General features: G+C 47.5%; 2 protein-coding genes across 5 annotated transcripts; one reads left to right on the forward strand and one right to left on the reverse strand.

Annotated features, from left to right (window-relative positions):
* Window positions 1-36174: 36174 nt before the first annotated feature.
* Window positions 36175-44600, reverse strand: LOC142907443 (nuclear RNA export factor 1-like). The gene is made up of 10 exons (XM_076056940.1): window positions 44358-44600; window positions 42951-43068; window positions 41532-41601; window positions 41148-41236; window positions 39736-39843; window positions 38408-38517; window positions 38070-38106; window positions 37157-37234; window positions 36560-36610; window positions 36175-36316 (listed from the first exon to the last, which is right to left on the reverse strand). Exons 2-10 carry the CDS (start codon window positions 43053-43055, stop codon window positions 36314-36316), a joined length of 651 nt encoding a protein of 216 aa, XP_075913055.1. The 5' UTR covers window positions 43056-43068; window positions 44358-44600; the 3' UTR covers window positions 36175-36313.
* A 54-nt stretch (window positions 44601-44654) lies between these two features.
* Window positions 44655-54906, forward strand: LOC142907442 (uncharacterized). 4 transcript variants are annotated; one of them, XM_076056938.1, is made up of 6 exons: window positions 44655-44744; window positions 46258-46431; window positions 49419-49549; window positions 50352-52333; window positions 52652-52779; window positions 53033-53812. In XM_076056938.1, the coding sequence occupies exons 4-6, from the start codon at window positions 52159-52161 to the stop codon at window positions 53390-53392; spliced, it is 663 nt and encodes a 220-aa protein (XP_075913053.1). In that variant the 5' UTR covers window positions 44655-44744; window positions 46258-46431; window positions 49419-49549; window positions 50352-52158; the 3' UTR covers window positions 53393-53812. The 4 variants fall into 4 exon arrangements, with proteins under 4 accessions (XP_075913053.1, XP_075913054.1, XP_075913052.1 ...); XM_076056939.1 differs by adding an exon at window positions 54705-54906 and having other exon boundaries at window positions 44688-46431; window positions 53033-53191; XM_076056937.1 differs by having other exon boundaries at window positions 44688-46431; window positions 50352-51323; window positions 52125-52333.
* Window positions 54907-72089: the final 17183 nt, after the last annotated feature.

Here is a 72089-nt window from a genome sequence, read left to right on the forward strand (position 1 = left end):
GGGTCTGCGACGTTTCCTTCCAGAGTTATTACAAAAAAAACACAAAACATCCCAGAATCCTCTCGGTTTGGGGTCAAAATGTTGTCGCTTATTAAATTCCATAAGAAACGTCGCATCGATTAAATGTGATTGAATTCTCCCCGTCTGGACGAGCGGGATTGAATGGTGCAACTGATTTTGCTGTGCTGTGTTAAATAAGATATTTGCATGACTACAATTGTTTTATTTTGTGAATAGCAAAAAGCATTCAACCCCATAAAACATGTTGTTTTATTGGTCGCTCGTCCATTTCATATCCCATAGCTTAACCACTCATATCTTTGGATTCCACTCGATGAGGCGAGCAGTACGAGTACCACCTTGATGGGTCTGCGACGTTTCCTTCCAGAGTTATTACCAAAAAACCACAAACTTCCAGAATCCTCTCGGTTTGGGGTCAAAATGTTGTCGCTCATTAAATCCCATAAGAAACATCGCATCTAATAAATGTGAGTGAATTCTCCCCGTCTGGACGAGCAGGATTGAATGGTGCAACTGATTTTGCCGTGCTGTGTTAAATAAGATATTTGCATGACTGCTTTTGTTTTATTTTGTGAATAGCAAAAAGCATTCAACCCCATAATACATGTTATTTTATTGGTCGCTCGTCCATTTCATATCCCATAGCTTAACCACTCATATCTTTGGATTCCTCTCGATGAGGCGAGCAGTACGAGTACCACCCTGATGGGTCTGCGACGTTTCCTTCCAGAGTTATTACAAAAAAACCACAAAACATCCCAGAATCCTCTCGGTTTGGGGTCAAAATGTTGTCGCTTATTAAATTCCATAAGAAACGTCGCATCGATTAAATGTGATTGAAATCTCCCCGTCTGGACGAGCGGAATTGAATGGTGCAACTGATTTTGCTGTGCTGTGTTAAATAAGATATTTGCATGACTGCTTTTGTTTTATTTTGTGAATAGCAAAAAGCATTCAACCCCATAAAACATGTTGTTTTATTGGTCGATCGTCCATTTTATATCCCATAGTTTAAATTCTCATATCTTTGGATTCCTCTCGACGAGGCGAGCAGTACGAGTACCACCTTGATGGGTCTGCGACGTTTCCTTCCAGAGTTATTACAAAAAAAACACAAAACATCCCAGAATCCTCTCGGTTTGGGGTCAAAATGTTGTCGCTTATTAAATTCCATAAGAAACGTCGCATCGATTAAATGTGATTGAATTCTCCCCGTCTGGACGAGCGGGATTGAATGGTGTAACTGATTTTGCTGTGCTGTGTTAAATAAGATATTTGCATGACTACAATTGTTTTATTTTGTGAATAGCAAAAAGCATTCAACCCCATAAAACATGTTGTTTTATTGGTCGCTCGTCCATTTCATATCCCATAGCTTAACCACTCATATCTTTGGATTCCACTCGATGAGGCGAGCAGTACGAGTACCACCTTGATGGGTCTGCGACGTTTCCTTCCAGAGTTATTACCAAAAAACCACAAACTTCCAGAATCCTCTCGGTTTGGGGTCAAAATGTTGTCGCTCATTAAATCCCATAAGAAACATCGCATCTAATAAATGTGAGTGAATTCTCCCCGTCTGGACGAGCGGAATTGAATGGTGTAACTGATTTTGCTGTGCTGTGTTAAATCAGATATTTGCATTACTGCTTTTGTTTTATTTTGTGAATAGCAAAAAGCATTCAACCCCATAATACATGTTGTTTTATTGGTCGATCGTCCATTTTATAACCCATAGCTTAAACACTCATATCTTTGGATTCCGCTCGATGAGGCGAGCAGGACGAGTACCACCTTGATGGGTCTGCGACGTTTCGTTCCAGAGTTATTACCAAAAAACCACAAACTTCCAGAATCCTCTCGGTTTGGGGTCAAAATCTTGTCGCTCATTAAATCCCATAAGAAACATCGCATCGAATAAATGTGAGTGAATTCTCCCCGTCTGGATGAGCGGGATTGAATGGTGCAACTGATTTTGCTGTGCTGTGTTAAATAAGATATTTGCATGACTGCTTTTGTTTTATTTTGTGAATAGCAAAAAGCATTCAACCCCATAATACATGTTGTTTTATTGGTCGCTCGTCCATTTCATATCCCATAGCTTAACCACTCATATCTTTGGATTCCTCTCGATGAGGCGAGCAGTACGAGTACCACCTTGATGGGTCTGCGACGTTTCCTTCCAGAGTTATTACAAAAAACCACAAACATCCCAGAATCCTCTCGGTTAGGGGTCAAAATGTTGTCGCTCATTAAATCCCATAAGAAACGTCGCATCGAATAAATGTGATTGAATTCTCCCCGTCTGGACGAGTGGAATTGAATGGTGTAACTGATTTTGCTGTGCTGTGTTAAATAAGATATTTGCATGACTACAATTGTTTTATTTTGTGAATAGCAAAAAGCATTCAACCCCATAATACATGTTGTTTTATTGGTCGCTCGTCCATTTCATATCCCATAGCTTAACCACTCATACCTTTGGATTCCACTCGATGAGGCGAGCAGTACGAGTACCACCTTGATGGGTCTGCGACGTTTCCTTCCAGAGTTATTACAAAAAAAACACAAACATCCCAGAATCCTCTCGGTTTGGGGTCAAAATGTTGTCGCTCATTAAATCCCATAAGAAACGTCGCATCGAATAAATGTGATTGAAATCTCCCCGTCTGGACGAGCGGAATTGAATGGTGCAACTGATTTTGCTGTGCTGTGTTAAATAAGATATTTGCATGACTGCTTTTGTTTTATTTTGTGAATAGCAAAAAGCATTCAACCCCATAAAACATGTTTTTATTGGTCGCTCGTCCATTTCATATCCCATAGCTTAACCACTCATATCTTTGGATTCCACTCGATGAGGCGAGCAGTACGAGTACCACCTTGATGGGTCTGCGACGTTTCCTTCCAGAGTTATTACCAAAAAACCACAAACTTCCAGAATCCTCTCGGTTTGGGGTCAAAATGTTGTCGCTCATTAAATCCCATAAGAAACATCGCATCTAATAAATGTGAGTGAATTCTCCCCGTCTGGACGAGCAGGATTGAATGGTGCAACTGATTTTGCTGTGCTGTGTTAAATAAGATATTTGCATGACTGCTTTTGTTTTATTTTGTGAATAGCAAAAAGCATTCAACCCCATAATACATGTTGTTTTATTGGTCGCTCGTCCATTTCATATCCCATAGCTTAACCACTCATATCTTTGGATTCCACTCGATGAGGCGAGCAGCACAAGTACCACTTTGATGGGTCTGCGACGTTTCCTTCCAGAGTTATTACAAAAAAACCACAAACATCCCAGAATCCTCTCGGTTTGGGGTCAAAATGTTGTCGCTCATTAAATCCCATAAGAAACGTCGCATCGAATAAATGTGATTGAATTCTCCCCGTCTGGACGAGTGGAATTGAATGGTGTAACTGATTTTGCTGTGCTGTGTTAAATAAGATATTTGCATGACTACAATTGTTTTATTTTGTGAATAGCAAAAAGCATTCAACCCCATAATACATGTTGTTTTATTGGTCGCTCGTCCATTTCATATCCTATCGCTTAACCACTCATACCTTTGAATTCCCCTCGATGAGGCGAGCAGTACGAGTACCACCTTGATGGGTCTGCGACGTTTCCTTCCAGAGTTATTACAAAAAAACCACAAACATCCCAGAATCCTCTCGGTTTGGGGTCAAAATGTTGTCGCTCATTAAATCCCATAAAAAACGTCGCATCGAATAAATGTGATTGAATTCTCCCCGTCTGGACGAGTGGAATTGAATGGTGTAACTGATTTTGCTGTGCTGTGTTAAATAAGATATTTGCATGACTACAATTGCTTTATTTTGTGAATAGCAAAAAGCATTCAACCCCGTAATACATGTTGTTTTATTGGTCGCTCGTCCATTTCATATCCCATAGCTTAACCACTCATATCTTTGGATTCCACTCGATGAGGCGAGCAGCACAAGTACCACCTTGATGGGTCTGCGACGTTTCCTTCCAGAGTTATTGCCAAAAAAACACAAACTTCCAGAATCCTCTCGGTTTGGGGTCAAAATGTTGTCGCTCATTAAATCCCATAAGAAACATCGCATCTATTAAATGTGAGTGAATTCTCCCCGTCTGGACAAGCAGGATTGAATGGTGCAACTGATTTTGCTTTGCTGTGTTAAATAAGATATTTGCATGACTGCTTTTGTTTTATTTTGTGAATAGCAAAAAGCATTCAACCCCATAATACATGTTGTTTTATTGCTCGCTCGTCCATTTCATATGCCATAGCTTAACCACTCATATCTTTGGATTCCTCTCGATGAGGCGAGCAGTATGAGTACCACCTTGATGGGTCTGCGACGTTTCCTTCCAGAGTTATTACAAAAAAACCACAAACATCCCAGAATCCTCTCGGTTTGGGGTCAAAATGTTGTCGCTCATTAAATCCCATAAGAAACGTCGCATCGAATAAATGTGATTGAATTCTCCCCGTCTGGACGAGCGGAATTGAATGGTGTAACTGATTTTGCTGTGCTGTGTTAAATAAGATATTTGCATGACTACAATTGTTTTATTTTGTGAATAGCAAAAAGCATTCAACCCCATAAAACATGTTGTTTTATTGGTCGCTCGTCCATTTCATATCCCATAGCTTAACCACTCATATCTTTGGATTCCACTCGATGAGGCGAGCAGGACGAGTGCCACCTTGATGGGTCTGCGACGTTTCCTTCCAGACCTATTACCAAAAAACCACAAACATCCAGAATCGTCTCGGTTTTTTGGTCAAAATCTTGTCGCTCATTAAATCCCATAAGAAACGTCGCATCGAATGAATGTGATTGAATTCTCCCCGTCTGGACGAGCGGAATTGAATGGTTTAACTGATTTTGCTGTGCTGTGTTAAATCAGATATTTGCATGACTACAATTGTTTTATTTTGTGAATAGCAAAAAGCATTCAACCCCATAATACATGTTGTTTTATTGGTCGATCGTCCATTTTATAACCCATAGCTTAAACACTCATATCTTTGGATTCCGCTCGATGAGGCGAGCAGGACGAGTACCACCTTGATGGGTCTGCGACGTTTCGTTCCAGAGTTATTACCAAAAAACCACAAACTTCCAGAATCCTCTCGGTTTGGGGTCAAAATCTTGTCGCTCATTAAATCCCATAAGAAACATCGCATCGAATAAATGTGAGTGAATTCTCCCCGTCTGGATGAGCGGGATTGAATGGTGCAACTGATTTTGCTGTGCTGTGTTAAATAAGATATTTGCATGACTGCTTTTGTTTTATTTTGTGAATAGCAAAAAGCATTCAACCCCATAATACATGTTGTTTTATTGGTCGCTCGTCCATTTCATATCCCATAGCTTAACCACTCATATCTTTGGATTCCTCTCGATGAGGCGAGCAGTACGAGTACCACCTTGATGGGTCTGCGACGTTTTCTTCCAGAGTTATTACAAAAAACCACAAACATCCCAGAATCCTCTCGGTTAGGGGTCAAAATGTTGTCGCTCATTAAATCCCATAAGAAACGTCGCATCGAATAAATGTGATTGAATTCTCCCCGTCTGGACGAGTGGAATTGAATGGTGTAACTGATTTTGCTGTGCTGTGTTAAATAAGATATTTGCATGACTACAATTGTTTTATTTTGTGAATAGCAAAAAGCATTCAACCCATAATACATGTTGTTTTATTGGTCGCTCGTCCATTTCATATCCCATAGCTTAACCACTCATACCTTTGAATTCCTCTCGATGAGGCGAGCAGTACGAGTACCACCTTGATGGGTCTGCGACGTTTCCTTCCAGAGTTATTACCAAAAAAACACAAACTTCCAGAATCCTCTCGGTTTGGGGTCAAAATGTTGTCGCTCATTAAATCCCATAAGAAACATCGCATCTAATAAATGTGAGTGAATTCTCCCCGTCTGGACGAGCAGGATTGAATGGTGCAACTGATTTTGCTGTGCTGTGTTAAATAAGATATTTGCATGACTGCTTTTGTTTTATTTTGTGAATAGCAAAAAGCATTCAACCCCATAATACATGTTGTTTTATTGGTCGCTCGTCCATTTCATATCCCATAGCTTAACCACTCATATCTTTGGATTCCTCTCGATGAGGCGAGCAGTACGAGTACCACCTTGATGGGTCTGCGACGTTTCTTTCCAGAGTTATTACAAAAAAACCACAAACATCCCAGAATCCTCTCGGTTTGGGGTCAAAATGTTGTCGCTCATTAAATCCCATAAGAAACGTCGCATCGAATAAATGTGATTGAATTCTCCCCGTCTGGACGAGTGGAATTGAATGGTGTAACTGATTTTGCTGTGCTGTGTTAAATAAGATATTTGCATGACTACAATTGTTTTATTTTGTGAATAGCAAAAAGCATTCAACCCCGTAATACATGTTGTTTTATTGGTCGCTCGTCCATTTCATATCCCATAGCTGAACCACTCATACCTTTGAATTCCTCTCGATGAGGCGAGCAGTACGAGTACCACCTTGATGGGTCTGCGACGTTTCCTTCCAGAGTTATTAAAAAAAAAACACAAACATCCCAGAATCCTCTCGGTTTGGGGTCAAAATGTTGTCGCTCATTAAATCCCATAAGAAACGTCGCATCGAATAAATGTGATTGAAATCTCCCCGTCTGGACGAGCGGAATTGAATGGTGCAACTGATTTTGCTGTGCTGTGTTAAATAAGATATTTGCATGACTGCTTTTGTTTTATTTTGTGAATAGCAAAAAGCATTCAACCCCATAAAACATGTTTTTATTGGTCGCTCGTCCATTTCATATCCCATAGCTTAACCACTCATATCTTTGGATTCCACTCGATGAGGCGAGCAGTACGAGTACCACCTTGATGGGTCTGCGACGTTTCCTTCCAGAGTTATTACCAAAAAACCACAAACTTCCAGAATCCTCTCGGTTTGGGGTCAAAATGTTGTCGCTCATTAAATCCCATAAGAAACATCGCATCTAATAAATGTGAGTGAATTCTCCCCGTCTGGACGAGCAGGATTGAATGGTGCAACTGATTTTGCTGTGCTGTGTTAAATAAGATATTTGCATGACTGCTTTTGTTTTATTTTGTGAATAGCAAAAAGCATTCAACCCCATAATACATGTTGTTTTATTGGTCGCTCGTCCATTTCATATCCCATAGCTTAACCACTCATATCTTTGGATTCCACTCGATGAGGCGAGCAGCAGAAGTACCACCTTGATGGGTCTGCGACGTTTCCTTCCAGAGTTATTACAAAAAAACCACAAACATCCCAGAATCCTCTCGGTTTGGGGTCAAAATGTTGTCGCTCATTAAATCCCATAAGAAACGTCGCATCGAATAAATGTGATTGAATTCTCCCCGTCTGGACGAGTGGAATTGAATGGTGTAACTGATTTTGCTGTGCTGTGTTAAATAAGATATTTGCATGACTACAATTGTTTTATTTTGTGAATAGCAAAAAGCATTCAACCCCATAATACATGTTGTTTTATTGGTCGCTCGTCCATTTCATATCCTATCGCTTAACCACTCATACCTTTGAATTCCCCTCGATGAGGCGAGCAGTACGAGTACCACCTTGATGGGTCTGCGACGTTTCCTTCCAGAGTTATTACAAAAAAACCACAAACATCCCAGAATCCTCTCGGTTTGGGGTCAAAATGTTGTCGCTCATTAAATCCCATAAAAAACGTCGCATCGAATAAATGTGATTGAATTCTCCCCGTCTGGACGAGTGGAATTGAATGGTGTAACTGATTTTGCTGTGCTGTGTTAAATAAGATATTTGCATGACTACAATTGTTTTATTTTGTGAATAGCAAAAAGCATTCAACCCCGTAATACATGTTGTTTTATTGGTCGCTCGTCCATTTCATATCCCATAGCTTAACCACTCATATCTTTGGATTCCACTCGATGAGGCGAGCAGCACAAGTACCACCTTGATGGGTCTGCGACGTTTCCTTCCAGAGTTATTGCCAAAAAAACACAAACTTCCAGAATCCTCTCGGTTTGGGGTCAAAATGTTGTCGCTCATTAAATCCCATAAGAAACATCGCATCTAATAAATGTGAGTGAATTCTCCCCGTCTGGACGAGCAGGATTGAATGGTGCAACTGATTTTGCTTTGCTGTGTTAAATAAGATATTTGCATGACTGCTTTTGTTTTATTTTGTGAATAGCAAAAAGCATTCAACCCCATAATACATGTTGTTTTATTGCTCGCTCGTCCATTTCATATGCCATAGCTTAACCACTCATATCTTTGGATTCCTCTCGATGAGGCGAGCAGTATGAGTACCACCTTGATGGGTCTGCGACGTTTCCTTCCAGAGTTATTACAAAAAAACCACAAACATCCCAGAATCCTCTCGGTTTGGGGTCAAAATGTTGTCGCTCATTAAATCCCATAAGAAACGTCGCATCGAATAAATGTGATTGAATTCTCCCCGTCTGGACGAGCGGAATTGAATGGTGTAACTGATTTTGCTGTGCTGTGTTAAATAAGATATTTGCATGACTACAATTGTTTTATTTTGTGAATAGCAAAAAGCATTCAACCCCATAAAACATGTTGTTTTATTGGTCGCTCGTCCATTTCATATCCCATAGCTTAACCACTCATATCTTTGGATTCCACTCGATGAGGCGAGCAGGACGAGTGCCACCTTGATGGGTCTGCGACGTTTCCTTCCAGACCTATTACCAAAAAACCACAAACATCCAGAATCGTCTCGGTTTTTTGGTCAAAATCTTGTCGCTCATTAAATCCCATAAGAAACGTCGCATCGAATGAATGTGATTGAATTCTCCCCGTCTGGACGAGCGGAATTGAATGGTTTAACTGATTTTGCTGTGCTGTGTTAAATCAGATATTTGCATTACTGCTTTTGTTTTATTTTGTGAATAGCAAAAAGCATTCAACCCCATAATACATGTTGTTTTATTGGTCGATCGTCCATTTTATAACCCATAGCTTAAACACTCATATCTTTGGATTCCGCTCGATGAGGCGAGCAGGACGAGTACCACCTTGATGGGTCTGCGACGTTTCGTTCCAGAGTTATTACCAAAAAACCACAAACTTCCAGAATCCTCTCGGTTTGGGGTCAAAATCTTGTCGCTCATTAAATCCCATAAGAAACATCGCATCGAATAAATGTGAGTGAATTCTCCCCGTCTGGATGAGCGGGATTGAATGGTGCAACTGATTTTGCTGTGCTGTGTTAAATAAGATATTTGCATGACTGCTTTTGTTTTATTTTGTGAATAGCAAAAAGCATTCAACCCCATAATACATGTTGTTTTATTGGTCGCTCGTCCATTTCATATCCCATAGCTTAACCACTCATATCTTTGGATTCCTCTCGATGAGGCGAGCAGTACGAGTACCACCTTGATGGGTCTGCGACGTTTCCTTCCAGAGTTATTACAAAAAACCACAAACATCCCAGAATCCTCTCGGTTAGGGGTCAAAATGTTGTCGCTCATTAAATCCCATAAGAAACGTCGCATCGAATAAATGTGATTGAATTCTCCCCGTCTAGACGAGTGGAATTGAATGGTGTAACTGATTTTGCTGTGCTGTGTTAAATAAGATATTTGCATGACTACAATTGTTTTATTTTGTGAATAGCAAAAAGCATTCAACCCGTAATACATGTTGTTTTATTGGTCGCTCGTCCATTTCATATCCCATAGCTTAACCACTCATACCTTTGAATTCCTCTCGATGAGGCGAGCAGTACGAGTACCACCTTGATGGGTCTGCGACGTTTCCTTCCAGAGTTATTACCAAAAAAACACAAACTTCCAGAATCCTCTCGGTTTGGGGTCAAAATGTTGTCGCTCATTAAATCCCATAAGAAACATCGCATCTAATAAATGTGAGTGAATTCTCCCCGTCTGGACGAGCAGGATTGAATGGTGCAACTGATTTTGCTGTGCTGTGTTAAATAAGATATTTGCATGACTGCTTTTGTTTTATTTTGTGAATAGCAAAAAGCATTCAACCCCATAATACATGTTGTTTTATTGGTCGCTCGTCCATTTCATATCCCATAGCTTAACCACTCATATCTTTGGATTCCTCTCGATGAGGCGAGCAGTTCGAGTACCACCTTGTTGGGTCTGCGACGTTTCTTTCCAGAGTTATTACAAAAAAACCACAAACATCCCAGAATCCTCTCGGTTTGGGGTCAAAATGTTGTCGCTCATTAAATCCCATAAGAAACGTCGCATCGAATAAATGTGATTGAATTCTCCCCGTCTGGACGAGTGGAATTGAATGGTGTAACTGATTTTGCTGTGCTGTGTTAAATAAGATATTTGCATGACTACAATTGTTTTATTTTGTGAATAGCAAAAAGCATTCAACCCCGTAATACATGTTGTTTTATTGGTCGCTCGTCCATTTCATATCCCATAGCTGAACCACTCATACCTTTGAATTCCTCTCGATGAGGCGAGCAGTACGAGTACCACCTTGATGGGTCTGCGACGTTTCCTTCCAGAGTTATTAAAAAAAAAACACAAACATCCCAGAATCCTCTCGGTTTGGGGTCAAAATGTTGTCGCTCATTAAATCCCATAAGAAACGTCGCATCGAATAAATGTGATTGAAATCTCCCCGTCTGGACGAGCGGAATTGAATGGTGCAACTGATTTTGCTGTGCTGTGTTAAATAAGATATTTGCATGACTGCTTTTGTTTTATTTTGTGAATAGCAAAAAGCATTCAACCCCATAAAACATGTTTTTATTGGTCGCTCGTCCATTTCATATCCCATAGCTTAACCACTCATATCTTTGGATTCCACTCGATGAGGCGAGCAGTACGAGTACCACCTTGATGGGTCTGCGACGTTTCCTTCCAGAGTTATTACCAAAAAACCACAAACTTCCAGAATCCTCTCGGTTTGGGGTCAAAATGTTGTCGCTCATTAAATCCCATAAGAAACATCGCATCTAATAAATGTGAGTGAATTCTCCCCGTCTGGACGAGCAGGATTGAATGGTGCAACTGATTTTGCTGTGCTGTGTTAAATAAGATATTTGCATGACTGCTTTTGTTTTATTTTGTGAATAGCAAAAAGCATTCAACCCCATAATACATGTTGTTTTATTGGTCGCTCGTCCATTTCATATCCCATAGCTTAACCACTCATATCTTTGGATTCCACTCGATGAGGCGAGCAGCACAAGTACCACCTTGATGGGTCTGCGACGTTTCCTTCCAGAGTTATTACAAAAAAACCACAAACATCCCAGAATCCTCTCGGTTTGGGGTCAAAATGTTGTCGCTCATTAAATCCCATAAGAAACGTCGCATCGAATAAATGTGATTGAATTCTCCCCGTCTGGACGAGTGGAATTGAATGGTGTAACTGATTTTGCTGTGCTGTGTTAAATAAGATATTTGCATGACTACAATTGTTTTATTTTGTGAATAGCAAAAAGCATTCAACCCCATAATACATGTTGTTTTATTGGTCGCTCGTCCATTTCATATCCTATCGCTTAACCACTCATACCTTTGAATTCCCCTCGATGAGGCGAGCAGTACGAGTACCACCTTGATGGGTCTGCGACGTTTCCTTCCAGAGTTATTACAAAAAAACCACAAACATCCCAGAATCCTCTCGGTTTGGGGTCAAAATGTTGTCGCTCATTAAATCCCATAAAAAACGTCGCATCGAATAAATGTGATTGAATTCTCCCCGTCTGGACGAGTGGAATTGAATGGTGTAACTGATTTTGCTGTGCTGTGTTAAATAAGATATTTGCATGACTACAATTGTTTTATTTTGTGAATAGCAAAAAGCATTCAACCCCGTAATACATGTTGTTTTATTGGTCGCTCGTCCATTTCATATCCCATAGCTTAACCACTCATATCTTTGGATTCCACTCGATGAGGCGAGCAGCACAAGTACCACCTTGATGGGTCTGCGACGTTTCCTTCCAGAGTTATTGCCAAAAAAACACAAACTTCCAGAATCCTCTCGGTTTGGGGTCAAAATGTTGTCGCTCATTAAATCCCATAAGAAACATCGCATCTAATAAATGTGAGTGAATTCTCCCCGTCTGGACGAGCAGGATTGAATGGTGCAACTGATTTTGCTTTGCTGTGTTAAATAAGATATTTGCATGACTGCTTTTGTTTTATTTTGTGAATAGCAAAAAGCATTCAACCCCATAATACATGTTGTTTTATTGCTCGCTCGTCCATTTCATATGCCATAGCTTAACCACTCATATCTTTGGATTCCTCTCGAGGAGGCGAGCAGTATGAGTACCACCTTGATGGGTCTGCGACGTTTCCTTCCAGATTTATTACAAAAAAACCACAAACATCCCAGAATCCTCTCGGTTTGGGGTCAAAATGTTGTCGCTCATTAAATCCCATAAGAAACGTCGCATCGAATAAATGTGATTGAATTCTCCCCGTCTGGACGAGCGGAATTGAATGGTGTAACTGATTTTGCTGTGCTGTGTTAAATAAGATATTTGCATGACTACAATTGTTTTATTTTGTGAATAGCAAAAAGCATTCAACCCCATAAAACATGTTGTTTTATTGGTCGCTCGTCCATTTCATATCCCATAGCTTAACCACTCATATCTTTGGATTCCACTCGATGAGGCGAGCAGGACGAGTGCCACCTTGATGGGTCTGCGACGTTTCCTTCCAGACCTATTACCAAAAAACCACAAACATCCAGAATCGTCTCGGTTTTTTGGTCAAAATCTTGTCGCTCATTAAATCCCATAAGAAACGTCGCATCGAATGAATGTGATTGAATTCTCCCCGTCTGGACGAGCGGAATTGAATGGTGTAACTGATTTTGCTGTGCTGTGTTAAATCAGATATTTGCATTACTGCTTTTGTTTTATTTTGTGAATAGCAAAAAGCATTCAACCCCATAATACATGTTGTTTTATTGGTCGATCGTCCATTTTATAACCCATAGCTTAAACACTCATATCTTTGGATTCCGCTCGATGAGGCGAGCAGGACGAGTACCACCTTGATGGGTCTGCGACGTTTCGTTCCAGAGTTATTACCAAAAAACCACAAACTTCCAGAATCCTCTCGGTTTGGGGTCAAAATCTTGTCGCTCATTAAATCCCATAAGAAACATCGCATCGAATAAATGTGAGTGAATTCTCCCCGTCTGGATGAGCGGGATTGAATGGTGCAACTGATTTTGCTGTGCTGTGTTAAATAAGATATTTGCATGACTGCTTTTGTTTTATTTTGTGAATAGCAAAAAGCATTCAACCCCATAATACATGTTGTTTTATTGGTCGCTCGTCCATTTCATATCCCATAGCTTAACCACTCATATCTTTGGATTCCTCTCGATGAGGCGAGCAGTATGAGTACCACCTTGATGGGTCTGCGACGTTTCCTTCCAGAGTTATTACAAAAAACCACAAACATCCCAGAATCCTCTCGGTTTGGGGTCAAAATGTTGTCGCTCATTAAATCCCATAAGAAACGTCGCATCGAATAAATGTGATTGAATTCTCCCCGTCTGGACGAGTGGAATTGAATGGTGTAACTGATTTTGCTGTGCTGTGTTAAATAAGATATTTGCATGACTACAATTGTTTTATTTTGTGAATAGCAAAAAGCATTCAACCCCATAAAACATGTTGTTTTATTGGTCGCTCGTCCATTTCATATCCCATAGCTTAACCACTCATATCTTTGGATTCCACTCGATGAGGCGAGCAGGACGAGTGCCACCTTGATGGGTCTGCGACGTTTCCTTCCAGACCTATTACCAAAAAACCACAAACATCCAGAATCGTCTCGGTTTTTTGGTCAAAATCTTGTCGCTCATTAAATCCCATAAGAAACGTCGCATCGAATGAATGTGATTGAATTCTCCCCGTCTGGACGAGCGGAATTGAATGGTGTAACTGATTTTGCTGTGCTGTGTTAAATCAGATATTTGCATTACTGCTTTTGTTTTATTTTGTGAATAGCCAAAAGCATTCAACCCCATAATACATGTTGTTTTATTGGTCGATCGTCCATTTTATAACCCATAGCTTAACCACTCATATCTTTGGATTCCGCTCGATGAGGCGAGCAGGACGAGTACCACCTTGATGGGTCTGCGACGTTTCGTTCCAGAGTTATTACCAAAAAACCACAAACTTCCAGAATCCTCTCGGTTTGGGGTCAAAATCTTGTCGCTCATTAAATCCCATAAGAAACATCGCATCGAATAAATGTGAGTGAATTCTCCCCGTCTGGATGAGCGGGATTGAATGGTGCAACTGATTTTGCTGTGCTGTGTTAAATAAGATATTTGCATGACTGCTTTTGTTTTATTTTGTGAATAGCAAAAAGCATTCAACCCCATAATACATGTTGTTTTATTGGTCGCTCGTCCATTTCATATCCCATAGCTTAACCACTCATATCTTTGGATTCCTCTCGATGAGGCGAGCAGTACGAGTACCACCTTGATGGGTCTGCGACGTTTCCTTCCAGAGTTATTACAAAAAACCACAAACATCCCAGAATCCTCTCGGTTTGGGGTCAAAATGTTGTCGCTCATTAAATCCCATAAGAAACGTCGCATCGAATAAATGTGATTGAATTCTCCCCGTCTGGACGAGTGGAATTGAATGGTGTAACTGATTTTGCTGTGCTGTGTTAAATAAGATATTTGCATGACTACAATTGTTTTATTTTGTGAATAGCAAAAAGCATTCAACCCGTAATACATGTTGTTTTATTGGTCGCTCGTCCATTTCATATCCCATAGCTTAACCACTCATACCTTTGAATTCCTCTCGATGAGGCGAGCAGTACGAGTACCACCTTGATGGGTCTGCGACGTTTCCTTCCAGAGTTATTACCAAAAAAACACAAACTTCCAGAATCCTCTCGGTTTGGGGTCAAAATGTTGTCGCTCATTAAATCCCATAAGAAACATCGCATCTAATAAATGTGAGTGAATTCTCCCCGTCTGGACGAGCAGGATTGAATGGTGCAACTGATTTTGCTGTGCTGTGTTAAATAAGATATTTGCATGACTGCTTTTGTTTTATTTTGTGAATAGCAAAAAGCATTCAACCCCATAATACATGTTGTTTTATTGGTCGCTCGTCCATTTCATATCCCATAGCTTAACCACTCATACCTTTGAATTCCTCTCGATGAGGCGAGCAGTACGAGTACCACCTTGATGGGTCTGCGACGTTTCCTTCCAGAGTTATTACCAAAAAAACACAAACTTCCAGAATCCTCTCGGTTTGGGGTCAAAATGTTGTCGCTCATTAAATCCCATAAGAAACATCGCATCTAATAAATGTGAGTGAATTCTCCCCGTCTGGACGAGCAGGATTGAATGGTGCAACTGATTTTGCTGTGCTGTGTTAAATAAGATATTTGCATGACTGCTTTTGTTTTATTTTGTGAATAGCAAAAAGCATTCAACCCCATAATACATGTTGTTTAATTGGTCGCTCGTCCATTTCATATCCCATAGCTTAACCACTCATATCTTTGGATTACTCTCGATGAGGCGAGCAGTACGAGTACCACCTTGATGGGTCTGCGACGTTTCTTTCCAGAGTTATTACAAAAAAACCACAAACATCCCAGAATCCTCTCGGTTTGGGGTCAAAATGTTGTCGCTCATTAAATCCCATAAGAAACGTCGCATCGAATAAATGTGATTGAATTCTCCCCGTCTGGACGAGTGGAATTGAATGGTGTAACTGATTTTGCTGTGCTGTGTTAAATAAGATATTTGCATGACTACAATTGTTTTATTTTGTGAATAGCAAAAAGCATTCAACCCCGTAATACATGTTGTTTTATTGGTCGCTCGTCCATTTCATATCCCATAGCTGAACCACTCATACCTTTGAATTCCTCTCGATGAGGCGAGCAGTACGAGTACCACCTTGATGGGTCTGCGACGTTTCCTTCCAGAGTTATTAAAAAAAAACACAAACATCCCAGAATCCTCTCGGTTTGGGGTCAAAATGTTGTCGCTCATTAAATCCCATAAGAAACGTCGCATCGAATAAATGTGATTGAAATCTCCCCGTCTGGACGAGCGGAATTGAATGGTGCAACTGATTTTGCTGTGCTGTGTTAAATAAGATATTTGCATGACTGCTTTTGTTTTATTTTGTGAATAGCAAAAAGCATTCCACCCCATAAAACATGTTTTTATTGGTCGCTCGTCCATTTCATATCCCATAGCTTAACCACTCATATCTTTGGATTCCACTCGATGAGGTGAGCAGTACGAGTACCACCTTGATGGGTCTGCGACGTTTCCTTCCAGAGTTATTACCAAAAAACCACAAACTTCCAGAATCCTCTCGGTTTGGGGTCAAAATCTTGTCGCTCATTAAATCCCATAAGAAACATCGCATCGAATAAATGTGATTGAATTCTCCCCGTCTGGACGAGTGGAATTGAATGGTGTAACTGATTTTGCTGTGCTGTGTTAAATAAGATATTTGCATGACTACAATTGTTTTATTTTGTGAATAGCAAAAAGCATTCAACCCCGTAATACATGTTGTTTTATTGGTCGCTCGTCCATTTCATATCCCATAGCTTAACCACTCATATCTTTGGATTCCACTCGATGAGGCGAGCAGCACAAGTACCACCTTGATGGGTCTGCGACGTTTCCTTCCAGAGTTATTGCCAAAAAAACACAAACTTCCAGAATCCTCTCGGTTTGGGGTCAAAATGTTGTCGCTCATTAAATCCCATAAGAAACATCGCATCTAATAAATGTGAGTGAATTCTCCCCGTCTGGACGAGCAGGATTGAATGGTGCAACTGATTTTGCTTTGCTGTGTTAAATAAGATATTTGCATGACTGCTTTTGTTTTATTTTGTGAATAGCAAAAAGCATTCAACCCCATAATACATGTTGTTTTATTGCTCGCTCGTCCATTTCATATGCCATAGCTTAACCACTCACATCTTTGGATTCCTCTCGATGAGGCGAGCAGTATGAGTACCACCTTGATGGGTCTGCGACGTTTCCTTCCAGAGTTATTACAAAAAAACCACAAACATCCCAGAATCCTCTCGGTTTGGGGTCAAAATGTTGTCGCTCATTAAATCCCATAAGAAACGTCGCATCGAATAAATGTGATTGAATTCTCCCCGTCTGGACGAGCGGAATTGAATGGTGTAACTGATTTTGCTGTGCTGTGTTAAATAAGATATTTGCATGACTACAATTGTTTTATTTTGTGAATAGCAAAAAGCATTCAACCCCATAAAACATGTTGTTTTATTGGTCGCTCGTCCATTTCATATCCCATAGCTTAACCACTCATATCTTTGGATTCCACTCGATGAGGCGAGCAGGACGAGTGCCACCTTGATGGGTCTGCGACGTTTCCTTCCAGACCTATTACCAAAAAACCACAAACATCCAGAATCGTCTCGGTTTTTTGGTCAAAATCTTGTCGCTCATTAAATCCCATAAGAAACGTCGCATCGAATGAATGTGATTGAATTCTCCCCGTCTGGACGAGCGGAATTGAATGGTGTAACTGATTTTGCTGTGCTGTGTTAAATCAGATATTTGCATTACTGCTTTTGTTTTATTTTGTGAATAGCAAAAAGCATTCAACCCCATAATACATGTTGTTTTATTGGTCGATCGTCCATTTTATAACCCATAGCTTAAACACTCATATCTTTGGATTCCGCTCGATGAGGCGAGCAGGACGAGTACCACCTTGATGGGTCTGCGACGTTTCGTTCCAGAGTTATTACCAAAAAACCACAAACTTCCAGAATCCTCTCGGTTTGGGGTCAAAATCTTGTCGCTCATTAAATCCCATAAGAAACATCGCATCGAATAAATGTGAGTGAATTCTCCCCGTCTGGATGAGCGGGATTGAATGGTGCAACTGATTTTGCTGTGCTGTGTTAAATAAGATATTTGCATGACTGCTTTTGTTTTATTTTGTGAATAGCAAAAAGCATTCAACCCCATAATACATGTTGTTTTATTGGTCGCTCGTCCATTTCATATCCCATAGCTTAACCACTCATATCTTTGGATTCCTCTCGATGAGGCGAGCAGTATGAGTACCACCTTGATGGGTCTGCGACGTTTCCTTCCAGAGTTATTACAAAAAACCACAAACATCCCAGAATCCTCTCGGTTTGGGGTCAAAATGTTGTCGCTCATTAAATCCCATAAGAAACGTCGCATCGAATAAATGTGATTGAATTCTCCCCGTCTGGACGAGTGGAATTGAATGGTGTAACTGATTTTGCTGTGCTGTGTTAAATAAGATATTTGCATGACTACAATTGTTTTATTTTGTGAATAGCAAAAAGCATTCAACCCCATAAAACATGTTGTTTTATTGGTCGCTCGTCCATTTCATATCCCATAGCTTAACCACTCATATCTTTGGATTCCACTCGATGAGGCGAGCAGGACGAGTGCCACCTTGATGGGTCTGCGACGTTTCCTTCCAGAGTTATTACAAAAAACCACAAACATCCCAGAATCCTCTCGGTTTGGGGTCAAAATGTTGTCGCTCATTAAATCCCATAAGAAACGTCGCATCGAATAAATGTGATTGAATTCTCCCCGTCTGGACGAGTGGAATTGAATGGTGTAACTGATTTTGCTGTGCTGTGTTAAATAAGATATTTGCATGACTACAATTGTTTTATTTTGTGAATAGCAAAAAGCATTCAACCCCATAAAACATGTTGTTTTATTGGTCGCTCGTCCATTTCATATCCCATAGCTTAACCACTCATATCTTTGGATTCCACTCGATGAGGCGAGCAGGACGAGTGCCACCTTGATGGGTCTGCGACGTTTCCTTCCAGACCTATTACCAAAAAACCACAAACATCCAGAATCGTCTCGGTTTTTTGGTCAAAATCTTGTCGCTCATTAAATCCCATAAGAAACGTCGCATCGAATGAATGTGATTGAATTCTCCCCGTCTGGACGAGCGGAATTGAATGGTGTAACTGATTTTGCTGTGCTGTGTTAAATCAGATATTTGCATTACTGCTTTTGTTTTATTTTGTGAATAGCCAAAAGCATTCAACCCCATAATACATGTTGTTTTATTGGTCGATCGTCCATTTTATAACCCATAGCTTAAACACTCATATCTTTGGATTCCGCTCGATGAGGCGAGCAGGACGAGTACCACCTTGATGGGTCTGCGACGTTTCGTTCCAGAGTTATTACCAAAAAACCACAAACTTCCAGAATCCTCTCGGTTTGGGGTCAAAATCTTGTCGCTCATTAAATCCCATAAGAAACATTGCATCGAATAAATGTGATTGAATTCTCCCCGTCTGGATGAGCGGGATTGAATGGTGCAACTGATTTTGCTGTGCTGTGTTAAATAAGATATTTGCATGACTGCTTTTGTTTTATTTTGTGAATAGCAAAAAGCATTCAACCCCATAATACATGTTGTTTTATTGGTCGCTCGTCCATTTCATATCCCATAGCTTAACCACTCATATCTTTGGATTCCTCTCGATGAGGCGAGCAGTACGAGTACCACCTTGATGGGTCTGCGACGTTTCCTTCCAGAGTTATTACAAAAAACCACAAACATCCCAGAATCCTCTCGGTTTGGGGTCAAAATGTTGTCGCTCATTAAATCCCATAAGAAACGTCGCATCGAATAAATGTGATTGAATTCTCCCCGTCTGGACGAGTGGAATTGAATGGTGTAACTGATTTTGCTGTGCTGTGTTAAATAAGATATTTGCATGACTACAATTGTTTTATTTTGTGAATAGCAAAAAGCATTCAACCCGTAATACATGTTGTTTTATTGGTCGCTCGTCCATTTCATATCCCATAGCTTAACCACTCATACCTTTGAATTCCTCTCGATGAGGCGAGCAGTACGAGTACCACCTTGATGGGTCTGCGACGTTTCCTTCCAGAGTTATTACCAAAAAAACACAAACTTCCAGAATCCTCTCGGTTTGGGGTCAAAATGTTGTCGCTCATTAAATCCCATAAGAAACATCGCATCTAATAAATGTGAGTGAATTCTCCCCGTCTGGACGAGCAGGATTGAATGGTGCAACTGATTTTGCTGTGCTGTGTTAAATAAGATATTTGCATGACTGCTTTTGTTTTATTTTGTGAATAGCAAAAAGCATTCAACCCCATAATACATGTTGTTTTATTGGTCGCTCGTCCATTTCATATCCCATAGCTTAACCACTCATACCTTTGAATTCCTCTCGATGAGGCGAGCAGTACGAGTACCACCTTGATGGGTCTGCGACGTTTCCTTCCAGAGTTATTACCAAAAAAACACAAACTTCCAGAATCCTCTCGGTTTGGGGTCAAAATGTTGTCGCTCATTAAATCCCATAAGAAACATCGCATCTAATAAATGTGAGTGAATTCTCCCCGTCTGGACGAGCAGGATTGAATGGTGCAACTGATTTTGCTGTGCTGTGTTAAATAAGATATTTGCATGACTGCTTTTGTTTTATTTTGTGAATAGCAAAAAGCATTCAACCCCATAATACATGTTGTTTTATTGGTCGCTCGTCCATTTCATATCCCATAGCTTAACCACTCATATCTTTGGATTACTCTCGATGAGGCGAGCAGTACGAGTACCACCTTGATGGGTCTGCGACGTTTCTTTCCAGAGTTATTACAAAAAAACCACAAACATCCCAGAATCCTCTCGGTTTGGGGTCAAAATGTTGTCGCTCATTAAATCCCATAAGAAACGTCGCATCGAATAAATGTGATTGAATTCTCCCCGTCTGGACGAGTGGAATTGAATGGTGTAACTGATTTTGCTGTGCTGTGTTAAATAAGATATTTGCATGACTACAATTGTTTTATTTTGTGAATAGCAAAAAGCATTCAACCCCGTAATACATGTTGTTTTATTGGTCGCTCGTCCATTTCATATCCCATAGCTGAACCACTCATACCTTTGAATTCCTCTCGATGAGGCGAGCAGTACGAGTACCACCTTGATGGGTCTGCGACGTTTCCTTCCAGAGTTATTAAAAAAAAACACAAACATCCCAGAATCCTCTCGGTTTGGGGTCAAAATGTTGTCGCTCATTAAATCCCATAAGAAACGTCGCATCGAATAAATGTGATTGAAATCTCCCCGTCTGGACGAGCGGAATTGAATGGTGCAACTGATTTTGCTGTGCTGTGTTAAATAAGATATTTGCATGACTGCTTTTGTTTTATTTTGTGAATAGCAAAAAGCATTCCACCCCATAAAACATGTTTTTATTGGTCGCTCGTCCATTTCATATCCCATAGCTTAACCACTCATATCTTTGGATTCCACTCGATGAGGTGAGCAGTACGAGTACCACCTTGATGGGTCTGCGACGTTTCCTTCCAGAGTTATTACCAAAAAACCACAAACTTCCAGAATCCTCTCGGTTTGGGGTCAAAATGTTGTCGCTCATTAAATCCCATAAGAAACATCGCATCTAATAAATGTGAGTGAATTCTCCCCGTCTGGACGAGCAGGATTGAATGGTGCAACTGATTTTGCTGTGCTGTGTTAAATAAGATATTTGCATGACTGCTTTTGTTTTATTTTGTGAATAGCAAAAAGCATTCAACCCCATAATACATGTTGTTTTATTGGTCGCTCGTCCATTTCATATCCCATAGCTTAACCACTCATATCTTTGGATTCCTCTCGATGAGGCGAGCAGTACGAGTACCACCTTGATGGGTCTGCGACGTTTCCTTCCAGAGTTATTACAAATAAACCACAAACATCCCAGAATCCTCTCGGTTTGGGGTCAAAATGTTGTCGCTCATTAAATCCCATAAGAAACGTCGCATCGAATAAATGTGATTGAATTCTCCCCGTCTGGACGAGTGGAATTGAATGGTGTAACTGATTTTGCTGTGCTGTCTTAAATAAGATATTTGCATGACTACAATTGTTTTATTTTGTGAATAGCAAAAAGCATTCAACCCCGTAATACATGTTGTTTTATTGGTCGCTCGTCCATTTCATATCCCATAGCTTAACCACTCATATCTTTGGATTCCTCTCGATGAGGCGAGCAGTACGAGTACCACCTTGATGGGTCTGCGACGTTTCTTTCCAGAGTTATTACCAAAAAACCACAAACTTCCAGAATCCTCTCGGTTTGGGGTCAAAATGTTGTCGCTCATTAAATCCCATAAGAAACATCGCATCTAATAAATGTGAGTGAATTCTCCCCGTCTGGACGAGCAGGATTGAATGGTGCAACTGATTTTGCTGTGCTGTGTTAAATAAGATATTTGCATGACTGCTTTTGTTTTATTTTGTGAATAGCAAAAAGCATTCAACCCCATAATACATGTTGTTTTATTGGTCGCTCGTCCATTTCATATCCTATAGCTTAACCACTCATATCTTTGGATTCTTCTCGATGAGGCGAGCAGTACGAGTACCACCTTGATGGGTCTGCGACGTTTCCTTCCAGAGTTATTACAAAAAAACCACAAACATCCCAGAATCCTCTCGGTTTCGGGTCAAAATGTTGTCGCTCATTAAATCCCATAAGAAACGTCGCATCGAATAAATGTGATTGAATTCTCCCCGTCTGGACGAGTGGAATTGAATGGTGTAACTGATTTTGCTGTGCTGTGTTAAATAAGATATTTGCATGACTACAATTGTTTTATTTTGTGAATAGCAAAGAGCATTCAACCCCGTAATACATGTTGTTTTATTGGTCGCTCGTCCATTTCATATCCCATAGCTTAACCACTCATACCTTTGAATTCCTCTCGATGAGGCGAGCAGTACGAGTACCACCTTGATGGGTCTGCGACGTTTCCTTCCAGAGTTATTACAAAAAAAACACAAACATCCCAGAAACCTCTCGGTTTGGGGTCAAAATGTTGTCGCTCATTATATCCCATAAGAAACGTCGCATCGAATAAATGTGATTGAAATCTCCCCGTCTGGACGAGTGGGATTGAATGGTGCAACTGATTTTGCTGTGCTGTGTTAAATAAGATATTTGCATGACTACAATTGTTTTATTTTGTGAATAGCAAAAAGCATTCAACCCCATAAAACATGTTTTTATTGGTCGCTCGTCCATTTCATATCCCATAGCTTAACCACTCATATCTTTGGATTCCACTCGATGAGGCGAGCAGTACGAGTACCACCTTGATGGGTCTGCGACGTTTCCTTCCAGAGTTATTACCAAAAAACCACAAACTTCCAGAATCCTCTCGGTTTGGGGTCAAAATGTTGTCGCTCATTAAATCCCATAAGAAACGTCGCATCGAATAAATGTGATTGAATTCTCCCCGTCTGGACGAGTGGAATTGAATGGTGTAACTGATTTTGCTGTGCTGTGTTAAATAAGATATTTGCATGACTACAATTGTTTTATTTTGTGAATAGCAAAAAGCATTCAACCCCATAAAACATGTTGTTTTATTGGTCGCTCGTCCATTTCATATCCCATAGCTTAACCACTCATATCTTTGGATTCCACTCGATGAGGCGAGCAGGACGAGTGCCACCTTGATGGGTCTGCGACGTTTCCTTCCAGACCTATTACCAAAAAACCACAAACATCCAGAATCGTCTCGGTTTTTTGGTCAAAATCTTGTCGCTCATTAAATCCCATAAGAAACGTCGCATCGAATGAATGTGATTGAATTCTCCCCGTCTGGACGAGCGGAATTGAATGGTGTAACTGATTTTGCTGTGCTGTGTTAAATCAGATATTTGCATTACTGCTTTTGTTTTATTTTGTGAATAGCCAAAAGCATTCAACCCCATAATACATGTTGTTTTATTGGTCGATCGTCCATTTTATAACCCATAGCTTAAACACTCATATCTTTGGATTCCGCTCGATGAGGCGAGCAGGACGAGTACCACCTTGATGGGTCTGCGACGTTTCGTTCCAGAGTTATTACCAAAAAACCACAAACTTCCAGAATCCTCTCGGTTTGGGGTCAAAATCTTGTCGCTCATTAAATCCCATAAGAAACATTGCATCGAATAAATGTGAGTGAATTCTCCCCGTCTGGATGAGCGGGATTGAATGGTGCAACTGATTTTGCTGTGCTGTGTTAAATAAGATATTTGCATGACTGCTTTTGTTTTATTTTGTGAATAGCAAAAAGCATTCAACCCCATAATACATGTTGTTTTATTGGTCGCTCGTCCATTTCATATCCCATAGCTTAACCACTCATATCTTTGGATTCCTCTCGATGAGGCGAGCAGTACGAGTACCACCTTGATGGGTCTGCGACGTTTCCTTCCAGAGTTATTACAAAAAACCACAAACATCCCAGAATCCTCTCGGTTTGGGGTCAAAATGTTGTCGCTCATTAAATCCCATAAGAAACGTCGCATCGAATAAATGTGATTGAATTCTCCCCGTCTGGACGAGTGGAATTGAATGGTGTAACTGATTTTGCTGTGCTGTGTTAAATAAGATATTTGCATGACTACAATTGTTTTATTTTGTGAATAGCAAAAAGCATTCAACCCGTAATACATGTTGTTTTATTGGTCGCTCGTCCATTTCATATCCCATAGCTTAACCACTCATACCTTTGAATTCCTCTCGATGAGGCGAGCAGTACGAGTACCACCTTGATGGGTCTGCGACGTTTCCTTCCAGAGTTATTACCAAAAAAACACAAACTTCCAGAATCCTCTCGGTTTGGGGTCAAAATGTTGTCGCTCATTAAATCCCATAAGAAACATCGCATCTAATAAATGTGAGTGAATTCTCCCCGTCTGGACGAGCAGGATTGAATGGTGCAACTGATTTTGCTGTGCTGTGTTAAATAAGATATTTGCATGACTGCTTTTGTTTTATTTTGTGAATAGCAAAAAGCATTCAACCCCATAATACATGTTGTTTTATTGGTCGCTCGTCCATTTCATATCCCATAGCTTAACCACTCATACCTTTGAATTCCTCTCGATGAGGCGAGCAGTACGAGTACCACCTTGATGGGTCTGCGACGTTTCCTTCCAGAGTTATTACCAAAAAAACACAAACTTCCAGAATCCTCTCGGTTTGGGGTCAAAATGTTGTCGCTCATTAAATCCCATAAGAAACATCGCATCTAATAAATGTGAGTGAATTCTCCCCGTCTGGACGAGCAGGATTGAATGGTGCAACTGATTTTGCTGTGCTGTGTTAAATAAGATATTTGCATGACTGCTTTTGTTTTATTTTGTGAATAGCAAAAAGCATTCAACCCCATAATACATGTTGTTTTATTGGTCGCTCGTCCATTTCATATCCCATAGCTTAACCACTCATATCTTTGGATTACTCTCGATGAGGCGAGCAGTACGAGTACCACCTTGATGGGTCTGCGACGTTTCTTTCCAGAGTTATTACAAAAAAACCACAAACATCCCAGAATCCTCTCGGTTTGGGGTCAAAATGTTGTCGCTCATTAAATCCCATAAGAAACGTCGCATCGAATAAATGTGATTGAATTCTCCCCGTCTGGACGAGTGGAATTGAATGGTGTAACTGATTTTGCTGTGCTGTGTTAAATAAGATATTTGCATGACTACAATTGTTTTATTTTGTGAATAGCAAAAAGCATTCAACCCCGTAATACATGTTGTTTTATTGGTCGCTCGTCCATTTCATATCCCATAGCTGAACCACTCATACCTTTGAATTCCTCTCGATGAGGCGAGCAGTACGAGTACCACCTTGATGGGTCTGCGACGTTTCCTTCCAGAGTTATTAAAAAAAAACACAAACATCCCAGAATCCTCTCGGTTTGGGGTCAAAATGTTGTCGCTCATTAAATCCCATAAGAAACGTCGCATCGAATAAATGTGATTGAAATCTCCCCGTCTGGACGAGCGGAATTGAATGGTGCAACTGATTTTGCTGTGCTGTGTTAAATAAGATATTTGCATGACTGCTTTTGTTTTATTTTGTGAATAGCAAAAAGCATTCCACCCCATAAAACATGTTTTTATTGGTCGCTCGTCCATTTCATATCCCATAGCTTAACCACTCATATCTTTGGATTCCACTCGATGAGGTGAGCAGTACGAGTACCACCTTGATGGGTCTGCGACGTTTCCTTCCAGAGTTATTACCAAAAAACCACAAACTTCCAGAATCCTCTCGGTTTGGGGTCAAAATGTTGTCGCTCATTAAATCCCATAAGAAACATCGCATCTAATAAATGTGAGTGAATTCTCCCCGTCTGGACGAGCAGGATTGAATGGTGCAACTGATTTTGCTGTGCTGTGTTAAATAAGATATTTGCATGACTGCTTTTGTTTTATTTTGTGAATAGCAAAAAGCATTCAACCCCATAATACATGTTGTTTTATTGGTCGCTCGTCCATTTCATATCCCATAGCTTAACCACTCATATCTTTGGATTCCTCTCGATGAGGCGAGCAGTACGAGTACCACCTTGATGGGTCTGCGACGTTTCCTTCCAGAGTTATTACAAATAAACCACAAACATCCCAGAATCCTCTCGGTTTGGGGTCAAAATGTTGTCGCTCATTAAATCCCATAAGAAACGTCGCATCGAATAAATGTGATTGAATTCTCCCCGTCTGGACGAGTGGAATTGAATGGTGTAACTGATTTTGCTGTGCTGTCTTAAATAAGATATTTGCATGACTACAATTGTTTTATTTTGTGAATAGCAAAAAGCATTCAACCCCGTAATACATGTTGTTTTATTGGTCGCTCGTCCATTTCATATCCCATAGCTTAACCACTCATATCTTTGGATTCCTCTCGATGAGGCGAGCAGTACGAGTACCACCTTGATGGGTCTGCGACGTTTCTTTCCAGAGTTATTACCAAAAAACCACAAACTTCCAGAATCCTCTCGGTTTGGGGTCAAAATGTTGTCGCTCATTAAATCCCATAAGAAACATCGCATCTAATAAATGTGAGTGAATTCTCCCCGTCTGGACGAGCAGGATTGAATGGTGCAACTGATTTTGCTGTGCTGTGTTAAATAAGATATTTGCATGACTGCTTTTGTTTTATTTTGTGAATAGCAAAAAGCATTCAACCCCATAATACATGTTGTTTTATTGGTCGCTCGTCCATTTCATATCCTATAGCTTAACCACTCATATCTTTGGATTCCTCTCGATGAGGCGAGCAGTACGAGTACCACCTTGATGGGTCTGCGACGTTTCCTTCCAGAGTTATTACAAAAAAACCACAAACATCCCAGAATCCTCTCGGTTTCGGGTCAAAATGTTGTCGCTCATTAAATCCCATAAGAAACGTCGCATCGAATAAATGTGATTGAATTCTCCCCGTCTGGACGAGTGGAATTGAATGGTGTAACTGATTTTGCTGTGCTGTGTTAAATAAGATATTTGCATGACTACAATTGTTTTATTTTGTGAATAGCAAAGAGCATTCAACCCCGTAATACATGTTGTTTTATTGGTCGCTCGTCCATTTCATATCCCATAGCTTAACCACTCATACCTTTGAATTCCTCTCGATGAGGCGAGCAGTACGAGTACCACCTTGATGGGTCTGCGACGTTTCCTTCCAGAGTTATTACAAAAAAAACACAAACATCCCAGAAACCTCTCGGTTTGGGGTCAAAATGTTGTCGCTCATTATATCCCATAAGAAACGTCGCATCGAATAAATGTGATTGAAATCTCCCCGTCTGGACGAGTGGGATTGAATGGTGCAACTGATTTTGCTGTGCTGTGTTAAATAAGATATTTGCATGACTACAATTGTTTTATTTTGTGAATAGCAAAAAGCATTCAACCCCATAAAACATGTTTTTATTGGTCGCTCGTCCATTTCATATCCCATAGCTTAACCACTCATATCTTTGGATTCCACTCGATGAGGCGAGCAGTACGAGTACCACCTTGATGGGTCTGCGACGTTTCCTTCCAGAGTTATTACCAAAAAACCACAAACTTCCAGAATCCTCTCGGTTTGGGGTCAAAATGTTGTCGCTCATTAAATCCCATAAGAAACATTGCATCTAATAAATGTGAGTGAATTCTCCCCGTCTGGACGAGCAGGATTGAATGGTGCAACTGATTTTGCTGTGCTGTGTTAAATAAGATATTTGCATGACTGCTTTTGTTTTATTTTGTGAATAGCAAAAAGCATTCAACCCCATAATACATGTTGTTTTATTGGTCGCTCGTCCATTTCATATCCCATAGCTTAACCACTCATATCTTTGGATTCCTCTCGATGAGGCGAGCAGTACGAGTACCACCTTGATGGGTCTGCGACGTTTCCTTCCAGAGTTATTACAAAAAAACCACAAACATCCCAGAATCCTCTCGGTTTGGGGTCAAAATGTTGTCGCTCATTAAATCCCATAAGAAACGTCGCATCGAATAAATGTGATTGAATTCTCCCCGTCTGGACGAGTGGAATTGAATGGTGTAACTGATTTTGCTGTGCTGTGTTAAATAAGATATTTGCATGACTACAATTGTTTTATTTTGTGAATAGCAAAAAGCATTCAACCCCATAATACATGTTGTTTTATTAGTCGATCGTCCATTTTATAACCCATAGCTTAACCACTCATATCTTTGGATTCCGCTCGATGAGCCGAGCAGGACGAGTACCACCTTGATGGGTCTGCGACGTTTCGTTCCAGAGTTATTACCAAAAAACCACAAACTTCCAGAATCCTCTCGGTTTGGGGTCAAAATCTTGTCGCTCATTAAATCCCATAAGAAACATCGCATCGAATAAATGTGAGTGAATTCTCCCCGTCTGGATGAGCGGGATTGAATGGTGCAACTGATTTTGCTGTGCTGTGTTAAATAAGATATTTGCATGACTGCTTTTGTTTTATTTTGTGAATAGCAAAAAGCATTCAACCCCATAATACATGTTGTTTTATTGGTCGCTCGTCCATTTCATATCCCATAGCTTAACCACTCATACCTTTGAATTCCTCTCGATGAGGCGAGCAGTACGAGTACCACCTTGATGGGTCTGCGACGTTTCCTTCCAGAGTTATTCCAAAAAAACACAAACATCCCAGAATCCTCTCGGTTTGGGGTCAAAATGTTGTCGCTCATTAAATCCCATAAGAAACGTCGCATCGAATAAATGTGATTGAAATCTCCCCGTCTGGACGAGCGGAATTGAATGGTGCAACTGATTTTGCTGTGCTGTGTTAAATAAGATATTTGCATGACTGCTTTTGTTTTATTTTGTGAATAGCAAAAAGCATTCAACCCCATAAAAAATGTTTTTTATTGGTCGCTCGTCCATTTCATATCCCATAGCTTAACCACTCATATCTTTGGATTCCACTCGATGAGGCGAGCAGTACGAGTACCACCTTGATGGGTCTGCGACGTTTCCTTCCAGAGTTATTACCAAAAAAACACAAACTTCCAGAATCCTCTCGGTTTGGGGTCAAAATGTTGTCGCTCATTAAATCCCATAAGAAACATCGCATCTAATAAATGTGAGTGAATTCTCCCCGTCTGGACGAGCAGGATTGAATGGTGCAACTGATTTTGCTGTGCTGTGTTAAATAAGATATTTGCATGACTGCTTTTGTTTTATTTTGTGAATAGCAAAAAGCATTCAACCCCATAATACATGTTGTTTTATTGGTCGCTCGTCCATTTCATATCCCATAGCTTAACCACTCATATCTTTGGATTCCACTCGATGAGAGCTGAACGCTGGACGCCACTAAACTATTTGTTTATTTTAGCAGGTGTTGCCCACTGAGCCATTGTAGCCTTTTTTTCAGAAGAGACCTGGCCACACATTATAGTCCAACGAAGTGGCTTATCATCGTGTGGAAATGTTAGCAGCCAAATACTCTTAAACGCGTGATCCTGATTGATACTAAATGTGGAGGAAGAAACCCAGAGGGCCTGGAGAAAAAAAAAAAAACACGCGACCGAGGGGAGAGACGCAAACAAATTCCAAATATTACAGCAGGCGAGGTAGTGAACATCTCGCCACCGCGGCGCCCAAGCGCTGAGTCTGGGTCAACACTCATTTTTTACTTTTGGTGAATTGCGTCTTCGCGTTAACCGGGTCAGAGGGCCATTTGCCACGCAACACGGCAGGGACATCCTAGCAGGCATTTGTGGTTGAAACTCGTTGCCCGCAGTTATAACGCCGTGAGTTGGGGGCTGAGTTATGCAATTAAAATGGTTATTTATAACATGTGCGATGTTGAAATGTCTCTTCAGCACCACGGTCTTTGCATAGAAGCACTCTTACAAAATGGAGCTGTATACCATTCACAAAAGCACCATGCCATAACCTTACAACAGTTCCATCTCCCAGCAGCTCACTTGTATACCCGTTTCCTTGCCAGAGGCTATGTTTGATCCTTAAATCTACACATTCATTGGGAACCTACCCCGATTTAGAATTTCCCACTGCATGTCACTGCCAACCGCACACTCACCTCTTACCCACTGATAGCTTCTGATTTGACAAACCCATTGTTAGACCTACACCATACCTCTTTCTCAGGAAGTCCATGTAACAGTGGAATGTGTTTCAAATTCCGTGAGTTGGTAGCGCTTCCAATGCACGTGCGTTACAGTTTTAGGGACGAGGCTGTCTGCCTGTGCGTGAGTTTTAGGGATGAGGCTGTCTGTCTGTGCGTGACAGCTGTAGGGACGAGGCTGTCCGCCTGTGCGTGACAGCTTTGGGGATGAGGCTGTCCACCTGTGCGTGACAGCTGTAGGGACGAGGCTGTCCGCCTGTTCGTTACAGCTGTAGGGACGAGGCTGTCCGCCTGTGCGTTACAGCTGTTGGGACGAGGCTGTCCGCCTGTGCGTGACAGCTGTAGGGACGAGGCTGTCCGCCTGTGCGTTACAGCTGTAGGGACGAGGCTTTCTGCCTGTGCGTGACAGCTGTAGCGATGAGCGTGCAGAGGCGCTGTGCGGGGCCGGACGTCGTTGCTGATCGCGAATCCCAGGCGCGCTACGACCACCTGGAGCACGTCAGCAGCTGTGGCCCCTCTGCCTGGAGATGTTCTCCAAGCCCGTGGTCATCGTGCCCTGCCAGCACAACCTGGGCCACAAGTGCGGCAACGACGCGTTGCAGTTGCTCGCCCGAACGCTCGCCTGTGACACTCACCTGCACGTTCACCTGTACACTGACATGAACGCTCACTCACCTGTACATTCTCTTGCACACTCACCTGTATACTCATTCGCCTGTGCACTCGCCTGTACGCTCACTTGCCTGTACAGTACTCACCTGTGCAGTGACTAGCCTGCACGCTCACCTGTTCATTGTCACCCCCCTCCCACCCTCCTTGGGGGTACGGGGGGGGGGCCGTGGTGCCGCCAGGAGGTGGTGCTGCACCGCCACGGCGTGTACACCTCCAACACAGACTCCTCCTCTACAACATCATCCACATCTACACGCAGCAGCAGCAGCATGAGGGCAGGGGGCACGGGGCAGGGCAGTGACAAAGGGCAGGACACGACTGGGCCAGGGGGACAGGACGCAGGTGTAGGGGCAGTGAAGGAGAGGAGGGAAGGGCAGGGTTTAGAGTAGGGTAGGAGGCAGGGAGGGCAAGGCTGTGTAGGGTAGAGTATTGGGGTAGAGGCGTATGGCTGGGTGGGGTAGTGTAGAGGAGGGCAAAACTGGGGATGGGCAGGGGTAGGGCAGTCTCAGGGCATGGTGGGCAAGGCAGCACAGCAGGAGAGGGCAAGGCTGGTCATAATCACCTTGTTGCTCTGTCTGGTAGTTGCGTTGTTGGTGATGGTGGTGGTTGTTGTTGTGGGGTGTGGTTGTAGTACTATGGCAACCCGTGTTGTTGGTGGTGGTGCTAATGGCCACGTTGTTATTGTAGTGGTTGTGATCAGTGTTGTTGTGTTCATTGTTGTCTCTGTCATCGCTGTCACCGTCATCATCACTGTTGTGATTCTCCACGCAGCGTCGTCATCGTTGTTGGAATCGCTGTTGTCCCAGTGTTGTTTATTGTTATCTCTGTGTTGTCATCCTCCAAGTGTTGTTGTTGTGCCAGTGTTATTGTTGTTGTCCTAGTTTCGTCGTCGTTGTTGTGGTGGTGGCGGTGCCCCCAGGGGCCCCGGCGGCCGCAAGGACGCGGAGCCGCGCTGCTTGGAGCACGGTGAGGAGGAGGAGCAGGAGGAGGAGACACGTGGACTGATCCTCCTCCTCCTGGTGCCGCACGCCCAGCTGCTCGCTCTGCAACCAGCGGCACAGCCAGACGGCAACGCTCGACGTCATCAACGAGCAGCGTGACGTGGACTACTCCTCATACCTCCTCAACCTCCTCACACCACCACGCACCACCACACACCACCACGCACCACCACGCACCACCACACACCACCACCACCACACACCACCACACACCTCACACCACCACACACCACCACGCACCACCACGCACCACCACACACCACCACCACTACACACCACCACACACCTCACACCACCACGCACCACCACGCACCACCACACACCACCACGCACCACCACGCACCACCACCACTACACACCTCCACACACCTCACACCACCACCACGCACCTCACCACCACACACCACGACACACAACCACACACCACGAAACACAACCACACACAACCACACACCACCACGCACCACCACACACCACCAAGCACCACCACACACCACCACGCACCACCACGCACCACCAACCACTACACACCACTACGCACCACCACGCACCACGACACACCACCACGCACCACCACACACCACCACCACGCACCACACACCACCACGCACCACCACGCACCACCATACGCCACCACACACCACTACGCACCACCACGCACCACCACGCACCACACACCACCACGCACCACCACCACCACACACCACCACGCAGCACAACGCACCACCACACACCACCACGCACCACCACACACCACCACGCACCACCACGCACCATCACACACCACCACGCACCACCACGCACCACCATCACCACTACACACCACCACGCACCACCACACACCACCACGCACCATCACCACCACGACAAACCACCACACACCACCGCCACCACACCGCTCTTCACACTTTCACGCCCCTCATCTCCAGACCTTCACGCCCCTCCATATACCCTGATTCCATCTTCGCTCACCCCCTCGCTCATCCACACACCTCACACATCCACACGCCTTGTCACACCTCATCACACCACCTCGCACCACCTCACACCTCCACATGATGTTGGAACCGGTACATCCCCCCCTGTATAGTGAGCTGAGTGATGGTGCTGGTGATGCTGGTGATGATGGTGATGCTATGTCTGTTACTGATGGTGATAAATACGTTGGTGATGTTAATGACGGTAATGGCAGTGATGATAGTTAATTATGTTGGTGATGGTGATGTTGATGATGGTAGTGATGTTAATGGTGATAATGGGCCGTCGCCTCCCAACAGGGTGGGCCAAGTCTTGGTAGTGTTGGTTATATTTGTAGTGGTCGACTTGACGCGAACAACTTTCTTGTTTTCTCCGACACATCTTGTATTACAACTCTTCACAGTACGTCTGTGACTCCGTCATTCCGCTTAGCCGCAGCTCGCTCGCCGCGCTCTGCCCGTCTCGCTCACTCCGCTTCCTTCCCCTATCCCTCACTGTCCCTTTGTGTCGTCCCTGTCTCTCTTCATCGCTCGCTGTCTCTGTCTCTCTCCGTCGCTCGCTGTCTCCGTCTGTCTCCGTCGCTCGCTGTCTCCGTCTCTCTCCGTCGCTCGCTGTCTCCGTCTCTGTCCGTCGCTCGCTGTCTCCGTCTCTCTCCGTCGCTCGCTGTCTCCGTCTCTCTCCGTCGCTCGCTGTCTCCGTCTCTCTCCGTCGCTCGATGTCTCCGTCTCTCTCCGTCGCTCGCTGTCTCCGTCTCTCTCCGTCGCTCCCTGTCTCCGTCTCTCTCCGTCGCTCGCTGTCTCCGTCTCTCTCCGTCCCTCGCTGTCTCCGTCTCTCTCCGTCGCTCACTGTCTTCGTCTCTGTCGCTCGCTGTCTCCGTCTCTCTCCGTCGCTCGCTGTCTCCGTCTCTCTCCGTCGCTCGCTGTCTTCGTCTCCGTCGCTCGCTGTCTCCGTCTCTCTCCGTCACTCGCTGTCTCCGTCTCTCTCCGTCGCTCGCTGTCTCCGTCTCTCTCCGTCGCTCGCTGTCTTCGTCTCTGTCGCTCGCTGTCTCCGTCTCTCTCCGTCGCTCGCTGTCTCCGTCTCTCTCCGTCGCTCGCTGTCTCCGTCTCTCTCCGTCGCTCGATGTCTCCGTCTCTCTCCGTCGCTCGATGTCTCCGTCTCTCTCCGTCGCTCGATGTCTCCGTCGCTCGCTGTCTCCGTCGCTCGCTGTCTCCGTCTCTCTCCGTCTCTCGATGTCGCCGTCTCTCGATGTCTCCGTCGCTCGATGTCTCCGTCTCTCGATGTCTCCGTCGCTCGCTGTCTCCGTCTCTGTCCGTCGCTAAATGTCTCTGTCTCTCTCCGTCGCTCGATGTCTCTGTCTCTCTCCGTCGCTCGCCGTCTCAGTCTCGTCTCCGTCGCTCGATGTCTCCGTCACATTGCTGGATTCAAACTCGGGTCTCCAAATTAATATTTCAGTGTGTAAACCACTGCTCCCATATTTAATTAACTACTGGTTAATTGGCCCATTAACTGTTGAATTAAATGTAATTTCTATCAACTCACCTATCCATATCAGTGATGATGATGATGATACGTATTTAGCGCGCAGCGCGACAGACCCGGTGACCTGAGTTTGATTCCTGCTCAAGGTCAACACCAGTCAGGATTATGTGAAACGGTCCTGGGCCTCCCCTAGGTCGACTCAGCCTCAAATGAGTACCTAGTGCGGTGTGTAAACAACACCATTTGGGAGACAAAGGCAGTTGGGCATGGTGCTGGCCATCTACCCCATCGCATACCATGCCAGCCTTAATAGGTGCTCGCTAACACCACCTGCCCCAACAGTCTGTTAAGGCTATAGGGGGGATGTTTGTCATCGTGTGAGTGATGGGGCAATAGTACAGAAAGTAGACAAGTTTCCGTACCTGGGCAGTGTGCTTCTAACCAACTCCAGTTTGGCTGCAGTTGTCTCACCCTGAATCCGCTGAGCAGCACTGCATTTGTTTTTCACCGTGTGAACGAAAATTAAGTTGAATATTTTGAGGTTCTTTAAAAATTATTACTAAACACTGCTTATAAACATAAACGCATAAATGCTGAGAATATAATGTCAGATGCATATCGTCTGTACTTTATACAGTGGCTTGTGCTAAGAAACTGCCAGTCAGACGCAAACTTGTCATGCTGGGGTGTTATTGCCAGAAACGCCTTTGTTTCCCCAGCGCTGATTTTTACCAACCACACCTGGTATTCAATTAAGATTGAGTCGACTTAGGGGAGGGGTAGGGCCGGTTCAAATATAATTTACCACTGCTATTGGCCACGACCGGGAATTATGTGAAATAGTATCGGAGCCAGATGACATCCCCGTCGCACCCCACGGTAAACAGGAGGAAATGGCTCTGACACTCGGGTCCGTATGTTTACACGGGCCTTCCCACCATAATGGTCCTTAATGATTGTGAACAGAGTCAGGGACCCCAAAAGCACAAAGAATAACCCAAGACCGTGGCCTCTTATTGGTATTGGAGGTCTTCACCAGGTCAAGAGAGCTTCCTGGTGTGTGCACGTGTTCCACTGTTGCGGTGCCCTGCAGTGGCATTTTGGTGACACTTTTTTTTTTCAATTTGTGGAGGAAATTTCTCCTGCCATGGCCAGGTTGGATCTGATGTATGGAGTCCCACTGCTTGCGGTGGTGAGGGGCCAGTGAGCTTCCTGATGGTTTGATCCACAATGAGGCGCTTCTTTGGGATGTTTGCGTTCTTCCAATTGTTTATCCACTCAAGCATATCGGTTGTGTGGACATAAGCCGGATGGATTTAAGAAACGTTTCCATTGATTACCACGATAACAGATCAAACTAGCGACTTCTGGATTGTGTACCAACCATTGCGTCATGCCAGCGTCTTGTGATGTCATGGTTATAGGTGGGGGGAAATAACAACCAGGGTACAAGGTGTTAGTGTGTCGTGAGTTTGAGGACACAGTTTCAAATATAGTTATTTTTTTATTTTTTTCCTCTCCCCCCAAATGGGGTAAAAACAAATAAATTGCAATGTATAAGGGTTGTGGAGGAAAGGGTTGGTAGGAGAATGTGTGCCGAGATCGCCAGCAATCTGCGGCGGACGCCTGCTCACTGTACGAACGCCTCCCGTGGAATCCGTCCGGTAGTCGGACGAAAAGGAACGATGAAGGTAGGCGACCGCGGTTTTCGGAGATCCGAGGCGGACGGCGACAGTGATGAGGGAAGGGGGGAGAGAGAGGGGTGGAATAGAAGGGGAGATGGGCGGTATCGTTAGTGATGCTCGTCAAACGCGAATGCGCCCGACCGTTTGCTATCAGTCGTGTCCATAAACGGTGCGGATGGGACGGCACTCACGTTCAGTTCCATGAGGGTGTTCGCACACTGCTGGAACTGCCAGCTGTTCTCCTGCAGCCACCCGAGAGTGGGCGCGCACGCACACAGGAGAGACGTCAACATGACTACCCAGTTTGCCAACCAGATAACTAGGCCTGGCCTGGATCCCATGGCAGCCTGAATGGGCGACGCCACTCCAAGTGGGTCATGTAAACCCCTTACATTGTGCCGCTTTGCTCGCTTTCCTATGGGAGCTGCACGCTTTGATGTTGGCCGACTTCGGAAACAGTCATAATGTCACAAAGTCAGTGCACAAGAGGTGCAACTGTTAAGCTGCTGCTGATTAAGTTTAAGTTTTTGCCAATGTTTTGTAAAATAAAATGGTGGATATGTAAACAAGTGATTGATTAGAGCTTGGTATATGCTTAAGCCATTTCAAGCATACGTTAAACCTCTAATAATAATTATTTTAAAATAAATATTGTTCCTTTCATCTGGCTGTGGACAAAATGGAGGATGGGAAGTGGTAGGAGTAATGCCAGGGTTGTGGCCAAAGAGCCGCATGGCCCTCGAAAAGTTGGGAGAATAAATATTTCTCATTGTTGCAGCGAAGCGTACCGCAATTCTGTGCACCACCGCAGGCGTGGAGGGCACCACAGGCGTAGAACTTCGCAGCTGCGAAAGCATCTGCCCATCCTGATGGTGACAATGGTGAAGGTAGTGGTTGTAAAAAGTGGTATAGATCATGGCGATAATGATTGTGATTGATTATAGTGGTGAGCATGATTATGGAAACAGTAGTCGTGGTGATGAAGATAATGGTAAAGATGGTAATGATTGTTGTGGAAGTAGTAGTTATGGTGAAAGGGATCATGGTGATGATGGAATTACATTATGATGTTGGCGGTCAGGATGAAGATGACGGCAATAGTGGTGGTGTTTGTGGCAATGATGATGATAGTGATGATTGTGGTAACGATGGTAGATGTGTGACGAAGATAGTCAAAGATGGTGTTAGAGATAGATGATTGAAGCAATAAGTGATGATGTTGATAACCGCCAGCAGGACAAAAACAAAAAACAGATGACATTCAACAGCTGCTCATGTTCCTCTGTGTCATCTGTAAACTGCACGTAACCTTTTCTTAAGTGAACTCTTATACAAACAATTAAGAAACTTAAGTGGGCTCGGGCAGGACACGTCTTTATAAGGGTTAATGGCTGATGATCAAGAATGCAGCAATGAGATGGAACCCATCTAACAGTTGTTCATGGGCAGGTGCTAGGTGGGTTATTACAATTTCGCAATCATGAGAAATTTCAATGGCTTAGGGGAGGTATTCATCCAGCAGTAGTTTGACCAAGGCAGGAAATGATGACCTTCTTCAGAAGTGTTTTACTTGGTGCATTTGGCAAAATCCTCTGATCACAAGCACTTTTGCATGTGTGGGGAAACTGGAATGCACGGAGACACAAATATCACAGAGAGTGGGGATAGCTTGAGGGCCGGCATCTGTGGAGGGTCACTCACCAGGATCACGAGCTGTGGAAAGTGGTTTCGCACGAAGCTGTTGACACACACACATGCAGTTAGAGATGGGACACAAGGCCAAGGGAGTGTGTGTGAGTGACCGGGTGGATGAACGCATGAGCGAGCGGGGTGTTGAGTGCATGGGTGAAGCTGGAGGGTGGGGGAGTAGGCGTGCGGGCGATCCATTGGTTGAACAGGCAACCACAAAGATAAACCATGTAGATGAGTGGGTGGATAAGCATGAGGACGAGTGAGTGCCTGGGTGAGTGGGGAGCTGCGTGGACGGACAGGCGAATGGGTAAGCGGGCAATGTCGCGTTCATGACGAAGGAGCGGTACCTCATGTAGGCATTTGGGTCGTGGAAGGAGTCGCACAGCGGATTCCCGTTCAGCCATAGCTCTTTCAAATTGAAGGCCTTCAGTGGGTAAAGTTCCCTCACATCTTTGAGCTGCATGGCAGGGGAGATATTTCCATACAATTAGGGGCATAAGGGCCATGCTTCTGGGCAACTTACCACAAGTTATGCATTACAATCCATGCCCACGCATGGATTGTAACGCTTTGCAGAATGCATTTGCCTTAGCGTGCAAAAGCTGACGCGCAGCTGTCACGGCAAAATGTGTATGCATATTTGTAAACAGTCCCTTGTGCTATAGTTTGCATCTCTTTTGGTTAACCCTTTCATCATTGGTGTGCGGTATTCAGTTGGGTGTCCTTGATAGTAACAACACATTATACAAACATTTCGTTTATATTGGATCACATTTTATGAACGTTACATTGCCCTCCATTACGAATGGGCAGAGTCAATGCAGAAATTCCTTTAATATTCGTTGAAAAGGGTTAACAAAGGAGGCCAAATACTGCAATCACATATTCTAAGTGAATGTATCAGCTCTCAACTTAATTGATTAATTAGCCCATTTCAGCATAATGGTCAAATTCAAGAGTCCATGCTATGTTTCGTCTTTTGTTTGTATTAATTGTATTTTGTTTGTGTGGTCTGTCCTGTCCAGTATGTACTGTGTCCCATTTGTACTGACCGTCTCATCGTATGTCTCACTGTACTCTCTTGTCTGCACTGTCTTGTTGCCTATCTTGTTCATGCAGCCCAATATGTTTTGTCCATATAATTAGTTGTCTGCCTTGTCTGTCTCTTATGTGTCATTAGCCTAATTTAACGTGCATATAATTTGCATGAATAATAAAGAACTGGTTCCGACACACCATTTGGTGCATGCGTTGTGAGTGCAATGACTGAAGTTAATTGACGTATTGATGCGGAGTTGCGGGCCTACTGTACAAAGTACATCAACAGGTACCACCCATAGGTGATACATGTTGATGTACTAAACTGCAATAGTACGTTTCACATTTGTGTATTCATTGCATTTAAATAATTAATTACGTTTCCACTAATTAAAGGCATATCTGATACCCAATACATGCTTAAAATAATATCAAGCGAATCGGAAATGAACAAGTACCAAAACAAAAGGAGACGATATAAGATATAATAGTAGGTATATCGATACTTGGATTGAATCGCGTAACGAACGGTCGACTCGCTGTGGCGAGGAATCTGAACCAACGCGACGCTCGCACCAGAGGTGCACCAGGCATGCGAGCGTCACGTCGCGATTTATTGAACGGCCCTCACACCCACATTGTTTTTGGAGAGGTTCAGCTTCTTGAGAGATGGAGTGTGCTGGGCAAGTTTTGCCAGGTCATCCAACCGGTGCAGGTCATTGCACGTTAGATTCAGGGATGTGATCTGTGGGAGTGGAAAGCAAGGGAGGCACAGAAAAGAAAAAGGTCCCTCTTATAGCCTTAACAGTCTTTTGCAGAAAGTGCTGTGAGCGAGCACCTATGAAAGCCAGCACGGTACACAAGGGTGGTCAGCACCACGCCGACCGCCTCTGTCTCCCTAGTGGTGATGTTTACACACTGCACTAGGTACTCATTTGAGGCTAAGTCGACCGAGAGGAGGCCCAGGACCGGTTCAGATAATCGTCACTGGTGTTGGCCGTGAGCGGAAATCGAACTCTGGTCGCTCGATTCATAGCGCAGCGTGCGAACAACTGCACTACCGCTCCCCTCTAAGGGAGGCAAAAGACAAAGATCCCCAGTATAGCCTTAACAGACTAGGAGCAAGTGCTGTTAGCGAGAACCTATGAAGGCCAGGATGGCACACGAGGGGGTGGGTGGCCAGCACCACGCCGACCGCCTTTGTCTCCCCAGTGGCGATGTTTACTCACCGCACTAGGTACTCATTTGAGGCTGAGTCGACCTAGTGGAAGCCCAGGACCGGTTCAGAATAATTGTCACTGATTTTGGCCGTGAGCGGGAATAGACACTTGGGCCGCTAGGTTCGTAGCGCAGTGCAGTGCCACCACCTACGGTTTAGCAGCAATAGCAGCAATGTAAATGTCGTGCCGTGCCTCGTTTTGGTTTTATCTCAAGTCGATGGTCGGCGATGACCGCGAGGTAAAATGGGGGCTACGCAACCATGAAGCACGCACCAACATCCACGTGTGGCGACGCGCCTCTAATCCAGCACTAATTAATCTAGTCGCTAATACCAATGCCACATTATACTGCAGTTTGGTACGTATTTTGTACTGGTAGGAACCTCCTGGTTCCACCCAGCCCACAAGGGATTATTGTGTTCGTCTGTCGTCCATCCAAAAATGGGAGGGGTGGGGCTGGGTGGAGAGGGGAGGGTGGGGAGGGGCTGGGTGGGGAGGGAGGGGCGGGGTGGGGAAGGCGGCCACGGCACACACGAGGGGGTGGGTGGCCACCAACCACGTCCGGCCATCTTCACGACATTTTTCCCTCCACGTGGAGAATCAACAACATGCGTTTGGAGTATGCGGATGCTCACAATCTCTAAATTATAAGCCGCCAATTCGTTGAGCCATCATTCGAGGCAAGCAACGTTCCTACCAGCTCCCTCTGCAGGAATGTGTTTTAAGAGTAATAATGCCCTACAGACGAATGGACCAAGAGAGCTAACGCAGCAACACTATACCTTAGGTGCAAAGCATTAAAACACGTGGGGAGAGGAGAAGGCCGTACCATTGGAATATTCTCTCGGATGATCTTGTTCAGACCATCCATGTGGTCCTTCCGGTTCAAAACCAGGTCGACACCACGTGCCTCCAGCTCTGGGGAGTGGGGGAGGGTGATCGTGCATTCATTACGCGTTGCGTTCAACTCAACTCCTACCCTCGCGATGCATACAGTGAGTGATGCGTATAAGGATGAATTAATTAAATATTAGTTAAAATGACATGACAATGATATCTTTAGGCTAACAGGATGAATAAACTAGAACAAATGAGACTAAAGAAACAGTATGAACGATTCTCGGCTCAAATAATAAAGCTGAGTTGTGACAAGTTGTCAATGTGCAGGAGTGCAAAGTAAACTTAAAAAAACACAAATGTTTGTTTCAATTACCTTCATTAATTCTGACCGCCTTCAAGTCCAGAGCTTTGTTGGTAGGGTCATATTTTTGGCTCAAACATTTCTGTAAAAAGAACACGCACATGTCGCATCCCCCATTAGCATAAACTGGCTGCTATGACAGGGTCTGTTGGGGTGCACCAATTTTAAGCACAATGTGAGGACACAGCATCACCATGTCATCTACACGCATTGCGTGTCACTCAGTGACACGGCTTTTGCAGTAGAAAAACAACCTGTCGCTGCCTGAGCCGCGCTGAGTTGACTTGGCACAGCAGTGGGCATAGTAACACACAGACCTGGCTGTCTTTGTCACTGCTAACATTGTCTACGTAATGGCCCTGTACGTTTATTTTAGGTCAAATTGACCAAGCTCAGATACCCACTCTAACAGCAGGGTGATTACTGGAGCCGGGACCAGAGTGCAGTGGGTTTGCTCAACCAACCACAGAAAATACTCCCTGTTTAGGCTTACAGAGTATTGGGGGCAGCGAGTGCTCTTCGTGAACACTAATTAAGGCCGGAAAGGTACACCAGACGGTGATGTGGTGAGCACCACACCAAGCTGTGTTTGTCTCCCCATTGGTGATGTTAACAAACTGAACCAGGTATAAATATATGGTTGCGTCCATATAGGAAAAGTGTCATAGCATCACAAGTTTAAGAGGGCATGGCTCTAAAGAAAGCTGTCTATGGTGTGGACCAATCAGTTTAAAATACAATGCATATACTACCAGAGCATGTTTTTTGTTTGCATGTTCACCACGAGCATATATGGTTAATGCAGACATGATTCCTTGCAAAAGGTTTCAAAATGGTGTTATAACATCTTAACACTATTTTTATTGCCAGAAAGGCTAACATCTATTCTTATATATCAATGTTGCATGTCGATTTAAACTAGATACTTTACAACGTCAAAGTTTAGTTTGTTTAACCAGTTGAGAATTCAAGAGACCAGGATGTGTTCACTTTTTGTCAAGGAGCATAAACCATCACATGAGCTCCAGTCATCCTCGTAGTGGCTTTTGGCCACTCATCGAAAAAAGATAGTCACTGCATCGAGCGCATTCAAATGCACTTCTGCGGCCTTCTGGAACGCTCTTCCAATATCAGGAAGCTACTGGAGCTATGCACTCTTAAATATAAATTGACAACTCATTTCCCTATAACTACTTGTTGTGTTTAGTTGTCCTCCCGCACCTCCGGTCAGCATGGTTGGCTATGTATGGTGTGAAATAAGTTTAAATGCATACATTTCCGAGAGTGACCTGGGTCACCAAAATGACAAGTCTCTATATTCTATAATTATTTTGGTGCAACTGTTAACCTTTTATAATTGGCATTTCTTTCTCAAAACCTGATACCTAGGATACTCCATCTCCACGTTTGCACACCCCCCAGTACATTTACCGAGATCTCGAACCAGCACAATTGGCTTGGCACCGCAGAATCGGCTTTGAAGATGCGCCGCTTGGCCATCAGCAGCTGCTGCCGCTGCGCCTTGCAGATGGACATCGTATAGGGTCCGCTGGTGGTGGCAACGCAGGTGCACCACAAACAAAACACAACAGCACAGAACATCAGCGATGAGGGCAAGAATTAGGCACATGAGAAAAACCTGCGCTTTGCCCAGACAGAGGCAGTGTCCAGGCTCTACTCGAGGTTTGCATTATATTCTAGGTCGCTAGTCGACTATAATAGGAACGTGACTAATAGCCACAGGCAGAGCAAGATGTATACTGGATGTGGTGCGCCGGGTTGAGGTTATTAGTCAAAATGTTACTGACCCAGACAGACCCAGCTGAAATTATGCCCCGACTCTAAAAATAACGCAATAGCTAAACACTGATGGATGTATATAGCGTCTAACTCGAACACATCTCTAGATGCTGTATGAAAACCAGGGCGTGCGCACCATGGAGAATCAGATGTGGGCTCCGAGGATTGAGGTGAGAGCCTCATTCACCGCTATGGGAAAAGAGTATTGTGGTGGCCTTCCGGATCATATAGAGTAAATAACCCTCTTGTAGCCTACCTAGGTTGTAAGAGCAAGTGATGTCAGTGAGCGCCTATTAAGGCCTAAATGGCATGTAAAGGGGTGGGTGGTTTGGTCAGCCGCACCCGGCCGCCTTCACTGCCCCATTGCTGCTAAAGTTTTCACAATGCAGCAGGTACAAATCGACTTTGGGCAGGCCCGGGGACCGGTTCATATATCAATCTCCACTGATGTAGCCATGGCTGGAAATCAAACTAAGGTCCCCAGGTACATAGTGCAGTGGCCTAATCACCGCGTCCCCTCTGCACACACATGCACGGTGTGCGCTCAGTTAAACTTACCGGCGCTGGCAGGAACCCGACCTATCCCCCTTGTCCACATTTCTACGTCCACTCATACGATGGGAGCGGGGGATTCGGCCATCTCTAGCATCTCGTCCTCCGCTACTACAAGAGCCTCCGCCATCACCTCGTGTCCATCCTGCACCATTCCTTGTTTTCCAGGTGCCCATATGGTGTGCATATTCGCCTCTCTTTCCACCACGTGCGGGGAACCCAGACAACTCCTCAAACATGTGGGGTCTGGGGCCTCTATGAGGACTCCTGGCTGTAGCCTGGGTCTCCATGCACACTTCATGCTCTGTGGACACGGTGGTGGGGGGACTAAAATCTGAGTCAGTGGAGAATATTAATTTGTGAACTTACATTATAATACATGTGCGACAGTGCTGTATGTTGTACATTAATGCTGATGTGTGTTTTGTATGTTATAGGTTTGTGTTGTGTGTTATTGCTGCTGTGTTGTGCGATAGTGACGCGCACCTTGGAAAGTCATGTTCGCCATGGCCACGCAGAGCGAGAGGATGTCGGCTTCGTTCGCCATAGCTGTTGTCGCCGTCGTGGACTCCACGGCACTGCTGGGCTGTGATTCGCGTTGCTTGGCCGTCTTCGTGTTCCGCGCCACTGTCACAGCCAACTTCTCCGCCTCCCTCCGCCGTCTGATGCGTGCTTCCGCCCTGCCGTCTCTGAGACCCCGCCCCTTCCGGGTTACCGAGATCTCGCGAGAGCCGCGCCCGTCACGAGATCTCGCGAGAACCGCGCCCTTCACGAGAACCACAACAAAAACAACAACAACAATGGTGAACGCGTTACAATCCACGACAACATCGTTACGTAGCATGTCATATAAACGCCGTGCGATGGCGTTCTGTAAGTGTATCAAATGTGATCTGGTTCGTTTGCGCGGCTGTTGATTTTGATGGCCATTGACCAGAGCGGCTGTTGATGTCGGCGCCTCGAGGCGCACAGCCATTTGACTTATAAATTAAAAATAATCAGAACACACGATTGGACTTAGACTCGCGTGACGTGTTTTAATAAAGTAAAGTTAGTTGAAGTATTTAAGTAATTGGGATATTTTATAGGGGAGGGTGAGGGGTGTGTGGTTGTGTGTTGATGTGTTTGTGTGTTGATGTGTCTGTGTGTTGATGTGCCTTGTGTGTTGATGTGTGTGTTGATGTGTCTGTGTTGATGTGTCTGTGTGTTGATGTGTCTGTGTGTTGATGTGTTTGTGTTGATGTGTTTGTGTGTTGATGTGTTTGTGTGTTGATGTGTCAGTGTGTTGATGTGTTTGTGTGTTGATGTGTCTGTGTGTTGATGTGTTTGTGTGTTGATGTGTCTGTGTGTTGGTGTGTTTGTGTTGATGTGTTTGTGTTGATGTGTCTGTGTGTTGATGTGTCTGTGTTGATGTGTCTGTGTTGATGTGTCTGTGTGTTGATGTGTCTGTGTGTTGATGTGTTTGTGTGTTGATGTGTCTGTGTGTTGATGTGTCTGTGTGTTGATGTCTGTGTGTTGATGTGTCTGCGCTATAAACCCGGCGAGCCGAGTTCGATTCCCACTCGGGGCCAACACCGGTCCGCTTCTACGCCCTCCTCTAAGTCGACTCAGCCTCAAATGAGTGCCGAGTGCCGTGCGTAAACATCGCCACAAGGGAGACAAAGGCGGCCGGGCGTGCTTCTGGCCACCCACCCCCTCGTGTATAACGCTCCAGACACGTGTACAGTACAAACATCTCTCTCGAGTACAGACTACCATCGCTACTCATCATTTATAGACACAACAAAGACAAATATCCCCCGTGTAGCCTTAACAGACTGTAGGGGCAAGTGCTGTTAGCGAGCACCTATGAAGGCCGGAACGGTACACGAGGGGGTGGGTGGCCAGCACCACGCCCGACCGTCTTTGTCTCCCCAGTGGCGATGTTTACACACCGCACCAGGTACTCATTTGAGGCTGAGTGGACCTAGGGGAGGCCCAGGACCGGTTCAGATAAAATCGTCACCGGTGTTGGCCGTGAGCGGGAATCGAACCCGGGTCGCCAGGTTCACAGCAACGCAACGCGCTAACCGCTACACGAACACGCACACGAGAGCATTACGTGTACTAAGTTTGGTCCTATAATAACAATGACATAATAATGTCAATTATTTACTGAGCAAATCTTCACCGAGTCTCAAGATTGGTGTTTATGAGGCTCATGTGTTGTGTGCCGCGTGGCCAATGCCTGCAGCTTTAATCTTCACGACTGTTTGAAGAATTATTCCGTGAGCGATCATTGATTTACTGGACGATCGTCACCCACACATACTTTGTACGCACGAGTTATTTATCTGCATGATACGTTATTGCAGAATTGTATTTTGAAGCTTTTGTTGTTGTTGAGTACGGTGCTGTACAGTGGGGATGGAGCGGTGGCACAGTGGTTGGCACACGGCGCTTCAAATCCAAGCCGAGTTCGGTTCCCGACCACGGCGAACATCAGAGGCGACTGATATCTGAACCGGTCCTGGTCAAGCCCCGCTACCTCCCGCTCTCCCAGCGTTACCGGCACGCACTGGTGAAGTATGGTCAGACAACACCCGCCTATGCCCGATACGGCCTTCTTTGAACCATATATTTTACAAAAAATATGTTAAGGCTAAAGCGGGGGTCTTTTGTCTTTGTGTGTGTCTATAAGACGAGCGTGTGATACATACACACAGGGTAACCTAATTTGTTTTATTTTAGTCATAAACGCACGAGGAGAATAATTTCTTGAAGAGATGATGGCATTTGGACAAGGCGGATGATGGAACAGCAGCCAAAGAACGTGCCTGAGAATGCAACCTTTTTTATTTTACCAGGTTAGGCCCACTGAGCTGTACAGCTCGTTTTCGTAAGCGACCTGGCTACAAATGTTAGCTCAACGAAGTGGCTTATCACGTGGACATTTATAGCAGCCAAATATTCTAAATGCATGTTTCTAAATGTGGAGGGGAAAACCAGAGGAAGCAAGTTATGTTATGAGTTACTGCACTGAACATTTACAACAATGACTAGTAATCGGTGTTATGTTCTTTCTCTGAATTTTTTTCATAAATAATATGGCGTCATTACATTTGGAAATCAATAATTAAGTGTTTCACTTCATTCGGAGGAAAAAAATGCTTAAAATTACAACCTCAGGCAGCTCTAACAAAGTATTTTACTTTCAATTCTTATTTGGTTTTTATAACCTACCAGTTTCTTGTATATCATCATACAGTAAAAGTGATATTCACTTTTTTTTCAAAATATGTGAATAGTTCATACTATTCCTTGGTTCTTTTGGTAAAGTCACGTAGATAGAAAAATAATAAAGTGAATAAAAAATTAAAAAGAAATAATAATTAAAACACTAATGTAGATTGTAGCCTGGTTCTTCATCGGAGTGAGTGTACTGGCAATCTATAATGTAGACTGGAGCCTGGTTATTAAGCTGGGTGAGTGTACTGGCAGTCTATAATGTAGACTGGAGCCTGGTTCTTTAAGTGATACAATTAAAAACAGGCACACTGCGTGACGCTTCCGCATGCGCGGGTGACATCACAGATGTGAAGTCACAGCTCACTTGCCGTGCAAAATATATCCATTATTACGCCCCCCCCCCTCCCCCCCAAAAAAAACAAAAAACTATTTTTCTAATTTTTGTATTGTGTACAGTCTGGAAAGTACCCACATGGCACATTTCAAGTTGCATGTCAGGAAGTATGCTAAACATTTTGAACAGACACATTTACAAATTTCCTTTTTATATATAGATAAACCCCAATGATCCGATCGAAATCCCTAATTTTACATGAAGTGCCACCCAACCCCCCCCCAAATGCTCCGCCATGACCAGAGTGCAATGATAAAGGGCTGTAATTTTTTGTCAGTATGTGTATTTTTTCACGATCTTTAACACCATTTTGTACATGCAGTAGAAAGTACAGTACAGCTTTTCCATGTTCAGATACTGTGTACAGATTTCACAAAATTTATGAAAATTCTGAAGCAGTGGCTTTAACATTTTCCTCACAAATTTGCTCGTGAAGTTCAATTCAGCTCTCTATGAGAAGCCATCCAACACAGTCCAGCGACTGCAAGAACTGCTGCCTCCGCATTCCAGTGATCCAAGGTACTCCCCTTTTTACGTGCCACCTTCAGCTGCAAAAGCTGAGTCTGCATATCTGCCCAAAAGGAACCGTGGGCATTGCAGCACCCCTGATGGAAACAATTGCGTGCCTTTGAGACAATCGTGACTGAACCAGGGGTGGAGATGATCGTGCGTGGCGCTGGAGACGTCCAGCTTCAGCTGCTGTACCAGCTGCTCCATCTTCCTGATCTCCACCCGCAGCAGCTTATAGTCCAGCTCTGTGTAGCAGTCATGGCCCTGCTCCATTCGCTCCACGCGCACCGTTAGGTTCTGCAGCAGCGCCGTGTAGCGCACCAGCGTGGCGTGGTTCTCTGCCACCTGCAGGCGTAATTTCAATTACTGTCTACTTCTAACGCATGAACAACCCTTAATACAACATGTAATGGACTGTATTGCTATCAGTGCTGTACTGTAGTTTTACATGAAGTAGTATGATCTATACCAGATATGTTGGAAGGCTGTATCCTCAAACCATCCTTCAGGTCAGGAGCGCAGCCTGATTTAACAGGAGCACTAACATTATATAATTCTTAGTATTGGTTGAAATGCAATACTGTAGCACTGCCACCTGTAGGGGTAGTTTAAATATTATCTCCTTCCAATTCATTTCAATCGATCTTTTACACGTGTTGACTTAATATACAACCATTTTTATGAAATATATGGGACTGTGTTGTTGGCAGTCCTGTAGTCATAGATATAAACTTATCATGATTATAACAGCACGGTTGGCCAAGGTACGGTGCGAAAGAAGTTCAACATGCATACATACTTACATTAGAAGGTTACTTCCTCAAGGAATCTTTGAGGACAGTCAGGTTAATGCATTCGCCTGGTATACAGGAGGTCGTGGGTTCGATTTTGACCCCAACGCCTGCTGTATATTTGGAGACTGCATGTTCTTCCCGTGATCATGTGGATTTTTCTCCGGGTCCTCCGACTTTTCCCTCTACATTTAGAAATATGCGTTTAGAGTATTTGGTTGCGATACATTTCCACATGATAACCCACTTTGTTGGGCTAACATTTGTGGCCAGGTCGCTTCTAAAAAAGAGATCTATAGCTCAGTGGGGCTCACCTGGTAAAATAAAAAAAGTTTTTTTTCATATTTTACAGAGAGTTAGGGGGAAGGGGTGTGTGGCACTCGTAGTCTGTTACCAGCAATGGGTCTCTATCGTAGCGCACTCCCGGTGTCTGCCCAGTGGTTGGTGGTGAATCTGTCAGGTTGCATTGCATTCTTAGTGAAAGGGGTGCAGCAGCCATTGTTAGAGTTTAAATCACTGATAGTGCTACTGAGACTACATACAACTGTCCTGGAAGTGTGTCAGAATCGGTGATCGATGGCACAGATTTGACCCCCAAGGGGTTGGCGTCGTCGCGTCTCGCAGGAGCCGTACCCACGTGACGATGGAGACGGGGCTCAAGTGCTGCTTCCTGAGCCTCAAGGTGCAGGACACCAACCTGGACCTGCAGAAGGAACATGATCGGAGTGAGCGCCAGCTGATCAGACGACGTGCTGGTACGCGCACCGCACCTTGCCGTTCGTTCTCCGGGTCCTCCAGTTTATTTCCCTCCCACATTTACAATCAACGTGCGTTTAAAGTATTTGGCAGCTATAAATGTCCACTTTGTAAGCCACTTTTGTTGAGTTGTGGCTTGTGGCCAGGTGAAATAAAAATAGCTTAGTTAAAAAAAAGTTATTTCGTTTTTAGAAGGATCAAATGTTTGCGTAACTGAACCCGGGTGATTGTCACTGGAAGTCTCTCAACTTGTCGGTTTGTAGCCGCCCAATGAGATGTGAATCACGCTTTGAACCCGCTAAAATGTGCGTAGAGCTCACATGCTCGCAAAACCTCCGAGAAAGAAACGTCTCGTTAGAAGAGTAACGTCACACAATGTTTAGAAAGAAAGTGTTACGCAGTCTAACACGTAGAAGGCTTTCGTGACCAATATTAATCATAGTAAAGGATTTTTGGGATAGACCGTGTGAATATAAATGTTTCATTAACCCACCACCACCCGACATGGCCAATTAGTAAGGTTTGTCACGTGAACAAAACGTGCCAAATAGTGACTACTTCAGCAGACTTGGTTTTGTTGTTTGTGTGTAAATCCGCAACGTTTACAATTCGAGTACTGTGACGTTTTCACCAGGTCATCGGGCGATTTGCCAGATCTAACCCAAAAACCTTTACGATGCGTCTGTCACGCATCCCTCGCGTGCAGCCGAGACGCTCGACTTGCAACCGTGCTCCCCGAGGTCCCGCCGCTGGCCCCGCGGCCTCTCAAGCGCTCGCACCCCCTCTGACCTCGGCGTGCAGGTGTCGCGCAAGGCCTACCTGGCGGGCGACGGGTTCATGTCGCTGGCCGTCAAGGAGCCCTTCCCCGTGCTGAGACGAGGCTCACGTTCCGCACCATGCAGCCAAGCGGCCTGCTCTTCTACTACTCCCTGCAAGTACCGGCCCGGCCTGAAGCCGGCCACACCACCCACCCCAGTATCAACGGTCGGTGACTCCTGTCACGTGTGACGCGCGGTGGCGGTGGTTGTGGTGGTAGTGGTGCGGTGGGGAGAGACTCACGGGGCAGCCCTCCAACGTGCAGCTCCTGCTGTGTGTGTGTGTGTGTGAGCAGCCCGGGCACCGGGCCCTTGACGCGGCTCACATCCCCCATCCATGTCTAAGTGAAGCACGTTGCCCTTCTTGATCACTGCAAACAATAATAAAAACAAAGACAAAAGGTCCCCCATACAGCCTTTAACACTCTTACCCAGGCTAATCGAGAGGTGACTGCGGGGAGTGGTACATCGTGGGGAGTGGTGGTGCAACGGTTAGCGCAATGCGCTACGAATCCGGCAACCTGAGTTCGATTGCCACTCACGGCCAACAGCAGTGACGATTATCTGATTTGGTCCTGGGCCTCTCCTAGGTTGACTTGGCCAAAAATGAGTATTTTTTGCAGTGTGTAAACATCGCCACTAGGAAGACAAAGGTGGTCGGGCATGGTGTTGGTAACTCACCCTCTTGTGTGCCGTGCTGACCTTCACAGGTGCTCGCGAACAGCACTCATCCCAACAGTCTGTGTGTGTGGGCAGGGTGAGATTCTGTCCGTCGCCCTCAAGAGGGGGCGGTGGTCCTGAAGACAAAGAGGACACCCTGCGGACCATGAGCGACGGATACAACGAAGGCTCCAACCATTTACCTCTTCGCTCTGTGCAACTCCTCCAGATGCCGCCTCGGTCTCCCCTGTCTTGGCCATAGGAACGTGGAATTTCCGTATTGCCACCGCAGGCTCTGGTTTGTTAGAAGAGACGAGCTCGATGCGTGTGCACCCCCCCTAGCGCGTGCGTGCATGTGTTCGTGTCACTTTGTCGTTCTTTCTTGCGCGTGTGCGTCTTTGCCTGCGTGTGTGTGCATCTGTGTCTCTCTGTGTGTGTCTGTACCTACGCGTATGCACATGTGCTTCTGTGTCTCTGCGTGTGTCTGTGTCTTTGCGTATGCGCATGTGCGTCTGTGTCTCTGCGTGTGTCTGCCTGCACGTATGCTCATATGCGTCTGTGTCTCTGCGTCTGTCTGCCTGCACGTATGTGCATGTGCGTCTGTCTCTGCGTGTGTCTGTGTCTACGCATATGTGCATGTGCATCTGTGTCTCTGCGTGTGTCTGTGCCTACACGTATGCGCATGTGCGTCTGTGTCTCTGCGTGTGTCTGTGTCTACGCGTATGTGCATGTGCATCTGTGTCTCTGCAGCGCCGCGGGGACACGTGGCTATCACACTCGCGCGTCGTACAAAGTCATCGTCACCATCATCCTCAACATCATCGTCGATAGCATTGTCATTGTCGTCGTCAATATTGTCATCTTCAACACTTAGTCATCAGACATGGGTCCTGGCTATAAAAGTCTGGAATATCCACGACTGTCTTGGATCCATCCACAGAAATGATCCACCTCCTCCATTGTTCACACTTGGGCCAGACTTATGCTGGTAATTTAGTACGGTAATACAATAAACAGAGACAGGTGACTGTGTGACCGGTGGTGACCATGGCTGGTTGTGGTGGTGACTGGTGGTGACCGATGGTGACCGTGTGGCCAGGGTTCATCAGCGCGGCACCTGAGGCCCGTGCAGGATGGTGTGCCGGCGTGGCCCGGCGAGGGTGGCTGTGCGGGGCCGTGGGGGGGACACGCAGGGGGCGTGCGGGGGCAGGGGGGCAACAGTGCCGGTGCCGGAGCCACGCACGACCGCCTCTTGTGGGGGAAACGCATGCGCAGCGCGATCCACCGCAGCTGACGAAGTGTGGAAATGTACGTACGTGTGTTGAACTTCTTTGGCACCGTATGTAGCCAACCGTGCTTGTCCGAGGTGCAGGGAAAAAGACCAACAAACTGTACACAAAAAGCAGTTCTAAAGGAATGAGTTTTAGATCTACGTGGGTGAATGTTTATGTGGGAGTTTGTGTACGTGGGAGAGTGTGTGTGTGTGTGGGCGTATTTGTGAGTGTTTAAGCGGGTCACTTCTGAAAAAGAGCTATATAGCTCAGGACACCTTACCTGGTCAAATAAAAATAGTGTAGTTTTAATGTGTGAGCAACGTTGGCGGTGCCCTCTCTGTGCCTCTCACAGGCACCTCGCTGGAGCTGAAGACCGACGCCAACGGGTTGCTCGCGTACGCGTCCACCGGCGGGGACGACGACAGGCGGCACCTGGACATGCACCTGGAGGCGCAGCCCTTGTCCCAGCAGCTGCTGATGGTGAATGCAGTCCGTTATTTGCAGATGTTACACATTGGAGCTCATTACTTACAACAGTCGAAACATCTCCCTTCTAGCCGTATAGACAGAGAAAGCAGCGTAGTGGGGGAGCCCTGTGGGCCTCGATGCTCATAGTGATCTGTACATCACTTTAGATGTGACATCGTGATGCGCCCCGGTTGTGTTTGCACCCCAGAGGTGGCAACCCCCCAGCGTGACGTTGCCCGCCGGTCCGCCGCTTCGTGTCGCGCAGGTGGAGGTGGTGGTGGGCCCTGAGGCTCACGGGGAGCTGAACGTGGACGGCTCGGCGGCGAAGGCCGCCCCGACACGCCGCAGGGGCCCGGAGTTCGGCCTGCGCTCCCCGCTCTACCTGGGTGGCGTCGCGAGCGGCACGGGCCGGCGACACCTGCAGGTAGAAAGCCGCCCACGTTCGTCGTGCTGTGTCGGGGCGTTTTGCCCGATTCGAGGGTTTTATTCTGAGTTTTGTTGCGATTTGTGCCGTCAGCGTCACTCCGTGAAACGGTGGACTGTCGCGATGGCGCCTCCGGCTGTGCCAGCACCGGACATCCACCTTCCCCCCCCGGGGCTGTGTCAAATGGCGCGGCTCGCCTGAGAGTTCCAAAGCGGAAATCTTATCCGATAACGTTCCCAATACGAGATGGGTTACATTGGTGACCCATAAAACCATAGGATTATTTACAAACCATGCCTGCTCTTCTTGTTGGCCCACCCATACTGGACATCTATGAAAAAGAGCCTCATAACTCATCACATTCCTCCTGCAGTCTAAATAAAGATTCTGCGTCTGATCTACAAGGGTCTGTACCAATCTGCCCCATCCTATCTTGCTGAGCAGTGCACAGCGCCGGCCTCAACAGGACCCCAAATCGACGCCGTCAATGATCCGCATCCCACGGTTACCCTGCTGCTCTGCTGCTACTGCTCCTGCTGCTCTTGCTGCTGCTGCTACTCCTGCTGCTGCTACTCCTGCTGCTCCTGCTGCTGCTCTTGCTGCTGCTGCTACTCCTGCTGCTGCTCCTGCTGCTGCTGCTCTTGCTGCTCCTGCTGCTGCTCCTGCTGCTACTCCTGCTGCTACTCCTGCTGCTGCTCTTGCTGCTCCTGCTGCTACTCCTGCTGCTCCTGCTGCTGCTGCAGCTACTCCTGCTGCTCCAGCTACTCCAGCTACTCCAGCTGCTGCTACTCCTGCTGCTCCTGCTCCTGCTGCTGCTACTCCTGCTGCTGCTACTCCTGCTGTTGCTCCTGTTCCCGTTCCCGCCCGCAAGCCTTGTGCGGCGATGCGGCCAGCGCAGTTTCGCCGGGAGTCTCCAAACCTGAGGAACTGGAGGCGGTCACCTGTGGGAGACGTTCCTCATCCATGCTTGAGTCTCAGACCAGTTTTGTTCGACACTTAAAGTGGCGCTGCTACTCCGTGTGAGCGGCGCGCATTTCCGATGGCACGGACTCGTAAGAGCACACGATCGCGAGCGCTCACGCTCGTTGACAGACTTATTGGTGTCTCTCGCAAAGCAGTGTGCCGCCCCCTGCTAGAGAATAGCCCGCGGAAGCGGATAATGCTGAACTAGTTCTGAGATACTTTTGTCCAAAGAATAAGGGGCAGCACTTTTCCACCCGCCCTTCCACGTGAGAATTATATTCACTTCCATAAGGCCACGATGCGGCTGATGAGATCTGTACAAATCCATACATTTATTTTTTACGTTAATCAAATACGTTAAGGAGAACGAATTGTCTGCTTATTTATCTTTGTTATGTTCTCCACAATGGCGCGCAAAGTTATTTTGTGTTATTAACAGTGGAGAGAGAGAGATCACATGTTCAAGGCCGAGTCTATGCCGGTGTTTGGTGTTGTTTGTATGTAGCTCTGTTTTGCGCTCGTAATGCATTTGTTTCCTGTCTTGCATTAGCGCGCTACGTGGCGCTGACGGTAGCCATGCGGGCCGAGAAGGAGGAGCGCCGTTCTATCGGGAGGCGTCGCGCGCCCCGGGTGTGCCGTCACCGCCCCCCCCACCCCAGGGCCGCTGGAGGGCCGGGCTGCGTGCGCGGGGCCCGGCTCAACGGAGCGTCCCTGGGGGAGCCAGCACGCCGCTTCGCCGTGACGCCCTGCACCTCCGCGCCCACGACGCCCGGCGTGTGCTTCTCGCACGAAGGAGGCCACGTGCTGCTGGGTGAGAGAGCCATGCCGGCATTGTCGTCCCCCCCGCTCCCTCGCCCCCAACCGAACATCAAATAATCTGTTTAAACGCACGTTTCTAAATGTGGAGGGAACAACTGTCCTTGCCCCGCAGTCCGATTATCGCGGTTGGCTACGTACGGAGCAAAAGAAGTTCAACCACGCGATGCAGCACAGCGAACCCCACGCAGGTGTCGTCATGCTGTCGCCTCGCCGCGTCACGACATGCAGCAGTGTCGTTATTTTGCTGTTATTGTTGCGGATATATTGTTTTTTTTATGTTTCACTTGTCAAAGTAAATTATGAATCGCTGCTTTGAACCTGGCGTTCCCGAGTCAAATTCATGGCCGTGGCCACCGCTCTATGAACCCGGCATTGTAAGTTGAATTCCTGGCTATGTCAAACGTTAGAGGAGAGCGATATCGGATATCGGAACCGGTCTGGGGCCTCCCCTAGGTTGGCTCGGCCTTAAACGAGCATCCGGTGCGGTGTGTAAAATATCAGCGCTGGGAATGTGTGGCTCTGGCCACACCGCCTCCTTGTGTGCTGTGACAACGTTTATAGACGCTCAATAACAGTGCTCGCCCCAACAGTTGTTGGTATCACTGCACTTTTTTGCCACCCATCGAACGGAGACGGTCAACACATCGCGTGCGTTCAAATGCACTTCTGCGGCCGTCTGGAACGCTCTTCCTTCCGATATTAGGAAGCCAATGGAGCTATGCACTTATAAATTATCTAGATTGACGAATTCATAATAAAGGTTTTTTGGGTTAGATCGCGTTTATTTATAAATGTGTCGTAACCCTCCACCACCCGACACGGCCAATCAGCAAAAAAAGGTGTCACGTTGACAAAAAGACAAATAATTCACTACTTTAGCCCACCGGTGTGTTGAAGAGCGAATCCACATTTACAGTTTGAGTACGACGTTTCGCTGGTAAATACAACCAGCATCATCGGGCAATTCGCCAGAATGGTAAAGCCCTCCCTTGCTCCCGGTTTTATATAGAGCAGCAGGGTGACGTCATCACTTAACTCATATCAGGTGCAGTGATTAGAGGCGGAGGGGGGGGGTATTGTAATTATATGATCGATTAGTAATCAGTCATTGGTTATGATTAGTAATGAGTTGTAGATTAGTAATTCTTTAAATCAAAATGTAATGTGTATTATTTAATTATACGCTTCCAGGCCGCACTAAGCCTGTAGCTGTCAGAGCGATTAAAGTTATTCTTGTTCCTCTCAATTTCAATGGATTCTCTAATTAGTCTTTGCCAGTAATAATTAGTTTTACACAACACTGCAACATTGTCAAAATCAATTGAGTGTCCTTGTTGACAAGCATGTTCTGCCACTGCCGACAGTTGTGTTTGAGATAATTTAATATTTCTCTTATGTTCTTTAAGTCTTACGCTGATGTTACGTCCCGTCTGTCCAATGTAGCAGCTGCCACATAAACAATTAATCCGATATACACCTTCTGTTGACTCTCACCCCTACAACATTCACGCTCACTCCTGCAACATCCACGCTCACACCTGCAACATCCACACTCACCTCGCCAACATCCACACTCACCCCAACACCATCCACGCCCACCCCAACCCCATTCACTCTCACCCCTACAACATCCACGCTCACTCCTACACCATCCATGCTCACCTTCACAACCTCCACGCTCACCCCCTACACCATCTACGCTCACTCCTACATCATCCATGCTCACCTTTACAACGTCCATGCTCACCCCTACACCATCCACGCTCACCCCTACAATAGCCACGCTCACCCTTACACCATCCACGCTCGCCTCTACAACATCCACGCTCACCCCTACACCATCCACGCTCACCACTACACCATCCACGCTTTCCCCTATACCATCCACACTCACATCTACACCGTCCATGCTCACTCATACAACATCCACTCTCACCCCTACACCATCCACGCTCACCCCTACAACATCCACGCTCACTCCTGCAACATCCACGCTCACCCCTACACCATCCACGCTCACCCCTACACCATCCACGCTCACCTCTCCAACATCCACGCCCACCCCAACCCCATCCACTCTCACCCCTACAATATCCACTCTCACTTTTACACCATCCACGCTCACCTTTGCAACCTCCACGCTCACCTTTACAACCTCCACGCTCACCCTCTACACCATCTACGCTCACTCCTGCAACATCCACTCTCACCCCTACAACATCCACGCTCACCCCTACACCATCCACGCTCACCCCTACACCATCCACGCTCACTCTTACACCAGCCACGCTCACTCCTACACCAGCCACGCTCACACCTTCACCATCCAAGCTCAACCCTATACCATCCACGCTCACCCCTACAATAGCCACGCTCACCCGTACACCATCCACGCTCACCTCTACAACATCCACACTCACCCCTACCCCATCCACGCTCACCCCTACAACATTCACGCTCACTCCTGCAACATCCACGCTCACCCCTGCAACATCCATGCTCACCTCGCCAACATCCACACTCACCCCAACACCATCCATGCCCACCCCAACCCCATTCACTCTCACCCCTACAACATCCACGCTCACTCCTACACCATCCATGCTCACCTTTACAACCTCCATGCTCACCTTTACAACCTCCACGCTCACCCCCTACACCATCTACGCTCACTCCTACATCATCCATGCTCACCTTTACAACGTCCACGCTCACCCCTACACCATCCACCCTCACCCCTACACCATCTCCGTTTACTCCTACAACACCCACGCTCACTCCTGCCACATCCACGCTCACCCCTACACCATCCACGCTCACCCCTACAATAGCTACGCTCACTCCTACACCATCCACGCTCACCCCTACACCATCGACGCTCACCCCTACAATAGCCACGCTCACCCCTACACCATTCACGCTCACCTCTACAACATCCACGCTCACACCTACACCATCCACGCTTACCACTACACCATCCATACTCACCCCGACACCATCCACTCTCACCCCGACACCATCCACTCTCACCCCAACACCATCCACTCTCACCCCAACACCATCCACCCCACACCCAACCCCATCCACTCTCACCCCTACAACATCCACGCTCACTCCTACACCATCCACGCTCACCTTTACAACCTCCACGCTCACCTTTACAACCTCCACGCTCACCCCCTACACCATCTACGCTCACTCCTGCAACATCCACTCTCACCCCTACAACATCCACGCTCACCCCTACACCATCCACGCTCACCCCTACACCATCCACGCTCACTCCTACACCATCCACGCTCACACCTTCACCATCCAAGCTCACCCCTACACCATCCACGCTCACCCCTACAATAGCCACGCTCACCCCTACACCATCCACGCTCACCTCTACAACATCCACACTCACCCCTACACCATACACCCTCACCCTGACAACATCCACGCTCACCCCTACAACATCCACCATCACCCCAACACCATCCACGCTCACCGCTACAACATGCACCCTCACTCCTACACCATTTACGCTCACTTCTACAACATCCACGCTCACCCCTACAACATCCACGTTCACCCCTACAACGTCCACGCTCACCGATACACCGTCCACGCTCACCTTTAGAATGTCCACGCTCACTCCTCCACCATCCACGCTCACCCCTACACCATCCATGCTCACCCCTACACCATCTACGCTCACCACTACACCATCCACGCTTTCCCATATACCATCCACACATCTACACCATCCATGCTCACTCATACAACATCCACTCTCACCCCTACACCATCCACGCTCACCTTTACAACATCCACTCTCACCCCTACACCATCCACGCTCACTCCTGCAACATCCACGCTCACCCCTACACCATCCACACTCACCTCTCCAACATCCATACTCACCCCGACACCATCCACTCTCACCCCGACACCATCCACTCTCACCCCGACACCATCCACTCTCACCCCAACACCATCCACGCCACACCCAACCCCATCCACTCTCACCCCTACAACATCCACGCTCACTCCTAAACCATCCACGCTCACCTTTACAACCTCCACGCTCACCTTTACAACCTCCACGCTCACCTTTACAACCTCCACGCTCACCCCCTACACCATCTACGCTCACTCCTGCAACATCCACTCTCACCCCTACAACATCCACGCTCACCCCTACACCATCCACGCTCACCCCTACACCATCCACGCTCACTCCTACACCATCCACGCTCACACCTTCACCATCCAAGCTCACCCCTACACCATCCACGCTCACCCCTACAATAGCCGCGCTCACCCCTACACCATCCACGCTCACCTCTACAACATCCACACTCACCCCTACACCATACACCCTCACCCTGACAACATCCACGCTCACCCCTACAACATCCACCATCACCCCAACACCATCCACGCTCACCGCTACAACATGCACCCTCACTCCTACACCATCTACGCTCACTTCTACAACATCCACGCTCACCCCTACACCATCCACCCTCACCCCGACAACATCCACGCTCACCCCTACAACATCCACGTTCACCCCTACAACTTCCACGCTCACCGCTACACCGTCCACGCTCACCTTTATAATGTCCACGCTCACTCCTACACCATCCACGCTCACCCCTACACCATCCACGCTCACCCCTACACCATCCACGCTCACCACTACACCATCCACGCTTTCCCCTATACCATCCACACATCTACACCATCCATGCTCACTCATACAACATCCACTCTCACCCCTACACCATCCACGCTCACCTTTACAACATCCACTCTCACCCCTACACCATCCACGCTCACTCCTGCAATATCCACGCTCACCCCTACACCATCCACGCTCACCTCTCCAACATCCATACTCACCTCGACACCATCCACTCTCACCCCGACACTATCCACTCTCACCCCGACACCATCCACTCTCACCCCAACACCATCCACGCCACACCCAACCCCATCCACTCTCACCCCTGCAACATCCACGCTCACTCCTACACCATCCACGCTCACCTTTACAACCTCCACGCTCACCTTTACAACCTCCACGCTCAACCCCTACACCATCTACCGCTCACTCCTGCAACATCCACGCTCACCCCTACAACATCCACGCTCACCCCTACACCATCCACGCTCACCCCTACACCATCCACGCTCACCCCTACACCATCCACGCTCACCCCTACACCATCCACGCTCACCCCTACAATAGCCACGCTCACCCCTACACCATGCACGCTCACCTCTACAACATCCACACTCACCCCTACACCATCCACCCTCACCCCGACAACATCCACGCTCACCCCTACAACATCCACCCTCACCCCAACACCATCCACGCTCACCGCTACAACATCCACCCTCACTCCTACACCATCTACGCTCACTTCTACAACATCCACGCTCACCCCTACACCATCCACCCTCACGCCTACAACATCCACGCTCACCCCTACAACATCCACGTTCACCCCTACAACGTCCACGCTCACCGCTACACTGTCCACGCTCACCTTTACAATGTCCACGCTCACTCCTACACCATCCACGCTCACACCTACACCATCCACGCTCACCCCTACACCATCCACGCTCACTCCTACACCATCCACGCTCACCCCTACACTGTCCACGCTCACCCCTACCACATCCACGCTCACCCCCACCACATCCACTCTCACCCCTACACCATCCACGCTCACCACTACACCATCCATGCTTTCACCTATACCATCCACACTCACCTCTACACCGTCCATGCTCACTCATACAACATCCACTCTCACCCCAACACCATCCACGCTCACCTTTACAACATCAACTCTCACCCCTACACCATCCACGCTCACCCCTACAACATTCACGCTCACTCCTGCAACATCCACGCGCACCCCTGCAACATCAACGCTCACCTCGCCAACATCTACACTCACCCCAACACCATCCACGCCCACCCCAACCCCATTCACTCTCACTCCTACAACATCCACGCTCACTCCTACACCATCCATGCTCACCTTTAGAACCTCCACGCTCACCCCCTACACCATCTACGCTCACTCCTACACCATCCATGCTCACCTTTACAACCTCCACGCTCACCCCCTACACCATCTACGCTCACTCCTACATCATCCACGCTCACTCCTCCAACATCCACGCTCACCCTTACACCATCCACACTCACCCCTTCAACATCCACGCTCTCATACAAAATCCACGCTCACTCCTGCAACATCCACGCTCACCCCTACCACATCCACGCTCACCCCCACCACATCCACTCTCACCCCTACACCATCCACGCTCACCACTACACCATCCATGCTTTCCCCTACACCATCCACGCTCACCTTTGCAACCTCCACGCTCACCTTTACAACCTCCACGCTCACCCTCTACACCATCTACGCTCACTCCTGCAACATCCACTCTCACCCCTACAACATCCACGCTCACCCCTACACCATCCACGCTCACCCCTACACCATCCACGCTCACTCTTACACCAGCCACGCTCACTCCTACACCAGCCACGCTCACACCTTCACCATCCAAGCTCAACCCTACACCATCCACGCTCACCCCTACAATAGCCACGCTCACCCGTACACCATCCACGCTCACCTCTACAACATCCACACTCACCCCTACCCCATCCACGCTCACCCCTACAACATTCACGCTCACTCCTGCAACATCCACGCTCACCCCTGCAACATCCATGCTCACCTCTACAACATCCACACTCACCCCTACCCCATCCACGCTCACCCCTACAACATCCACGCTCACTCCTACACCATCCACGCTCACCTTTACAACCTCCATGCTCACCTTTACAACCTCCAGGCTCACCCCCTACACCATCTACGCTCACTCCTACATCATCCATGCTCACCTTTACAACGTCCACGCTCACCCCTACACCATCCACCTTTACCCCTACACCATCTCCGTTTACTCCTACAACACCCACGCTCACTCCTGCCACATCCACGCTCACCCCTACACCATCCACGCTCACCCCTACACCATCCACACTCACCCCTTAAACATCCACGCTCTCTCATACAAAATCCACGCTCACTCCTGCAACATCCACACTCACCCCTACACCATCCACGCTCACCCCTACAATAGCTACGCTCACTCCTACACCATCCACGCTCACCCCTACACCATCGACGCTCACCCCTACAATAGCCACGCTCACCCCTACACCATTCACGCTCACCTCTACAACATCCACGCTCACCCCTACACCATCCACGCTCACCACTACACCATCCATACTCACCCCGACACCATCCACTCTCACCCCGACACCATCCACTCTCACCCCAACACCATCCACTCTCACCCCAACACCATCCACCCCACACCTAACCCCATCCACTCTCACCCCTACAACATCCACGCTCACTCCTACACCATCCACGCTCACCTTTACAACCTCCACGCTCACCTTTACAACCTCCACGCTCACCCCCTACACCATCTACGCTCACTCCTGCAACATCCACTCTCACCCCTACAACATCCACGCTCACCCCTACACCATCCACGCTCACCCCTACACCATCCACGCTCACTCCTACACCATCCACGCTCACACCTTCACCATCCAAGCTCACCCCTACACCATCCACGCTCACCCCTACAATAGCCACGCTCACCCCTACACCATCCACGCTCACCTCTATAACATCCACACTCACCCCTACACCATACACCCTCACCCTGACAACATCCACGCTCACCCCTACAACATCCACCATCACCCCAACACCATCCACGCTCACCGCTACAACATGCACCCTCACTCCTACACCATTTACGCTCACTTCTACAACATCCACGCTCACCCCTACAACATCCACGTTCACCCCTACAACGTCCACGCTCACCGCTACACCGTCCACGCTCACCTTTACAATGTCCACGCTCACTCCTCCACCATCCACGCTCACCCCTACACCATCCACGCTCACCCCTACACCATCCACGCTCACCACTACACCATCCACGCTTTCCCATATACCATCCACACATCTACACCATCCATGCTCACTCATACAACATCCACTCTCACCCCTACACCATCCACGCTCACCTTTACAACATCCACTCTCACCCCTACACCATCCACGCTCACTCCTGCAACATCCACGCTCACCCCTACACCATCCACACTCACCTCTCCAACATCCATACTCACCCCGACACCATCCACTCTCACCCCGACACCATCCACTCTCACCCCGACACCATCCACTCTCACCCCAACACCATCCACGCCACACCCAACCCCATCCACTCTCACCCCTACAACATCCACGCTCACTCCTAAACCATCCACGCTCACCTTTACAACCTCCACGCTCACCTTTACAACCTCCACGCTCACCCCCTACACCATCTACGCTCACTCCTGCAACATCCACTCTCACCCCTACAACATCCATGCTCACCCCTACACCATCCACGCTCACCCCTACACCATCCACGCTCACTCCTACACCATCCACGCTCACACCTTCACCATCCAAGCTCACCCCTACACCATCCACGCTCACCCCTACAATAGCCACGCTCACCCCTACACCATCCACGCTCACCTCTACAACATCCACACTCACCCCTACACCATACACCCTCACCCTGACAACATCCACGCTCACCCCTACAACATCCACCATCACCCCAACACCATCCACGCTCACCGCTACAACATGCACCCTCACTCCTACACCATCTACGCTCACTTCTACAACATCCACGCTCACCCCTACACCATCCACCCTCACCCCGACAACATCCACACTCACCCCTACAACATCCACGTTCACCCCTACAACGTCCACGCTCACCGCTACACCGTCCACGCTCACCTTTATAATGTCCACGCTCACTCCTACACCATCCACGCTCACCCCTACACCATCCACGCTCACCCCTACACCATCCACGCTCACCACTACACCATCCACGCTTTCCCCTATACCATCCACACATCTACACCATCCATGCTCACTCATACAACATCCACTCTCACCCCTACACCATCCACGCTCACCTTTACAACATCCACTCTCACCCCTACACCATCCACGCTCACTCCTGCAATATCCACGCTCACCCCTACACCATCCACGCTCACCTCTCCAACATCCATACTCACCTCGACACCATCCACTCTCACCCCGACACCATCCACTCTCACCCCAACACCATCCACGCCACACCCAACCCCATCCACTCTCACCCCTGCAACATGCACGCTCACTCCTACACCATCCACGCTCACCTTTACAACCTCCACGCTCACCTTTACAACCTCCACGCTCACCCCCTACACCATCTACGCTCACTCCTGCAACATCCACGCTCACCCCTACAACATCCACGCTCACCCCTACACCATCCACGCTCACCCCTACACCATCCACGCTCACCCCTACACCATCCACGCTCACCCCTACACCATCCACGCTCACCCCTACAATAGCCACGCTCACCCCTACACCATGCACTCTCACCTCTACAACATCCACACTCACCCCTACACCATCCACCCTCACCCCGACAACATCCACGCTCACCCCTACAACATCCACCCTCACCCCAACACCATCCACGCTCACCGCTACAACATCCACCCTCACTCCTACACCATCTACGCTCACTTCTACAACATCCACGCTCACCCCTACACCATCCACCCTCACGCCTACAACATCCACGCTCACCCCTACAACATCCACGTTCACCCCTACAACGTCCATGCTCACCGCTACACTGTCCACGCTCACCTTTACAATGTCCACGCTCACTCCTACACCATCCACACTCACACCTACACCATCCACGCTCACCCCTACACCATCCACGCTCACTCCTACACCATCCACGCTCACCCCTACACTGTCCACGCTCACCCCTACCACATCCACGCTCACCCCCACCACATCCACTCTCACCCCTACACCATCCACGCTCACCACTACACCATCCATGCTTTCACCTATACCATCCACGCTCACCTCTACACCGTCCATGCTCACTCATACAACATCCACTCTCACCCCAACACCATCCACGCTCACCTTTACAACATCCACTCTCACCCCTACACCATCCACGCTCACCCCTACAACATTCACGCTCACTCCTGCAACATCCACGCGCACCCCTGCAACATCAACGCTCACCTCGCCAACATCTACACTCACCCCAACACCATCCACGCCCACCCCAACCCCATTCACTCTCACTCCTACAACATCCACGCTCACTCCTACACCATCCATGCTCACCTTTAGAACCTCCACGCTCACCCCCTACACCATCTACGCTCACTCCTACACCATCCATGCTCACCTTTACAACCTCCATGCTCACCCCCTACACCATCTACGCTCACTCCTACATCATCCACGCTCACTCCTCCAACATCCACGCTCACCCTTACACCATCCACACTCACCCCTTCAACATCCACGCTCTCATACAAAATCCACGCTCACTCCTGCAACATCCACGCTCACCCCTACCACATCCACGCTCACCCCCACCACATCCACTCTCACCCCTACAACATCCACGCTCACTCCTACACAATCCATGCTCACCTTTACAACCTCCACGCTCACCCCCTACACCATCTACGCTCACTCCTACATCATCCATGCTCACCTTTACACCATCCACGCTCACCCCTACATCATCCACGCTCACCCCTACCACATCCACGCTGACCCCCACCACATCCACTCTCACCCCTACACCATCCACGCTCACCACTACACCATCCATGCTTTCCCTTATACCATCCACACTCACCTCTACACCGTGCATGCTCACTCATACAAAATCCACTCTCACCGCTACACCATCCACGCTCGCCTTTACAACATCCACTCTCACACCTGCACCATCCACGCTCACCCCTACAACATTCACGCTCACTCCTGCAACATCCACGCTCACCCCTGCAACATCAACGCTCACCCCGCCAACATCCACACTCACCCCAACACCATCCACGCCCACCCCAACCCCATTCACTCTCACCCCTACAACATCCACGCTCACTCCTACACCATCCATGCTCACCTTTACAACCTCCACGCTCACCCCTACACCATCCACGCTCACCCCTACAATAGCCACGCTCACCCCTACACCATACACGCTCACCTCTACAACATCCACACTCACCCCTACACCATACACCCTCACCCTGACAACATCCACGCTCACCCCTACAACATCCACCATCACCCCAACACCATCCACGCTCACCGCTACAACATGCACCCTCACTCCTACACCATCTACGCTCACTTCTACAACATCCACGCTCACCCCTACACCATCCACCCTCACCCCGACAACATCCACGCTCACCCCTACAACATCCACGTTCACCCCTACAACGTCCACGCTCACCGCTACACCGTCCACGCTCACCTTTATAATGTCCACGCTCACTCCTACACCATCCACGCTCACCCCTACACCATCCACGCTCACCCCTACACCATCCACGCTCACCACTACACCATCCACGCTTTCCCCTATACCATCCACACATCTACACCATCCATGCTCACTCATACAACATCCACTCTCACCCCTACACCATCCACGCTCACCTTTACAACATCCACTCTCACCCCTACACCATCCACGCTCACTCCTGCAATATCCACGCTCACCCCTACACCATCCACGCTCACCTCTCCAACATCCATACTCACCCCGACACCATCCACTCTCACCCCGACACTATCCACTCTCACCCCGACACCATCCACTCTCACCCCAACACCATCCACGCCACACCCAACCCCATCCACTCTCAACCCTGCAACATCCACGCTCACTCCTACACCATCCACGCTCACCTTTACAACCTCCACGCTCACCTTTACAACCTCCACGCTCACCCCCTACACCATCTACGCTCACTCCTCCAACATCCACGCTCACCCCTACAACATCCACGCTCACCCCTACACCATCCACGCTCACCCCTACACCATCCACGCTCACCCCTACACCATCCACGCTCACCCCTACACCATCCACGCTCACCCTTACAATAGCCACGCTCACCCCTACACCATGCACTCTCACCTCTACAACATCCACACTCACCCCTACACCATCCACCCTCACCCCGACAACATCCACCCTCACCCCAACACCATCCACGCTCACCGCTACAACATCCACCCTCACTCCTACACCATCTACGCTCACTTCTACAACATCCACGCTCACCCCTACACCATCCACCCTCACGCCTACAACATCCACGCTCACCCCTACAACATCCACGTTCACCCCTACAACGTCCACGCTCACCGCTACACTGTCCACGCTCACCTTTACAATGTCCACGCTCACTCCTACACCATCCACGCTCACACCTACACCATTCACGCTCACCCCTACACCATCCACGCTCACTCCTACACCATCCACGCTCACCCCTACACTGTCCACGCTCACCCCTACCACATCCACGCTCACCCCCACCACATCCACTCTCACCCCTACACCATCCACGCTCACCACTACACCATCCATTCTTTCACCTATACCATCCACACTCACCTCTACACCGTCCATGCTCACTCATACAACATCCACTCTCACCCCAACACCATCCACGCTCACCTTTACAACATCCACTCTCACCCCTACACCATCCACGCTCACCCCTACAACATTCACGCTCACTCCTGCAACATCCACGCGCACCCCTGCAACATCAACGCTCACCTCGCCAACATCTACACTCACCCCAACACCATCCACGCCCACCCCAACCCCATTCACTCTCACTCCTACAACATCCACGCTCACTCCTACACCATCCATGCTCACCTTTAGAACCTCCACGCTCACCCCCTACACCATCTACGCTCACTCCTACACCATCCATGCTCACCTTTACAACCTCCACGCTCACCCCCTACACCATCTACGCTCACTCCTACATCATCCACGCTCACTCCTCCAACATCCACGCTCACCCTTACCATCCACACTCACCCCTTCAACATCCACGCTCTCATACACAATCCACGCTCACTCCTGCAACATCCACGCTCACCCCTACCACATCCACGCTCACCCCCACCACATCCACTCTCACCCCTACACCATCCACGCTCACCCCTACAACATTCACGCTCAGTCCTGCAACATCCACGCTCACCCCTGCAACATCAACGCTCACCCCGCCAACATCCACACTCACCCCAACACCATCCACGCCCACCCCAACCCCATTCACTCTCACCCCTACAACATCCACGCTCACTCCTACACCATCCATGCTCACCTTTACAACCTCCACGCTCACCCCTACACCATCCACGCTCACCCCTACAATAGCCACGCTCACCCCTACACCATCCACGCTCACCTCTACAACATCCACACTCACCCCTACACCTTACACCCTCACCCTGACAACATCCACGCTCACCCCTACAACATCCACCATCACCCCAACACCATCCACGCTCACCGCTACAACATGCACCCTCACTCCTACACCATCTTCGCTCACTTCTACAACATCCACGCTCACCCCTACACCATCCACCCTCACGCCGACAACATCCACGCTCACCCCTACAACATCCACGTTCACCCCTACAACGTCCACGCTCACCGCTACACCATCCACGCTCCCCTTTATAATGTCCACGCTCACTCCTACACCATCCACGCTCACCCCTACAACATCCACGCTCACCCCTACACCATCCACGCTCACCCCTACACCATCCACGCTCACCCCTACACCATCCACGCTCACCCCTACACCATCCACGCTCACCCCTACAATAGCCACGCTCACCCCTACACCATGCACGCTCACCTCTACAACATCCACACTCACCCCTACACCATCCACCCTCACCCCGACAACATCCACGCTCACCCCTACAACATCCACCCTCACCCCAACACCATCCACGCTCACCGCTACAACATCCACCCTCACTCCTACACCATCTACGCTCACTTCTACAACATCCACGCTCACCCCTACACCATCCACCCTCACGCCTACAACATCCACGCTCACCCCTACAACATCCACGTTCACCCCTACAACGTCTACGCTCACGGCTACACTGTCCACGCTCACCTTTACAATGTCCACGCTCACTCCTACACCATCCACGCTCACACCTACACCATCCACGCTCACCCCTACAACATCCACGCTCACCCCTACACCATCCACCCTCACCCCGACAACATCCACGCTCACCCCTACAACATCCACGTTCACCCCTACAACGTCCACGCTCACCGCTACACCGTCCACGCTCACCTTTATAATGTCCACGCTCACTCCTACACCATCCACGCTCACCCCTACACCATCCACGCTCACCCCTACACCATCCACGCTCACCACTACACCATCCACGCTTTCCCCTATACCATCCACACATCTACACCATCCATGCTCACTCATACAACATCCACTCTCACCCCTACACCATCCACGCTCACCTTTACAACATCCACTCTCACCCCTACACCATCCACGCTCACTCCTGCAATATCCACGCTCACCCCTACACCATCCACGCTCACCTCTCCAACATCCATACTCACCCCGACACCATCCACTCTCACCCCGACACTATCCACTCTCACCCCGACACCATCCACTCTCACCCCAACACCATCCACGCCACACCCAACCCCATCCACTCTCACCCCTGCAACATCCACGCTCACTCCTACACCATCCACGCTCACCTTTACAACCTCCACCCTCACCTTTACAACCTCCACGCTCACCCCCTACACCATCTACGCTCACTCCTGCAACATCCACGCTCACCCCTACAACATCCACGCTCACCCCTACACCATCCACGCTCACCCCTACACCATCCACGCTCACCCCTACACCATCCACGCTCACCCCTACACCATCCACGCTCACCCCTACAATAGCCACGCTCACCCCTACACCATGCACGCTCACCTCTACAACATCCACACTCACCCCTACACCATCCACCCTCACCCCGACAACATCCACCCTCACCCCAACACCATCCACGCTCACCGCTACAACATCCACCCTCACTCCTACACCATCTACGCTCACTTCTACAACATCCACGCTCACCCCTACACCATCCACCCTCACGCCTACAACATCCACGCTCACCCCTACAACATCCACGTTCACCCCTACAACGTCCACGCTCACCGCTACACTGTCCACGCTCACCTTTACAATGTCCACGCTGACTCCTACACCATCCACGCTCACACCTACACCATTCACGCTCACCCCTACACCATCCACGCTCACTCCTACACCATCCACGCTCACCCCTACACTGTCCACGCTCACCCCTACCACATCCACGCTCACCCCCACCACATCCACTCTCACCCCTACACCATCCACGCTCACCACTACACCATCCATTCTTTCACCTATACCATCCACACTCACCTCTACACCGTCCATGCTCACTCATACAACATCCACTCTCACCCCAACACCATCCACGCTCACCTTTACAACATCCACTCTCACCCCTACACCATCCACGCTCACCCCTACAACATTCACGCTCACTCCTGCAACATCCACGCGCACCCCTGCAACATCAACGCTCACCTCGCCAACATCTACACTCACCCCAACACCATCCACGCCCACCCCAACCCCATTCACTCTCACTCCTACAACATCCACGCTCACTCCTACACCATCCATGCTCACCTTTAGAACCTCCACGCTCACCCCCTACACCATCTACGCTCACTCCTACACCATCCATGCTCACCTTTACAACCTCCACGCTCACCCCCTACACCATCTACGCTCACTCCTACATCATCCACGCTCACTCCTCCAACATCCACGCTCACCCTTACCATCCACACTCACCCCTTCAACATCCACGCTCTCATACACAATCCACGCTCACTCCTGCAACATCCACGCTCACCCCTACCACATCCACGCTCACCCCCACCACATCCACTCTCACCCCTACACCATCCACGCTCACCCCTACAACATTCACGCTCAGTCCTGCAACATCCACGCTCACCCCTGCAACATCAACGCTCACCCCGCCAACATCCACACTCACCCCAACACCATCCACGCCCACCCCAACCCCATTCACTCTCACCCCTACAACATCCACGCTCACTCCTACACCATCCATGCTCACCTTTACAACCTCCACGCTCACCCCTACACCATCCACGCTCACCCCTACAATAGCCACGCTCACCCCTACACCATCCACGCTCACCTCTACAACATCCACACTCACCCCTACACCTTACACCCTCACCCTGACAACATCCACGCTCACCCCTACAACATCCACCATCACCCCAACACCATCCACGCTCACCGCTACAACATGCACCCTCACTCCTACACCATCTTCGCTCACTTCTACAACATCCACGCTCACCCCTACACCATCCACCCTCACGCCGACAACATCCACGCTCACCCCTACAACATCCACGTTCACCCCTACAACGTCCACGCTCACCGCTACACCATCCACGCTCCCCTTTATAATGTCCACGCTCACTCCTACACCATCCACGCTCACCCCTACAACATCCACGCTCACCCCTACACCATCCACGCTCACCCCTACACCATCCACGCTCACCCCTACACCATCCACGCTCACCCCTACACCATCCACGCTCACCCCTACAATAGCCACGCTCACCCCTACACCATGCACGCTCACCTCTACAACATCCACACTCACCCCTACACCATCCACCCTCACCCCGACAACATCCACGCTCACCCCTACAACATCCACCCTCACCCCAACACCATCCACGCTCACCGCTACAACATCCACCCTCACTCCTACACCATCTACGCTCACTTCTACAACATCCACGCTCACCCCTACACCATCCACCCTCACGCCTACAACATCCACGCTCACCCCTACAACATCCACGTTCACCCCTACAACGTCTACGCTCACGGCTACACTGTCCACGCTCACCTTTACAATGT

The sequence above is a fragment of the Petromyzon marinus genome, chromosome 79 (genome assembly GCF_048934315.1).
Source record: "Petromyzon marinus isolate PM22_M1 ecotype Great Lakes invasive population chromosome 79, UKy_Petmar_22M1.pri1.0, whole genome shotgun sequence".
Taxonomy (NCBI): domain Eukaryota; kingdom Metazoa; phylum Chordata; class Hyperoartia; order Petromyzontiformes; family Petromyzontidae; genus Petromyzon; species Petromyzon marinus.

Bases quoted from the DNA above. Each gene is read 5' to 3' on its own strand.
- LOC142907442 (XM_076056938.1), top strand. From the start codon at position 52,159: ATGGTGTGCCGGCGTGGCCCGGCGAGGGTGGCTGTGCGGGGCCGTGGG. The intron at 52,334-52,651 runs GTACGTACGTGT...TGCCTCTCACAG, and splicing joins AGCTGACGAAGTGTGGAAAT to GCACCTCGCTGGAGCTGAAG. The intron at 52,780-53,032 runs GTGAATGCAGTC...CGTGTCGCGCAG, and splicing joins TGTCCCAGCAGCTGCTGATG to GTGGAGGTGGTGGTGGGCCC.
- LOC142907443 (XM_076056940.1), bottom strand. From the start codon at position 43,055: ATGTCCATCTGCAAGGCGCAGCGGCAGCAGCTGCTGATGGCCAAGCGG. The intron at 41,237-41,531 runs GTAATTGAAACA...CCCACTCCCCAG, and splicing joins GGCGGTCAGAATTAATGAAG to AGCTGGAGGCACGTGGTGTC. The intron at 37,235-38,069 runs GTGAGTGACCCT...TGTCACCATCAG, and splicing joins TTCCACAGCTCGTGATCCTG to GATGGGCAGATGCTTTCGCA.